This window comes from Aythya marila (assembly GCF_965140915.1).
Source record: "Aythya marila genome assembly, chromosome: 1".
NCBI lineage: Eukaryota > Metazoa > Chordata > Aves > Anseriformes > Anatidae > Aythya > Aythya marila.
This window is the reverse complement of record NC_139042.1, coordinates 32197902-32269990: the sequence shown is the minus strand read 5'-3', so window position 1 is coordinate 32269990 and position 72089 is coordinate 32197902. Positions and strand designations below refer to the sequence as shown.

The 72089-nt window shown below is 44.2% G+C and overlaps 1 protein-coding gene across 3 annotated transcripts; it reads left to right on the top strand.

Moving 5' to 3' along the window:
* Positions 1-67476: 67476 nt before the first annotated feature.
* PCDH8 (protocadherin 8) lies at positions 67477-71639 on the top strand. Of its 3 annotated transcripts, none has more exons than XM_082784717.1 (3): positions 67477-69767; positions 70056-70266; positions 70728-71639. In XM_082784717.1, the coding sequence occupies exons 1-3, from the start codon at positions 67497-67499 to the stop codon at positions 71099-71101; spliced, it is 2856 nt and encodes a 951-aa protein (XP_082640843.1). In that variant the 5' UTR covers positions 67477-67496; the 3' UTR covers positions 71102-71639. The 3 variants fall into 3 exon arrangements, with proteins under 3 accessions (XP_082640843.1, XP_082640842.1, XP_082640841.1); XM_082784716.1 differs by having other exon boundaries at positions 67477-69908; positions 70059-70266; XM_082784715.1 differs by having other exon boundaries at positions 67477-69908.
* The last annotated feature ends 450 nt before the right edge of the window (positions 71640-72089 follow it).

Below are 72089 nucleotides of genomic sequence, written 5' to 3'. Positions count from 1 at the left end.
CCTCTAAAAGCCAGTGTCCTTCCCCTTGTCCCATCACACCAGCTTTGGCAGCAGTACAGCAGGGGTCGCAGCAGCTGTTGGAAAGCCTGCTTGGCTTTGCCTCTGCTCCTGGTATTTGCTACTACACTTGCGGTATAAATACCATAAAGAAAAACCTGTCAAGCACACCATTTCTCATTATTTGGAAATTAGCAACCTTTATACTGTTTCTAAAACAAATTGTTTCCATTATCAGAACATTGCAATGCTATATGCATCCACAAGAAATCACCACGTGAATATATTTCTGGCTTTAATATAATGCCTTTTTTTTTTTCCATGAACAATTTAACTCCCTTTTTCCTGTGTTTCCATTCAGGAGAAAAACAATAAAAATGCAGGTAAAAACACAGTGTTTGCAATTATTTTCTTGTACCCTTTAGTACTGGGAGAACAATTTGTTCTCTTTAATTTCAAAAGAGAGCAACAATTAATTAAACTAATGAGAATTAAAGGGAAAAAAAAAAAAAAAAAAAAGTACTTCAAAGGATTTCTGACCTATGAAAAAAAATCTTATTTTGGTCCTGATGCAAAACTAAAGTATGTCTTTGCATAAATAATCTCACAGAAGCTGTATCCTTAAAATGCATTCCCAGGATTGTGGTTTTGGCAAACGGGGGCTTCAAACTGTGGTTATGTTGGTGAACTGATTTTGATATGTGCATCTGCTTGTAAAATCCTTTGCTAAGGGAGGATATTATCACCAAGCTGGGAGCTAAGACATAAGCCCAGGATGTTATCCAGTAGCAAATTGGCCAAACATTTGTATGTTTGGCAAAAGCATACAGACACAGGCTTTTTGACTGTTGCTTTACTAATAAGAAAAAGAAAAGAAACAGGGAAAAAAAAAAAAAAAAGTGCATTCACTGGTCCAAAAATCCCCCTTAGCAGAGAAAAGCCTGCAGGGAAAAGAAAACACATAAAAATGCACTGAAGCAAAGTAATGCTCCTTGAAGCTGACTGTGCCCCTAAACTATGCTCCTGAGATTATATCCCGAGGCGGCAGGGGGCATGGTTAAGAGCAATTCTCTCCGGCTCCAAAAGAATGAAGGCAAGTGTCAGCCCTGCCATAAAATCAATGCATGGATGATTGCTCCCAGGGTGACTCGAAGCAGCAGTGACATGAGTCTGGACATTGTGCTGGTAAGGAACCACCCCTAATGGCTTTCCATCTGATCCCTGGCTGCAGGGGTCAGCTGAGCCACTACAGGAGCGCAGGGCTGAAATATGAGGTCACAGATCCGACCCCTCAGTGTGCAGCCAGCTCATGACAGTGACTCTTGTTGCACTGCAAAGAGAAGGCTGCCAAACAGGCTGGTGGAGCTTAGGATACCACGCAGATCTGGCAAGCTTCCTTATACTCTCTTGATCCTCTGTTTCCGTACCTTTTACAGCACTCTTGTGTGTTTTCTCTGGCTTGGAGGCCTGAATCACAGCTTGATCATCAGTCAGATCCTGTTAACACAGGATAGATTAACATGTATCATCATAATGCAAAGGGTCTGGAAATTATTTTCTTCTCTGATACAGTCTTTTCCATGTGTGCTAGCCTGGTCTAGAGAGCACGGACCAGTCTTAACACTTCACTACTGGCATCTCTCTCCTTACCACCAAGGCTGTGCTTGCACACAGAATTTGTGCTAGAATAATTAAAAGTGCTTTTCAAAGTGATTCAGCCTTTAGCTAGCACAGCTTCTCTGTAAAGGGACGTTTTCATCAGCTTATCTTCAGGTTCGACTACCTAGCACAGGATTCAATCACGCAAAGTATTCAAGATACTGCTGCTCACCAGTTGCTATCTGTCAGCTGAACCACGACAACACACTCTAAACCCCTTCCTGGCCTGTCCCTAGTGCCCAATAACATTTTTTAAAGCCTCATTCTCTCACTTCCCTGACCAGCTTTTCAAGATCCCCAGCCACTCTGGGGCATGCCAAGCATAGCTGGGACTTCTCAAGCCTGCTCTCAGAGTCAACACAGCAGCTCCCACTTTCTGCCAGCATGCTTAGCACCTTCAGCTCATTTACTCCACTATGCAGCAGACCTGGAAGGTGAACCAAGGGAAACACATGCCCTGAAATCCCCGAATGGTGAAACAAGTTCCTTTCTGTATTGTATTCTGCTGATCCTCATGAAAGAGATGATGAGAACATGATGCAAACACTGGTGCAAATGGCCCTCTGTTCTCGGTGGCACAGCAAAGACAGCAAAGACGTAGCCCCTTACACTGGATGTGTAAGTGGGAGGGTAACAAGCTTGTTGGTCTTCTACCTCTGTCATCTTTCTGTATTCTCCACTCCTCAGCTTCTTGCATGTTTCTCTGGCCACTTAGGGTACCACTGGTGGCAGCTTAACCTTGGGCAACAGCAGAAGCAACAGGAACCCAAGGAGTAGTGTTAGGGATGAGGGAAAGGCCATTACAGACAGACAGTTTGCACCACTTCTCCTTCATACACACATCACAGCCCACCTCAGCACCACCTTAAGTCACCTCTGATACCCAGCCTGCTGGCTGCTCAGCAGCAAGAGCCAGAGGGGCCACTGGAAAGAAGGCAGGCACTGGTAGCAATAGGGCAGTGATGGCTGTAGGCTGCAAGAAGTGCAGGTGAGGTAGCACAACGTGTGGACTGAAGCAGATCTCCCATTTCAGGCACAGAAGCCTGCAGCAGCACAGCCCCCAGCTGTGCAGAGTACCTGCCACAGTATTTTGTACAGCTAGTTTAAAGCCATCTTCTGTTTAAAGCTGCACTCCATGACTGCAATGTAGACATACACTAAATCTTACTGTGCATGCTCTGACACGCAACACAATGTGACACCAGAAAACTCATCCTGGTACACAATGGGTTATACCAAAGAAGGATGTACACTTGGGATCTTAACATGATACCAGTTAAAATCGACAGAGACTTTTATTTTGTACTAAACAGTGGTAAGTAGGGCTTAGATCCTGCTAGCACAGAAGCATCCACATTATTTTTATTTTTATAGTAGTCCCACGCAGTTGGAAGATCATAAGTCAGCAACAAGTTTTCCTCTAATTTCAGTAGGGGGAGAATTTTTATCTATATTTTTTAAGGAGCAGTGCCTACATACTAAGAGGATTCATCCTACTTAATGTCTAAAGCCATGGTGTCTAGTCTGAGCTAATTGCTCCAGGCGAGCCGAGTTGGTGAGAAAAGTTAAGCACTTCAGGTTGGGTGAGTTGTCTCTCATGCAGTTGGTGTCTAAGACATGCCCTTTGGCAGTCCCAGCTTCTTTCTGCTGACTATAACAGGAGCCAAAGGTGAATAGCTCAAAAACAGATATCATTTCAACCGTACACTTCTAGAGGCAGAAGAGATGAATCCTATTCCAAGTATTTAAGCAATTGAACCTGAATTCTTTAAAAGCTGCCCCTGTAACATCAAGAAATCTCTCTGCTTCAGCTCTTTCCAAATGGACAATCTAATCATAATTTAAGTAATTTATCTAGGGAATTAGGCCAAGGTGCTCAGCATTTTTCAAGTGGAAGAGGTTTGCAGAGCAGCAACATTGACTGTATGTCTCACCTCACTCCTACCCAAAAGGCTTCTCCCACGGATCCTGTAGGCATCCTGTTGGCAAGCAGGACGGTACACTGCATATCCTTGTTTGTGACAGTTGGGTGCCTCAGGCACATCCAAGACTGTACTTACAGGTTCAACACTCTGCTTTGTGCACAGCCACCCACTGGTCCCACCTCTGATACAGCATCCAGGCGTTACGTAAGTGCTGAAGCAGAAATTCAGTGTGTAGTGTGCCACAACCTTTCCCTAGGAGGGCAGTAAGAAATAAATATCTGTCCAGAGACATTGCCATCAGCATTCACCTTACCAAATCTACATCCGACCATCCTACATCTACTAAAACCACCAGTCATGTCAGGGTGTCTCTCCCTTTCACAGACGACACCACCACAGTGGAAAAGCTGTACTTCAACTAGATCTAGCACCTGTCAATGAAGAGAGACATTTCTTGGTGCTCATCATAGGCTATGTTTCTCTTACATACCTCTATCAGAACAGAATGTCCCGCACTTCAAGTAGACCATTGCTCTTCATTGACTAAAAGGGAAGACAAGATGGCTACCTTCTGCTAGCTGCCTTTTTTATTGTTGATGTTTTTGAACAGCTTAGGTGAGATGAGATGAATCCCACCTGAAAACTGCAAAGCAATTCAGCATGATTTACTACAAGGACAGAAGTAAATGCAAGATTTATTATTTGTCTCCACATCAAAAAGACAAACTAATGTCCTCTCTTAGTTATAGAAAGTGGAGACTTGTAATAGAAACAGAACACTACATAAATACTTAAGACCTACTAATTTTCCACCTGTTTTAATTATTCACTTATCATAAGATGAAATACTCAAAATTTCTCACTCTGGTCCCTAGCAAATGCCTGTCTTTGTTTTCATGGGCTTTCAGGAACAAAAAATATTTCAGGATCACAAGTGAAGTCAAGGCATTTCCAAGCAAATAACTACTAAAAAAATAAATTAAAAAATAAAATAAAAAGAGAGAATTGTTTACTGCTGAGACGCTGGGTTCATTTTTTAAGAGGCAATCTGCTGTACTTAAGATAAACAATGAGTACACTGTTTTGGAGGGTAAATTGTAAATTTTGATACAAGCCCCTTTTCAGGTCAGAGTTTAAAGTCTGCAAGGGAAAGAAGGCAGGTCAGAGTTTAAAGTCTGCAAGGGAAAGAAGGCAGGATGGGACAAGACACAACTCAGCATACTTGAATATACATTGTTTTCCTGTCACCTATCCCCTTACTCCTCAAAGAATCTGTAGGTCCAAGCTAGTTTGAATTTCTAGCAACCTAGCTGCAGAAGTTAGTCCCATGCAGTATAAACAGGGTGAACTGACCCACACTGAGCTCAATACTGCTGTAACTAAACAGCTCACACAACTCAAATTAGCTGTTTCAAAGGCAGGGTAGGTCAAGTTAGCTGTTTTAAGGTTAACTTGGGTATATCAGTTACTTAATAAATGCCACCATGCAATAACATTGTTGGTGTTGCATCAGGACTGTTGTTTCTCACACTTACCTTTGCAGATGTAGCTCACTAGTCCCTGATTAAATAATTCAATTAATTCTTTAAATTTGTTGATTTACCTCTAGCTTTAGTAAGTTTGAGGACTTCCAAAGGACATCAAGCTCTTGCTTTTATTCTATTTTTAATTACATTAGATGTAATTTTTGTATTCAAATGAAGACTAACAGATGTAGCTCTGTGTGGTGATGCTGAATCAGAAAGTAATCTTATAGTAAACACTTGGGCTTTTTACAAATGTTGACTGTTCAAATCAAATTACAATATGTGCATTTCTAAATTTCATTCTCTCAGTTATTTTCACTTTGACCTGAATACAAATATTGATTGTGGATACTCTGATTACTTAACTTTTTGTATTTTGGCTGTTTTTTAAATCTCTTAATGCCATTAGAAAAATTTACCTTTTAATGCAATGAGTAATTTCTTCCCTTACTAGTTTTACATCAGATTTTCAGATAGTGGTTATAATTAGGTGTTTGTACTTCAACAATAGATTTTATTCATTCTTGCATCCAGTGCCTTTCAAGGATATTTAATTCCAAGCCAAATTCTCTCCCCAGCAGCCTGCTACCAATACAAGACTGTGGCAAGTTTTTGTCTGAAAAACAGACATAAACAAAAACATTTGAACCTTGCTGGGTATGCTTTTTCAGGCAGCAGATATTTAAAAGGCAGCTAGAACAAACAACACAGTCTGCAGAAAGAAGTGCATTATCCTACTTTGCTTTCTGAAAGTAATAGGTTTGTAAACAGTACCATGAATGTACTCTGAAAGTGAGTTTGATCAAATTCCATCCATTCCAGCTACAAACAAAAAAAGTTAATCGAAGCAGAAGGAGTTGCATACTTGTGGACTGAGGAGCAACTGCAGTTTAGATCCCCAGCCTTCACAAATCTCTTAATTACTAGTTAAGAGATTCCTCTATTTATGGTTCTGACCCAAAGCTTGTAATAGGCAGTCAAAAGACAACTTCTACTTTCACAGAATTCAAAAGCAAGCGTAAATATGTAGGTTGTCATTTGCAAAGGATGTAAGCACACACCCGACTTTAAGGAAGAAAGTAGCCCCACTATATTCAGTAGCATTTCTGGAAAACTCTGAGTGGCTTGTGCTTACACGCCTGACTGCATAAGGTCATCATTCCCAATTATGAGCCTGATTATGCTCCCAAACTGACATTGGTGGGAATAAGAGCACAGAAGCATGTCTCTGGAGGGTCACACTGATACAAGAATTAAATCAATACTGTGCAGCTCCACTCAAACAAAATCACTGGAGTTAACACCAGCAGAGAGCAGAAGCATGCAGTGGTAAATCAGCCCCAGAGTCTGTTACATGGTTTTGACACATCCTTCAGTTTTATCAGAAATCCAAACACAAAATTTAGCACTCCGAAACATCGGTGGATTTTAGACATTCCCTGAAGGGCCTTGAGTACTAAAATCAATGAATGGACTGCAATGAACTGACCTATAATTGTAGTTTTTCAGCTGTGACAAATAAAATATTGATAATGGTCTTCATTCTGCTTAACTCTTTCCCACTCTTTCAAAACATCGTGTGTAATAGAGCATAGAAGAATGGAAATTACTTATAAAAATGTGAGATGGTCTGGCAGGGTTTCACAGAAAGCAACAATGATTTTTATTTCCCCAAGAGACATGCCACATGCCATGAAATGCAGCATTCTATACCGCAAGAGGCTGCAGCGATGACTGGTCCAGCACAGGGATTAGTGATGAGCTGTATCGATGTAGGACTATGACATATATAAATAGGTTATTCATTTGGGGATTCATTGAGTTTATGAGCCTTATCTAGCCTTATCTAGTTCTCCTACCTGAATGCCCCTCAGCACCATCGTGGCTTTAAAGAAGGAGGTTCATGGAGCAACACTGGTATTTGCAAAGGGATCTTGTAGCCTACCAGAAAATGAGCGTCACTGGTTGATCACAAAGCCTTACCTAACCCCTATATTATCTAATCTCAAGTATTCAGTTTTATAATATGCAACTGCATGCATATGTTGAAGCACATTCTTCAGGCAAAGACTTCACCACTGCACAGTCTACTCAAACAAATTTTTTTGATCCCAAAGCTCCCCTGTTGCTAAACACAATACTACAGCACCTTTGTGGATGTCCTCCTGAGGGACTAGTCCAAAGCCAGTCAGGGCTAGAAGTTGAAGCCAGGTTTTCTCAGCACCACCATTTTTATTAGGATTAGGAGGTATTGGTGGGATGAAGGGAAACTGATGTTTCTTACTACAAAGACAGCCACAATTCCATGAAAATCCATCTCATGATAGATTAGGAAGCACTTTCAGGATTGCTTAGTCTGCCTAAAACAAAAGGTGAGCACAGAAACACCTAACCACATCTAGATGCTGGGGCAAAACACAGAGACATGTCCACAACCATAGTTTCAGAGGAATCAAATAACAGGTCTAGGGCAATGCCACAGTGCAGGTTCCTAAGAGAAACAGGGTGGCATTTGCAAGTTAGCTAGACACATCTTCAAAAGAATAAAATGCTGTCTTTCATTGTAAATTACTTGCAAAATTATAATTCTCCTTCAGTAACCCACATCTTTTGTTCCTTTAAATGACCTATGCTGAGAAAGCAATCAGGAAATTATGATAAAATAAATAAAAACATTATAAAAGTTATTCTGATCAATTTTAAATGCATTCTGTTTGCCTCTCCTTAACACAGTGTAATGAAGTTTCATTGCTGTCTCTCCACAATATAAAAGGAATCGCCAGACATGAAGGAGCATATGTAAAGTGGACAATTAGTGAAGAGCTGGCATGTTCTGAGCCACTATTCATTTATCTGCATGCATCTTTTTCTTTTTTTTTCTTTTTTTTTCTTTTTTTTTCTTTTTTTTGGAATTGGCTTTCAAAACGTTTCCATGGAAAACAGAGAGGAAGGCAGCTATCAAGAGCAACAACAGAGCCTACCCAGCAATGTGCTTTTCGGACCCTCCTTTTCCCCCCTTTTCTTTCCTCCTTTTTTTTCTAAACTCGCCTGGGCTTAAGTTGAACAGTTTGCACCAGCATATGGCAAAGGTTGAGGTCAGACAGATAAAACGTTTCATTGCACCGAAGAATGGTTAACAACACGTGAATGTAAATTCTAACACATCGTAAAACTGTTGCAGAGCAGGCTGAAAGGGGGCTTTAGTTATGGCAGGAAATCTGCTTTCCAGCTCCACCCCATCCCTTCCAGTTCACTTCAGGTATTGTGGAGCGCAAAGGGACTTTTCAGCCCTCCCCTGGCAATCTGTGCCCTGCTCCTCCAGCAGATTTCTAATGACTTTCCAATGGAGATTTAGGGGGTTTTGTGTCCCAGCGCTGTGAAGGATTTCGGCCAGCCAAGGCAGCCCGCCGCTTTTGTCCCCTCCTCGCCTCACTGCTCCCCTGCGCCCCACCTCCAGGTCACCAGATCAACCTAGCAGAAAAGGGAACACACACAAAAATATATATATATATAAATAAAAAATGCTGAGCTCTGCCAGGCCAGTGTGCACGGCAATATGTAGCTGTGCTGGTGGCAAGGGTGGCAGGCTGCCTGGGTTGGGCTGGAGCCTGCCCATGCCAAGGGCTGGGCGCCTGCTGGCCCTGATGCTGGTCCCTGTGTCCCCACTGTCCGCTGTGTCCCCACTGTCCCCTGTGTCCCTGTGACAGCCACCATCTCCAGTGGGAAGCCTCAGGCCTCCAAGGCAGCTCCCCTGGCTTCTGTGATCAGCCCAGGCCTTGCAGTGGTGCTTGGGACATGACCGGGATCCCTCAGGTGCCTCCATGTCCACCCTTAAGGCCCTTCTGGTGCTGCTCTCCTTCAGTCTTTCACGGCCTGGCCCCCCTAAAAACACATTCTTGAAAATACAACAGGAGTGACCCAGCTTCCCACTGCAGTTTTCCTCGTTGCAGCAAAAACAAGGCAAAGGAGCGGCAGAATGTGCCTTCCAAGTCTTGATGTTACTGCTTTTTTCTTGCTTGCATTTATGTACTTTCTTCCCTACCCCCCCCCCCCCCCCTTTTTCCCATTCCCATATTTTGTCACCATTATTATAATAAATACAAAGGTTCTGCGCATAAGAAGAGACTACAAAAACATAAATGAATAAATAAATACTTAAATATCGAGTGACATGTTTGTGTCAGGCATTAGTGCAGGCTCTAGGTTGATGTTTTCGTTTATCATTTGCTCTAAGTTTCTGCAGCTGAAGAAGATAAACTCCAGCTATTCAAGAAAGAAATGTATAAATCATAACAAAGTACCCAGTTAAAAGGGAGCTTTTTCTTTTGCTTCTCTAGAGATAAACTGCAGAAGCGTGGTGCTCAATTGTACACCATCACCGGCGTGAAACTATTAAGGTGGTGGTAGATCATATATATTGGAGCTGTGTTTTGGCCTCTGTAACCCGCCTGCAGGGAGGTTTTTTGTTTGTTTGTGACACTGATACAAACAAATACTTATGCTCGCACGTAGATACTGATCACCTTAACCCCCCAGGCCTCTTAGAAACTGTGCCTCGCATCCAACTTCCCTCTTCAGTATTGCTCTGAGGAGGGAATGATTAATGCTCTTTTTAAATCTGGGAAGAAGTTAAAAGTGTGAGGGACATTGAGTTCAATTATGAAATATGAAAAGCTGAGAGGGTCAAGTCTACTCAAGCCCCACGACAGAAGAAACACTCCCAGGAGACTTTGATTCTTGGTCGGATGACTGATCGTCATGTCCTCAGAAAGAATTAAATTTTATTACCAGCTTTTTGGCAGCATTTAGAGTTTAACGTGGCTAGAATTAAAGAGCGCCTAGTCTGATTTTTCTTTCTTCCCTTTTTGTTCAAAAGCCGCTCCATTTTTTCACTGACCTGGAGGTGCCTGTTCAAGAAATGCAGGTGGCAAGTTATCTCTGGAGGGGTTGTACTGCCAGGCTGTTATTCACAGCTCATATTTGCATAATCTCTAGTCTCTTCTTAAATCTTCTCTTTTCTTCTCCTTCCCTTCTTTCTCCCCCAAGAAACCCTTATTACAATCTGGCTAGGGTTGTTTTTTCTTCCACGTGCCTCAGTAACACTGATTGTTTTTATCGAGGAGTTGCAAGTCGGTGATCAGTCACACCTTCCTTCCCTACAGAGAGGCTACGAACACGGCAGAATGTGTTTACTTTTAACATCTGCCAAGACTTTTAACATCACTGTGCAGTGAAAGCCCCAAAGACAAATCCAGAAATGAGCATATTAATAATTGTTGGCAACTGGGATCCTGAGGCAAGCCAGAGCTTTACCTTTTGGTGCTGTTTGCCCTTCCTTAAAGTTCTTTCTTGCCCTACATTATGAAAAGACTTCTCCTGGCTAAGAAGAAACTAACTGGTGTCATTGAGAAGCCTGGTAGTAAATCTTAAAAAGCTCAGTTTACTGTACTGGGAACATTAGAGGAAAATCAGTAGAAGGATCAGAGTTGTACAGAGGGAATTCACATGCCCAATGCGCATGGAAGGCTTTACTTGGGAATGAAAGTTACACTTTTAGATGATTTCTTTTTAGTTTATATATGCATAATTGTGTTTGCTTTTCAAGATTCGGGAGTCTGTTCTGAAGCATGTGACTGCCTTAGCTAAGACAAGTACAATGGAAAATCAGAAGAAAAAAGAGAGAGAAGACAAGGAGAAGAGAGGACAGAATTCTGTCAAGGGGTTACCACCAGTGATATAAGATTCACCTCTCTCCCCTCTCTGAGGCCCCATTCAGTTTCCTAAGCTAGTCATTCTACAGGTCCTATGTCATATCTGCCTGACCTCTGCAGATTTCTTACTGGCCCTAGGGCCTCTCCGATGGCATAAGACTCTCTTCTTTTGCCAGCTGAATCAAGCCCCTGTGGCCTATGAAATTAATTAACTAGGATTGGGATGAGATTCCCATGTTAACACCTAAATTGAGGTGTCTAACACATAGGTGTTTACTCATTACCATTAGTGGAGACTGACCAAATGCTGATATCTACTTCTGGCTGAGCTGAATTATTCTCTGTTCTGTATGGGATATAATGGGAGCTAAAACACTTAACTCTCTTCTAAAATTAGATGTCTGCAGCCTAGACCTGGGAATCCAGGTAGAGAAACAGGAATCAACATCTGAATTCACTAACTTTGGTCCTTTACTACTATGGGCACCACGTCATGCTTTCTTCCTCGGTAGCCTATCATGCTTCATCCTTGAAGCAGTGAGTCCTTCCCTACTCTAATGGAAGACCATTGCAGCACCTCACTGCTGTAACCACTGGGGACATTTCCATAACTGTAAGGTTTAATATATCCACAGAGAGCCTATGCCCACGTGGTCCTTATGTCAACATCAGCCTTTACATAAAAAGTTTGTTTTCCTTGCTGGTGTTTAACCCCCTGCTGCACAGAGAGCATTCATATTCACTCTCAGCCTCCAGTTTGTGGAGATAAACATGCCAAGATCTTTTATTTTTTTCTCTCATATGATAATCTTCCTTTTCCCCAATCATCCATTCAAGAGCCTGTCTGTTCCCAGTAAGAAGTTACGTGGTATCCCACAAGAGGGTACAATGCTGTCAGTGCTTTGCTATCTCAGTAAGATCATTTAAAGAACAGGAGGGAAAAAAAAAAAAAAAACAAATGTATAAAGCAAGCCTTAACTATGAGAATAGTTTAATTCAGGGAGGAAATGAATAAGAAATGATACTGGAAAAATATACAACAGCAAAGAATATACAGAAATATAAATTGTACATTAATCCTTCTCTGTCACAAAACCAGGCAACGCATGTCAGAAGACAACTGCCAAAGATATCTTTGAGGACAGCAGTTTAATGATTCCTATAAGATCCAATACTGTCTGAAAAATAACAGTTTCTCCAATTGCAATAGATAGAATTCAGGAAGAGGGAGAAAAGCAGTCTTTGTTCAGGACACAGGCTTCAAATTTGTTGATAATGATAGAAATAGGAAGGAGTTTCTCCTATGAGCATGCATTGGTTTACTCAGTACAGGATCACCCCCAGAGCTAGCTAGCACCCAAAACTCTGGTAGTAGCCACTGACAAGAAAGGTGTGTGGGTATAGCTTGACTGCTGACTTGCACTGGATGTCTCTACCTGTGGTTCTGCTCATCTTGGACAAACTGTGCTGTTTCTGTGAGCCGTACACCATGGCCTCTGGAATGACAGCTTTCACTCATTTCTGTCAGTGACTTGGTCAGAATTTGAACCTCCCTCAGATGCCTCAGAGCTAGGTTGTTGATTATTGTCTCACATAGTCTTTAGAGTCTGAACTTCAGGTTCAGCCTTGTCTGTTCTGAACCAACAATCATCAGCCCATTGCAGGCTTGAACTGCCTCAGCTTTATACCGTGAGAAAAAGGAAAATGGGATGGAAAGCAAATATAGTGAACTCGTGCTGAGGAAGGCAGCTACTCTGCTGCCCACAGCATCATGAGATGTGCATAACTTTATCCCCATGCCTATAGTGGAAATCTTTTATTGTCTGAAAGAGGAGAAAGGGAGCAAGAAAGTGACTTCAAACTGCAAGTATTGAATGCAAAGCTGCTGTTCAAAAAAGTTACAAACTTACATTAAAAAAATGATAATAAATAAATAGTGGAAACTAAGGAGATGGTCCCTAATTAAGGTTTCTTTTAAGGTTTTTATATCAACCAGTTAGAATTTACTTAAAACTGAAGGGAAAAAAGATCCATCCACGAACTACCAGAGTCATAGTTTAGCATGTCAATTTTTGTGGCACAAATATGACCCTCATTGACTTTACTTTTGTGAGGAACACATTAAAATGTGTTCAGCAGTAAGGGAGTGCAGAGCAACAGCATCATCATTGTACAAAGTGATGACACCCCCATTTTCACAAACCTGGAAACTATTCAGTGAGATCTAAGATCTACTAGCATAATTCAGGTCATAATTTTCCCTGAAAAACACTCTTAGTGGACCAGATAAGGCAAAACTATCAGAACATTGCCATTTTCTTAGCTGCTTCCTACTGAATTCCTGACATCACAAATTCCAGTCTCTGTTACCAAACACATCCAAGTTTATGAGCATATCAATTTCCATTTCAGTATAAATCAGTGTTACCATTTCCACCTATATATATATATATATATTTACCTCTGCTTAATAAGAATTTGGCTTAGACAAAGCAGAATATATTTGGCATCATAGTTGCTTTCCATAGCAGCATGAAAAAGATGCCAGGCTGCCAGAACCTCATACTCTCCTACATCATGTTTTCTGTTTCCCTTGCTTCCTTTTAAGAAATGACAGGAATGAAATTGAATTTAATCTCAGTATTTCCACGTAACATTCCTATAATTAAACCTAGTGTTATTTATGATATCTTCAAGTAAGGATTATTGGGCTTCTTTTTTCAAGGAGAAAGGAGAAAAAAGGCTTTTTTTTTTTTTAAGTTGCTGTACAAACAGAAAGAGACTAGTATGTTAAAATGCAGATTGGCTTGATTTTGAGATTCAAAAGATGCTGTTCCACTATCTGGAAATGCAAAGGGTAAGTGCCATACATTCCAGCCCTGTTGTTGATAAGAACTTGTACTGGCCCATGGACAATAAGGAACAATGGTACACATTTACAACAGAGGATGAGCCCTGATTGCTAGTCATAGCATGCCTGTGAGAATTCAGTTCCTCTGAGTACATTTTGATTTTTAATGAAAAACACCAGATCCAGGATAGCTCTACCATATGGAATGCAGCATAGCACTTGGAAATCACATTTATTATGACATATTGACAGTGAAATCAAGTGCAGTGGGATTGTAGGAAGGAATAGATCAAAACCCCGAGCTTCTCACCAAAACATGGTAAAAACAATTTTATTTATGAGGGCCCTCCAGTCAGTGTGATGTTATTCTGAAAATAAATAAATAAATAATAAAATAAAATAAAATAAAATAAAATAAAATAAAATAAAATAAAATAAAATAAAATAAAATAAAATAAAATAAAATAAAATAAAATAAAATAAAATAAAATAAAATATAGTCCATATGAAGTTCCATGGCTATCAAAGTAAAGCTTTAGTTCTCCTAGATTTGATTATCCCCGTGTAAATTGTACACCTACAATTCACCTACCTTCTGTTCTGTTCATATGTACAAGATCTTCTGGGTTAATTTCAACACTCAGCGTGCATTTCCCAACTACCCTCACCTCCCTCTGTGGAAATGAAACCGTCCTTGAAACGTGTTCATATTCATGGATGACAGCATATTGATTTTGCATAACTTTAAATGGCTGAGTCTTCTAATGCAACCCATTTACAGAAATTATGTGAAAATTTGCAGTGTGTTTGGCATGAGTGCTGTCTTTCCTTTTTTTTGGTCCAGTCTCTGAGAATTATGTGATGAGAACATCTCCATTGTCTTCTGCCTCCCCAGAACATTTTTGCTCTGAAAGTTCATGGACAGGCAGCAGTGAGTAGCAAATTTTATTGTCATGAGCTTGAATGTTCACCTGAATTCCTATAATTCACCCACAAGGATTTTCACCCAGTAAGGGATGCAAGATTGGACTGCACATATTAACATATACCCTTTAAAGATGAGAAATAACCTTTCAAAACAAATTTATTAAAATAGCGTAAAGAAATAAGCAGGCATACATCTTTTCTTGGCAGAAAGAGAATGGTTTTGATTTATGGGTGGAGACGATCCAGTTACATGTATAGTTTAGGTTTATTCAACTGGCCTATGTCCCATCACTGTATGATCTCATTGGTATCACTAACTCATAAGTGTTTTCATTTATTTGAGAAGAAGGAATAATTAAAGCCATAGTCTGGGAATCAGGAGATATGAAAGCAGTTCCTGTCTGTGACACAACAGTCTTTGGTAACCTTTGGAAGACCAGTTAATCTCTCTTACATCCTATTCCTCATCCCTAAAGTGAGAAAAAAAAAGTGCTGCCATCCCAGACTTTCTTTCCTTCTCTATAAAGACAGCTACTTGGGGAAGGAAGCGTTCATTTGCATGGTGGTCATCAGTAGGGTGTCAATCTTATAATCACAGTAAGAGAATTAATCAAATAGCAGTATATCCTGTGTTTAGTCAGTCTATGAAGGGACTGTGGGCTTAAAGAGGGTACACTACGCTCAGTATGGTGTGCTCACATGTATCAATTAATCAACCTAAGATGGAAAAACTAAGCCCCAACTTACCATGAGTGACTGTGAAAGTACCTGAACAACTTTTTCTTTTATCTTTCCCTGCTAACCACCGCACGTAGCAAATGGTTTGTGCCTCCTCCGTGACCAAAGAGGAGAAATGGGACCTTACAGGTTTCTGTGGCTCTTTTCACCCTTCCTTCCAGAGCCTTTCTCCTGCTGCTGAGCAGTCACTGCTGCGCACATAGTGCTCCAAGATCAGCTGACGCACTCACATCAACAAGTGGCACTCCAAATGAATACGCTGTACAGGCCTGAGTGATACATATCTTATTTATGTTTATTGTCATTTACACATCTGCTAAGTGCTCAGCAGAAGTGGCAGAGCTTGCTTCCCTCGGCTGTTGTCCAGGAAATCAATGAAGCTCTCATGTGAATACAAGCTTATCTGCGTAATGACTACACAGCCATATCTCCTGTGAGACTGACTGTCCAGAAAAATAAAACCCAGAACAAAAAGGAGTAGAATTTTTCCTAGCAAACCTAATCGAATTCACTTTGCACTCCGTAATAATTCAGTGTTTGTCATTAAAAGGGTGCAAAAACATTCGTTCTTTCCCTTTGTTAGATTTGGTGGTACTGTCTGACAAACAGAAATCAATAATCTTGTTCATTGTAAGCAAGGAAAATATGTCTATTTGGAGTATGACAGAACTGTGACTTTCTGAGACTTATCCAAACTTCCTTTATTGACATGATCTTGAAAGTTGGCTAGAAATTCTGCTGGAGTTTTAATAAAAACGTTGTTCATTATCTGTGTTACAATTGTTCCTTGAGATCCTGCCAGTCATCAGGGATATGTTATTCTGAGCATCGCAATAACCTAGCGAAGGCACAGCCTGTATCTTGAACATTTAAATCAAAGAATGACAAAGATGTACCAAACCACCAGAAAGAATAAGTGAAGAGGACTCTTTAGGCAGTCTCATTCTGAAGTTTCATAACACTGATAAAAAAGCAATATAGTATCACCAAGTACTGTAATGCAATAAAACCATGACACATTGCTAGAATTGTCAAGATGAGGAGAGTTTGAGGGGACGAGCACTACAAGCTGAACAATCCTTTCTACTTCGGCTGATCTGGTCCCGCTGGCCAAGGGAAGGAAAGACCTGTCCCGAGGTCACATTACATGGTGAGAGAGTTTGCAACGTGAACTAGCATCAGGGGAGGGAAATGGGAGGTGCTTGAGGGGTGTGGGAGAAATGAGGGGGATGAGGGGGAGGCTGAGAGGGTTCTGCTTGAGGTTGGGGGAGCTGAGGGTGTAACGGCACCATGGGGCTGCAGGAGCCACGGGGAAACTGAGGAAGGGTTTTGAGGAAGGAGGTGTGGAGAGAAAGAGGGATTAGGGATGGGGGAGGTGGGGACTGAGGGCAGGTGAGGGGATGAAGACCTCATCCCTGGAGGTCTTTAAAAGATGTTTAGATGTAGAGCTTAGTGATATGGTTTAGTGGAGGGCTGTTAGTGTTAGGTTGGAGGTTGGACTCGATGATCTTGAGGTCTCTTCCAACCTAGAAATTCTGTGTGATTCTGTGTGTGTGTGTGTGAGCTTTCCTCCTTTCCCACACCTCTCCTTAGGTTTATAAAACCCTCTTCCCATCCTATCCTATCCCATGCACAAGCACAGGAGCCCACAACTCTGCACTGAGTTCACATAATGCAGCAGCTCTGCTTTGCTGCACCTCTTCGCTCTGATAAGGTTTACAGAGAAATAGGAGGCAACATCCATCTCCTCTCCCCAAAGCTGAATTTGTGAGACTGCTGGCAAGTGTCCCTTCAGCTGTAAGACACAAGGGAATAAAAGGGATGGAGGCAGTATGAAGCAGATAGGCAGGCTCAGGTTAGGACTGCACACAGCAAAGTAGCAGTGCTGAGTGCTGTCAGAGCTGGCTGGTACCACACAGAACAGCAGTATTACCTTGGTACCTCCAAGCCAGCCCTGGGAAGGTGAGACCTGTTAACACTGCAAGAGCAGTCAGCGGTTATACCTGTAGGCACAGAGGAGGGAAGTGCACTGTCAGCAAGTTTCAAGGTTTCAGGAGCAGGTTAGCTCAAGATTTACGGTGTTTCTAGCTTTCAGATGGCATGGGAGTACCTTGAGAACAGCTTTTTTTGCTGTATTCAGCAATCTGTTTCCCATTCTGGCCACAGTCCAGAAATACGCACACAAAAAAATGTAAAGGAAAGTAAAGGCAGTAGCTAAATATTTCAGAGCCTTCACAAAGATTTAGTTTGAGCAACGCTTTAGAAAAGGGCAAAAGGCCACTGGAGAAGTGGGGTGTTTTATTTCTTTCAAAAGCAATTTGCCCTTTCCCTACCATTTAAGTTAACCAAATTAAACAAGTACTTTCTTATGCAAGGGTACTTAGGCAGTTCGTGGGTCTTCTTTATTATATAATCTGTGAGGTCTGTTCACACCTCTTCCAGCGGCCATGGTCTGTTTCACAAGTGGATTCTCTGGTGCCTACTACTTGGCTGTGCTTTCACTGAAGGTTTTCCTTTGGTGACAGCAGTAGTCTGGTTGCCTTTCCTCTACTTACCTGCCTGTTTTCACAGAACTCATAGGACCACCATGTTTAGAGCCCCTGCTGCTGTGTCAGATTTGCTCAAAATGGACTAGTAGTTTTTGTAGTTGTTGAAGGCTGTATAGCAAAGATAGATAGTAGAATCTATCTATCTAGTCTAATATTTAGTCTAATATAGGAGTCTAATTTCCTTAGGAAACCTGGCTAAAATAAATGCTAACACTCGCATGGATCGTAACGTCTTTCTGGTCCTCATGAGCACTAGTCTGTGAGTCCTCACACCACCTTATTCGAGGAGGTTGCATACACACTCCCTCTGCAAATAAGGAGAAGGAAGCAGCAAAGACAGTTACCTTCCCAAGAACACAGAGCATCTGTGGCAGGCAAGCACTCAGATTTCTCATATGACTTTGGGGGTGAAACATTGTCCCCAGTGTCCCCAGTGGTTTACCACGTAGCCACATACAGATCCTCTACAGACACAGCTATTCTATTTGTCTGCACAAAGTCCTTATGAAGCCTTCTCAGTCATTCTTTTAGGAAGGCAGAAACAAAATCTTAGAAATGTGTGCATATTCCCAGATGTGGGTGACAACATTGCAAGTCCACCTCTCCCCAACCCTTCCTACCAAAGAGTGTGCTCTCTCTCACAAAGTTACGCACGATTTCACATCACATCTCCACTATATTTACGGGCAATGTGCTATTTCTGTCTAAACCTATGTTCCAAGATGTCCATACAAGAATCAGACCAGACCCAATATGTAAACAAAACCCTCTGGCTCTGCAAGGTGCAGTGATCCAGGAGCTCAACAAAATGCATCTGGGCAGTGTCTAGATGGGGAGTCTGATGTGTTTGTGATGAGCATATCGGTGGTCAAATTACTGCCAGGAAATCTTTGTGAGCTGACATCCAGAGCTTATTTATTAATATAGGCTGAATGATTAATTCATGGCCAGTTATTTTTAGCCTTTTACACAGCATCTATTTCATTATTTAAGATGTTTAATTATGTACCTATCTAATTAATATCTGAAGAAAATAGGTTTCTTTGCTGCACTGTCTTTAGCGAAAAGCAATAAATACTCATATTAACTCCAAACTCTCCTAATGCTGACAGTCTTTATGTTGAAAATATATAACACCCTTCATGCTATGTCAAATGAGGGATGGCTGATTCCACCTACAGGAGTGTTAGAACTACAAAAAGCAAAGGCCAAATAAAGCAATGCAGCTGACCAGCAAAAGCACCAAAAGAAATGGAAGTTATTCCTGTTTTATTCCTGTTTAGATTAGTAATTGTTCAGTTCAAGCCAGAAAACTGATTGCAATGGAGATTACTTGTATACAGGAACAATTTTGTTCACTTCCTGCAGGTGTGTCAGGTAAAATCAATATTAATGACTTCTCACAAAGAATCTCCTCTCAAGGTCTGTAGATCTCTCTTCAGTGTGTCTTCTCAGTTGTAGTAAAAAGAGTACAAAATGTTCCCAAACTGGAAAAACAAAATAATCTTTAAAATGACAGATTGGATAAAATTAAATATATTTTTTTAAATCAACATTTTAGCATCTCTAAAAATAAGGGCTTGTGTTGTGTTTTAGTTAAATACAGCAAGCAACATGGGGTGGGATGGGGCTACAAAACAATGTGTGGATTTTTGAATCTCTTGTTCCCTGAAGACACACGCAGCATGATGTAGAGACCTACCTCCATCAGAGCAGCCTCCACAGATGTCCGCATAAACTACCACCTGCTTGGACCCTCTGGGAGGCAACAAGGTGCAGTCTCATCCCAGATGTGCTCCTACGTGCCTGCCTGTGATCTCCAAGTCATTATTGTCTAGCCTTGTGCAAATTAGAAGTGAGCCTGAAGGAATCAGGGATACCGAGCTGCCTAAAAGGAAAGAAGGTAGGTTGAAATAAAGGTTAGAAAAATCTGGTAGGAAACGAACAGCTGTTCAGACATCTAATATCTTTTCATGTTCATTCTGCAAAAGGAGCACCACTGTATTTACCTGCATACACTACAGAGCTGTGTCCTTTCCTGAATAGTTAGACCAGATTTTTTGACTGGCTAGATGTCAAGCTTTTCATCCCAATTTTTTTTACCCTGTTTAGATGTAACTGCTGAGCCTTTTGTGGATGATAACACATGTTGAGCTCACAGACACCTCTACTGCACATGATTTGAGAGGCTGCTGTTTGTTTCCTGCATCATGTACATTATTTCTGCCAGGTGCCTGAGATGAAAACACTCATCTCCATTTTATTTCATAAAAATTTTTAACAACTATTCACCAAACCATCATGTGTCCAGATGTGTGCATAGATCTATAAAGGGAACTGTCATCTCTGCTGATGCCTTTCACTGTGTGATCCCTGTAAATGGTAAAAGTACTTCTGTCTGCCCTTCGTGCCAATGCCTGGGATCTCACCGCATTGAGCATCTCCCTTAGCAGCACCATTGGAACAGAAATGGCTTCAAGCAGAGAATGACAGTTGCTCAGCATCCTGGTGAATTAGTCTTTGCTGTCTTTTTGTCCCAAAGTAATTTTTTAGAAGACTCGACCAGTCAATGTGACAGTTCAGCCCCGTATATAAAGTCCCAGCTCACTCTCCTAGCTTGTCACTCACTGGGTCACTGCATGAGCCAAACCAACTCATGAAAATGACAGAAAACAAATCCAAAATAAATGCCTGGGAGATGCAGATCCAAAAGAAGTGTATGGATTTTGATCATTTCAGTGATTCAGACTGGCTAAGGGAAGGGTCTACCAAACATCAGGAGGCACAAAGGAGCCAGGTAAGAAAGAAGAGGAACAAAAGAAACCTCATCCTTTGGCAAGTTGCTGCACAAGCTTGGTGTATGTTACATGATACCACAGCCACAGTTCTTTGTATATGAATGGAAGATAACCCATAACATGGGCAGGATTTTCTGAGGTAAGAGGATCACTAAAGGGAAGGGAGGGTGCAGAAAGGTGAGAGGAAGGACAAACTCATCTGTGCAGGGAGGGAGAAGGCACTGCAGGGAAGGACGCCAATTTATTGTTAATAGGATGGCTGTACTCCCAAACCTGTCTCCCCTTAGGCTTACCACTGGAAATATTGTACTTTCACTCCTTCCTTGGAGGACAGAAGCATTCCTGCTGACTCAGACTTGTTGAAATTGCATTTTTACTAGAAAAGGCACATGCAGTCTTTATCAGAGGTGGTGACCTCAGTTTGGGTTCTACCAGCAAGAGATGCGTTGATCTGTGTCAAGTTGCTCCCTGGCATGTTTGATACCGTGTAGGACAGTAATCTCTACTGTGTGGGACACCAGCCTTCTTTCTGGGAACTGGGGCACCACAGGAGCAATTCGCCACAGTTCCTTATGTTCCACCCATAATCACTACCCACCCACCCAAGAACATATCAGACTCTGCCTGTTCAAATGTCAAGGTCCAAAACCACTGCCAGCTCTCGCTAGCAGAGGCTTGGATGCCACATGTTCCAGTGGACAGTTCCTGGCTCTCCTGTCTTTGAGGAGCTTCAACATCTCCTGCTGCAGCCAGCTGTGATGCAGAGAAAAACAGGCCACAGGGCAGGGCTGCCTGAAAGCCACCGATGCCGAGAGCATTCACCAAGCAGCAGCACACACTGGAGCCACACATCTGGGCAGAGGAGCTTCTGTGCTCAAACACTGAAACATGACTCATTTTCTGATAAGCACCAGCTGCAGACGTTTTGGTGTGCAAATAATCTACTTTCAACTTGGACCAGGAAAAAAAAAAAAAAAAAAAAACACATACACAGCATCCAGCATTTTACCTGTTTACTTTGCACTTTGTTCCACAGCTCATGGAATACAAATGACCAGTTACTGGGTTGCTCGCCAAGATTATTTTAAATTTTTCATATGCTATGGATGAATATTGAAGCATCAGTCTTAGCATAAGGCACTTTCTGATTGGTATTCATGGAGATTTGCAACTTGAAATTCCTTTTTTTCCCCTGCCCTACTGAAAGCTTGTTCTTTGCAGTGACTTAAGATTGTTCATTCCAAATAATTTTATTTAATGAGGGAGAGTACATGATGTCATTGTAAAACAGCTTTTTTTCAAGTCCTTTACCTCATCATTATACATGCTGCCACTACATTAAGAAAGGTCAAACAGAGAGAAGGGCTCTGAGAGAAGAGCCAGGAATTTTTTTCCCCCCTACTGGATTATTTTATCCCAGCTAAATTGCAAAGAGCCGCTGTGCCTCGGTTTGGTTTCTGTTCCCTCTGTCTGTAGCCTCAGCAGGTTTCTTGCTGGTTTGCATTTCAAGAAGTCCTTCTTCCAAACACCCACTACTTCCTAGGATGACTGCAGAGCCCTTGTGTAAGGAACTGTGCTCCTGGCTAATCCCATGCTGCCGTTTGTCCCCCTTCTGGATCAGTGCTTTTCAGCTCTATGCCGCACTGAGAGAGTATAAAACCTTTAGAAGACAAAGATGAATGCCTGTTTAATTGTGTCGAACAGCATGGAGACAGCACTAAACTCTCTGCTGGCCTCCTCTGTTCTCACGCCTGCCACTGCTCCTTAATTCTGCCTGGCCTTCCTCAGCTTCTTCTGTCTGCAGTGTCCCTGAGGGCATCTAGAGTCCTGTGATCACTTGAAGTTTTCGTGGTGCTGTTCCTGGCCCTCCTGCATACAACCCCATCCTCCTCCTTGCTCTCCAGGCTGAGCACTGCCCAGCGTCCTCTGCCTTCACAAGGACACGAGGGCTAGAGTAGCTTTCGGGGAGGCATGTGGTTGTGCTCCTAAATGCCAGCAAAGCCAAAACAGCACCAGAGATTTGAAAAGTAGGTCAGGCAACTTCTGGTCACTGGGATTACTGGGCAGCAGAGTTCAGGTCTGTGCCCAGAGCTGTCACAGCCAGCAAGCAGGGGGGGATAGCTATTGGAAGTGTGTTTGGACCATCAGAGTGAATATGGCATCCACGCAGGCAGTGGGCCATCTAATTAGCTGGTTTAAATTGGCTGACCCGAACTCCAGCTTTTATCTGGGCACACGCAAGTACAAGACACAAGCGAGGTGCACTTCCCCAAAGGGCGTGATCCTAACCCTACTGAAATCAGATGGAGGCTTGTCGTCATCTCCAGCTGGAGCAGAGCTGAACCCTTTGTCACTACAATTATTTCAAGTCTACTTCATGCTGATTTTAACTATAAAAATCCCCCTAGGAACACTCCTTGTTTACAAAATCACCTCCCGCTCTGACTGAAGCGTTCATGTCTCAGTTGTTAGCCGCAATAATGAGTTGACAATTTCCTCCAATTGACACATTTCATTCAAGACATATTATTGTAACCATGGCTGCCTAAAATGTACAAAATCAGGTTCAGCAGAAGTGTTATTTACTGATGCATGAACAGAAAAGTCTGGAAGACTACTGTTTTTTCTTGCTTTTTGACTGGGGTTGTTGTTTCATAGACAGGTGGGAAAAAAAAAAAAAAAAAAAAAAAGTATACAGAAGGAAACAATGTTATGGGGTCTCTGGTGTGAGTTTCTACTTGTGTTTCCACTCCAGCTTCAGAGGCAGTTTCAACAGTTGTCATACACTCTTGAGAAGTGACTTGAGCCCCTTCTGGACCTCTCCTGGTCTGGAGGAATGTTGGATCCCCAGCAGAACAGGGGAGCTGGTTTCACCATGAAAGAAAAGGGATAAAACCACTTAACTCCATTTCGTCTTCCCAAAGGGTCGGGGAAGGTGAAAGGGGAGGAGGGGAGAACTCCAGCTGCAGCAGTTTAAATCTATTTTAATAATGTCTCACGGCCTCACGGTGTACATGAAAGACAATGGGCGGGTACAATTAATAATGATTGGTTTGCCATTACAGTGATAAATAACTTTAAATAGCCCTTTAGAGCTGTTTAGGGCCTTCCTTTCCTCCTTTTCTTTTTTTTTTTTTTTTTTGGTGGCAGATGGTGTAAAATCCCTGGGCTCTTTGGACCTTGACCTCCTGCAGATGTAGGGATGGGACAAAATGGTCTTCAGGATGGTAGAGAGGGAAAGAAAATGAAAACCCTTCTAATGTACCGTATCAGGGCTAGCAGTGGGGTGGACCTCTAACTGCTTTTTTATTACTGTCACTTCCCAGCTCTGATTCTTCTGTACTTAAAGAGTTATGTCAGCGATTGTGAGGCAGCTGAAAGGGAAAGTGGATACATGTGGTGGTGAAGCATTATTGGAAATCAGACCAATGGAAGATGAATGAAAGATTATGAGAGGGGCAAACTACCCTAGTTAGCAATGCTGTAACAAACTAGACATTGATATATTGTCCTCTTGGAAATATTCTGACAGCCTATTATAGTTCCCTTAATGAGGTTGTCATGCATTTCTCTTTTTGTAGCTATTAAAATCTTGTCTACATCTGCTGAGGTTTGCTTCAGAGAGGAGGAGGAGGGGATCCTTGATATTTTGCAGACTGCCCTTGTTTGGTAGCCAGGGTTACACCTGACCAGTAGCAGAGGGGGATAGTTAAGGTTGTCCAAGATGTACAAATTCCATGGATTTCCAAAGAAAAATAACCTCCATAGTGAAGGAAACATTTCCATGGTTGTATCTCACAGTGAGCTGAAGGCATGATGGATGTTAATATGACTAATGGGAACTTTCTACAACCATTCCCAGATCTACACAGATGGTGAGATAATGCGGTATGTGGGTCTCATTAAATATAAAAATCTTGCACATCACCTCTGAATTACAATGTTAGCAAGTTGCGCTGCTAAGTACATGAACAAGAGTGATCTAACTCTCCAAAATAAGGAACAAAAATGATTTTCTTCAAAATAATTAATGATTCCCATAAGTAATATGTATAAACATGGATGGATGGGATGGATGGACGGACAGACAGGTGAATAGATGGATGGTTGGATGGATGGATAGATAGATTAATAGATAGATGGTTGGTAGGTAGGTAGGTAGGTAGGTAGATGATAGATAGAAAGATAGAAAGATAGAAAGATAGAAAGATAGATAGATATGGGAGGAAGTATGAGCACCATGTAAGCACTAGAAATCAAAACTTCCACTTCTTGAACAGATCTCTTCCACAAGGAAGCTATCTACAATTTGGAAAAGGAAAATTTGCCCTCTAAGTCAGTGACTGTTTTGCCTTTAGCTCTGTGGGTCTAACTTTGAATCTGACAGTCTCAGAGGAGTGTGGTGTAGTTCATGAGTTTTAGCTCAACCCCCTCTCAAGCAATTTGCTGAGTCAGTTCTTTGATACCTGCTCAGTCCTGAGGAGTGAATAGAGGAAGGGAATCCATTACTGATACATGCAACTGATGAATCTGCCAGGGCCAGGGAACTTGTCTGCATCTGAATAAGGCTGCTTTAGGGCCACCAGCTCTCAGCTGCAGGGCACAAAGCAGCCATTCCTTCTCACAGGCTCTGAGCCTTGATATTTAACATTTAAGAACTTCTGAAGTCATTGTAAATGAAACCTTTTTTGTCCCATCGACATTTTCTACTAAAACACTACAGAGGAGGACATTTAATGCATCAAATCAGATGCACCAAATTAATTTCCTGCAATTAGAAATAATACAGTTCAATAATTCCTCCGAAGGGCCAACTTCATTCCAAAGTCTCTTGAAAAAAATTCATAGTGCATCCAGTTTATACATCTTCATTGTAGCTTAATAAACAGCAAGCTTAGAATATGTGCTCTAATGGGAAACCAGGAAGCCAGCATGTAAAATCATTTGGGATTTGATGTCTAAGTCATCATTAAACTAGGATTTGCAATGAATATGTCAGATGTCTTAACACTGCTCCACAAGCGGTATAAAAAATAAGCTCCCCCTGCTCTAATGAGGCAGAGAGAAATGGGTGAATACATTTTGATACACAATGCATCAGTGTCTGGTTTGTTTTAGTGAAACAGTAACCTCTCTCCCTTTTTCTGGGTAAATGCAGTACAATAGACTAACGCCACATGAATCTATTATGTCTTATAGGGCTTTTAGTGGGAGTATGACTGTTTAACCAGGCAGTGACACGAGAAGAATTACTATCCGACACTCCAGCTGAAAGTAGAGATTTTTATTGATTCACCGCACTGGCCTGCCATTTTAGCTTTGATTGAGAGCCTTTCATGAATCCAAAAAGGTAACACTCCTTCATTGAAAACAACAGCAGGCGGTCGGGTCCGGACTTAAACCATCTGCCAGCTTAAAAGAAAGATGAAGGTGTTTCCCAAAGCACCTACTAGCCTAGATCTATCCAGTAGATCTATCATTCCAACTATTACATATCCAGGCTGACACACGAGAAGCGCTTGTGAAGTCTTTGACTGCAAGTTTCATGTAGATCTAATTATCAAAAGTGATATAATATGGAAACTAATTACACCCAGCAGCTCAGTAGCTATAACTTCCCTCATTCACTTTCTTGCTTCTGAAACAAGTAATATCTTTGCATTCCAGAAATTAAGTGATAACCTTTTCTTTCTTTTTTTTTATATCTCTTTTGAAGAATTTTGTCTTTGTTTATAGTAGATCAGCTGTGGTACAGAAACTTCTTTGAATTAGATGTCTTCAAAAAAGCAGAATGTTTTATTTCTTTTAAACAAAAGAGATTTGCATTCCCAAGCAAATCCAGGCTCAGAGTGGCATGTGAGCAGTGTGCATGTTTACACGTCGGTGAATATTTATGTAGCCCTGGCTCCATGTGCTGCCATCATAGGCAAGCCCAAATCCACCATGCAGACACAGTTTGATACCCATAGCATTCCCTTCTCATACCTCACCCTTCTTTTGTTTTTAAAGACAAATGAAAACTGTTTAAAAAAATAAAAATAAATCTAAAATATAGGCATTAAATGTAAAGTCATGCTCTACAGTAATATGTAGTATTTTGGTGTACTAAGGTCCTCTAACACCAGCCTAAAGCATGCTTGACATAAAAACTACCAAAAGGAAGTGTATGCAACTGTGTTACATCAGAAGCTTCTCTTGAAGGTGCAGTCCTATTCACATCTGTGCAGGATGCTGAGGGATTTCAGACCCTTAATAAGTACCATGTGGCTGTTACATATTAGCATATAAGCATACCTATTTCATTCTCTATTTTAGGATAACAGGTGTTTCAAATACCAAAGGCAATGGAAAAAGCCTGGAAAATGTGGATAGTGGAGAAGACAACATGGAGACACCTGCGTGATTCCCTGGGAAAACAGGACCTGGCACAGACCCAGAGCTAGCGAGCTCCATCATTTCTAGCTTGACTCATGCAAAGCTCCTGGGGTACCTCCCTGCATCCTTCCCCAGGGTGCAGAAATGCTGGAAAGTTTGTTAACTCAGGTGGGCTTCAGCATCCCAGCAAACTGGTGTCATGGGACACACAGTGTGTATCTCCTGTAGCATTTTGACCATATATCTTGGAGGTAGCCTGAGTTTACTTCTGGCCAAAATAAAGCTTTGATAACACCTTCACCCAGCCCAGCAAAGTAATAAACTCTGGATGTCAGCAGATTTTATTCAATCAAAGCGCACTAACGTGGCCATGAGGCTTGCTTTCAGCTCATAGCACAGGACCCAAGATGCTGACAGAGCGAGCTCACCTCATTTCCAAGCCCTGCCAAGCGTGAGTTCACATCTGCATCGTGCAAACAAATCCAGGGGCTTTGCGGAAATAATTCAGGTTCCATCAGACTGTACAAAAAGAAACCAAGGCCAGGGAGAGGTCCTGATCTGCAATTGTCCATTCTGGTTAATTCTTAGCATGCTCCTGGCATTCCCGGGGCATGGACACAACAGTGCCCAGGAGCTACAGCTGCCTGCAGGCTACAGGCTCAGCCTGGGCTCTGCAAAAGTGGCTAAAATACTTCCCAAGCACCACAGGCTCAGGAAACAACATGACCTTGCTTACCCAGTGCTGTGTCTGAAGGAGTAAAGCCCAACCAGGCCAAACTCGTGCTTGGAGTCAGTCAGCCACAGTGGATCTGCCCCGCACATGATCAATCCTGAGCCCAGAGACACAGACAGCTAAGGACTAACTGTGCCATTATGCAGCAATTAGCCTCGGGAGCTTACAGCAAATGCAAGACAATTTAGACTGACAGGACAATTTTCCAAGAGACACGATAGTTGCACAAAATTTGAAGGCTCCAGAAAAATCTCAGGAATCAAAAATAGCAGAAAATAACACAACACACGGGGCTTTTTTTTTTTTTTTTTTTTTTCCCTCTCTGCTGAATTTTAGACCCGGGCAATTTCAGCAGTGCTATTTCTGATCCACAGAAAAAAGAAAATTCAGGCTTGAAATAAGATCAGCTCTTTGGGTTTGGTCCTGCAAATCCGCACTCGGACAAAAATGTAGTATTTTAGGAAGCTGGGATAGCAAGTCCAGGCACAATTGTGCCCGGGTGGTAGCACCAGCAGAGGCAGCTTCTCCAGGCTCCATGTTTCAGGGATCTGGGAATAGGCCACTCTGGACACGTTATCAGACTGTCAGGGATGCGTGTCATTTCCTTGTGTTCCTCTTGCTGAAAATCACAAGTTCCTGTCAGCTACACAGAGTATGTAATCCGAGAAAATGCCACAAATAGCAAACTGTCAGCTCAGAAAAGATTAAGCCAAATGCTCTTCCGTGCCTTGCTGCAGAAGTGAATGCAGCAAAATGCCTAGTGCAGCACAGGGGATCTCAGCTCCACAGAAATGACAAAGATGCCTCCCCAGTAAACGTTCCTAGGCCCCTCCAGGTAAGTAGGTACTGGTAAATGAGAAGTACCTGGCCAGACAGAGGCTCAGCACAGCTGAAATGAAAAATTGTCTTGATTGTGTGCATCAGCACAGATTCAAGTTACCCCAGAAACTTCCTGGGTAAAATCCACGTCCTGTGGCTTCTTAGACACTAAGTTATTTGGATATGAAGGATGGTTTTGATGTTTCTCTAGGCTTACCTGCTTCAAATACACCTAAGCCATATTAAGATATCTAAATACTTTCTTTAAAGCTTGTCTTCTGTTTCAGGCAGCTTCATGTGCCTTTGAAAGCTCTACTGTAGTCCTCATGACAATATCCATGCCAATGCTTTGCCTGAATTCATTCCCCTTGCTTTTTTTTTTTTTCTACTTTTTTTATTAGGCATGCAGTTTCACTGTTGGGAGAAAAGGTGGTAGCTCTGGACCCTCATGCCTTGCACCACACCACCACATCCAAATCTAAACATAGCCCCAGTGGCTGTAGTGTCATCTGCTGGTCTGGACTGAGCACTCCTCCTTTAGTAGAGCACAATGAGTGGGAATAAATTTAAGAGAAAAGGAAGCCTGAAGTATCTAGCCTTTGTTTTTCTGGGTAATGCATCTTCATATTCTAAACTAGAGGTATATTGTGTAATATTTAAATTGTGGTGCAGTGTGAAGTGAAAATGTTCTTGAGATTCAAGTCTCATGTTCCCTCTCTTCCCCAAGTACTTCTGGAGATCCATTTGCTCAGTTAGTCCTTTACAGCCTCTCTCCAAGCTGTTTCAAATAACACAGAGAAACTGAAATCTCTAAATTCCTGGAAATTTCATGAAAATAGGTAGCTTGGTAGAGACATTGATACCACAGAAGGAAAGACTGCTGAGTAAGGTCTGCTCCCTGACTACAGGAACCAGAAAGTGTTTATGAATGTATGAGTTTATGAATGTCCAAATCACAAATTCACATTGGAGTCTGCACTGCAACGAATACCTGAAGAAATGTACCACAGTCAAGGCTTCTTTCCCATGTGGATTCTCTGGTGTTAAACCACAATCTCCATTAAAATTCAACCAACCATGAAGCAATAACTGGACTGTGTTGGACCCTGTGCTCAAACGCTTTTCAATTCTCTTGTAACATAGTTAAAACAGATATGGAAATGTGTAGTATAGTATAGCTTTCCTGTTGCACTGGGAAGATGTAAAAGCAGATGGTCTTTCACCAAACCATATAAAAATATTTTTTTTCTAGTGAAGTGTGTTCTTTAGACAGTGATATTCAACAGTGACTGCTAGCAAACACCTGGGATGGAGCAGTTGGAATATCAGCATGGTAGATATTCCAGATGACTTTCCCCACTGAAGTCTGGCAGGTAGTGTGAAACATATTTCAGTCTCAAGCAGTTATACTCTCCCCATGTAAATTTATTGTCACAGCCCTGTACAAGTGCTGTTCTGTACAGGGGCACCAGTGGACCTCTGCACTGTAAAGTTCCCATGTCCTATCATATGCTAAGGAGAGCTGCGCTAAATGACACCCAACAATAATAAGAAATATAAAATAAATAGGGACAATAGATACCTCCAAATTTGTCATCACAGTCAAACTAGATGAAGCATTAGAGAAATTGCATATACAACCCGATGTCACAGACTGTACAAAAGAATGCACTTTATCAGGGTCCAGCATAGTGGATTTTGTTGCATGGGTTCAACATTCAGTCATTCCTCAACAGCTAGAGCTTACAATGCCACGATTCAGTGACAGACTTAAAAGGAGGCAGCTGTTACCAGTTGGATGAGAGATTCACAGCTAGCCAGGCTATGCTAAAATATGCTGAGAGCAGCTCAGCATTAGCCCCTCTTCATCTCAGCCCTTCATTGTTTGTTTCTTATTCTTACATCTTATATTTTAGGCCATTGCCCTTCGGGGATGTTTCCTCTGTATTTCTCCTGTGCCTGTGTCAGTGTAGGTCCCACCCCGGTGGAGTGTCTATGCGCTGTCACAGTGTAAGTGTTGGTGTGAGATGACAAAACCATCCTCTTATTTCAGTGTTTTCAAATATCCAGCTCATAAGTATTCCTGTGTATTACAGCAGTACCTAAATGGGAGCCTGTTATTGCAGCTGAATTTGTTCAAATTCATTTCACTTATAGAATGTACTAAACCTGTCTTCTTTCAGCATTAGCCTCACTTTCGCTAATCACCATCTCATTCAGACTATATTTCATACACTTGATTATTCAGTTTTGCCTTGATAATAACTAATGTGCCGTTGTAGGCAAGAAGTAAAATGTTTCAGCACAACCCCTCCCTTTCTAATGGATTCTCTGTTTGTTTACATTATACTGTAATAGCTATTGATCTTCACATGATTATGGAATCCAGGCAGCATTAGAAAATTCATTAATGATGACTATAGAAGCTTTAACCCCGTTTAAAATGTTCTTCACTTTCAGGCTATTCTACATGAATGACAACATCTATTATGGACAAAGGGACTGTAACCACCCCTAATTTGCAAAGCATATTATCTGTGATCAATACCGAATGATAGAGCGCAGCTGACTGAAAAGACCAATTTTGGAATTCAGGCGACATATGGTTTAAATCCCACAGTAACCACCCCGTTCAAACTAAACAATGAGGACATACAATATCCAGGATTTCTAACGCAGTGCTCCACAATTAACACAGCTCTTCCCTCGGGAGTAATGCCACTATTTACATTTTTGGTTTTCAAGGACAGAGAAAGAGTTTGCTGTTTCCTTCATCAGATGTGACAAGGTGCAATGCATAATGAACAAAATGCCATAATTGCTCAATAATGGCACTTTATTAAGCATATGGAGTAACTTTATAAAAAGAAAAAACACTTCGATGAACATTTCATTATATCAAGAAACTGTCTTCACGTTTTTCAGAGAGAAAAAAAAAAAAAAAAAAACATTATCAACAAAATTACCACTAATATAATTGTTTCATAGGGCTCCTCCAGTAGCACTGGTCTCATATGTCTTAATAATACTTTCCAGGAAGTTTGTTTGTTTTAGCTCTAGCCTACTCTAAAAGGTAGATAATGAGGGAAACTACAAGTGCCCAGCTTACTGCTTAATTTAGATTCCACGACTGTTGTCCTAGCTCTTTTTCAAGTTATGTATTAATGACAAGGGGTTATGAAAGGATTTTATTAAACATTAAGTACCTTGGCAATGTAACTAAAGGCATAAACCATAGCAACCTACATGACAATTACATATTGCAGCTCTGGAGAAAAAAAAATAAATAAATAAAAAGGAAGCATTTAATAATTATGGCTTTATATAATTCTGATACCTATAAAAATTCTGGACCAAACTCAACCCAAGTGTAACTCACTGACTCACTGGGCATATTACAAGGATGAATTTAGTGTTGTGCATTCATGGGAATAGCTTTGCTTGTACGAAACCAATACATTTTTCAGCAAGCCATATAATAAGAGACTGGTTTAAGCCACATAATTCACTTTTTTCATTCCCATGCAAAATTCCACAGAAGGAGCCAGATACATGGCTCTGCTTTGGGTGCATGTTTGCTCACAGTACAATACCACATTTCCCAGTAAACCCACCTAAAGCTATTGAGTTTATATTTAAACTCAATAAATAATATATTTTAACTCAATAAATAAACTCAATGTTTGCCTCCTGAACTGTAAGAGTAGTCTTTAAATACATTTATGAAGCTATGAACACCATATAGTCTTTAGGGTGGATTTAGTTTTACCTGTCATGAGGTGTCTGTGACATAGTCATGAAGTATATGTGTCATGGCTACATGTTATGGTTCCCCTCATCAGAGGATCAGAGAATCATAAAATCATTGAAGGGTTCGGACTGGAAGAAACCTTAAAGATCACTTCGTTCCACCTCCCCTGCCATGGGCAGGGACATCTCCCACCAGAGCAGGTTGCCCAAAGCCCCATCCAGCCTGGCCTTGAACACCTCCAGGGATGGGGCATCCAAAGCTTCCCTGGGCAACCTGGTCCAGTGCCTCACCTCCCTCTGAGTGAAGAATTTCTTCCTTATATCTAATCTAAACCTACCTTCTTTTACTTTAAAACCATTCCCCCTTGTCCTATCCCTACACTCCCTGACAAAGAGTCCCTCTGCAGCTTTCCTGTAGGCCCCTTTTAGGCACTGGAAGGTTGCTGTAAGGTCTCCCAGAAGCTTTCTCTTCTCCAGGCTGAACAACCCATATTCCCTCAGCCTGTCTTTGTAGGAGAGGTGCTCCAACCCTCTGATCATCCTTGTGGCCCTCCTCTGGACATGTTCTAATAGGTCCATGTTCTTCTTGTGCCTGGGATCCCAGAGCAGGATTCCAGGTGGGGTCTCACAAGAGCAGAGGGGGAGAATCACCTCCCTCACCCTGCTGGCCATGCTGCTTTTGATTCAGCCCAGGATACAGTTGGTTTCTGGGATGCAAGCTCACATTGCCAGCTCATGATGTGCTTCTCATCAATCAGCATCCTCAGGTCCTTTTCCTCAGGGCTGCTCTCAATCCATTCTCTGCTCAGCCTGTATTTGTGCTTGGGATTGCCCTGATCCAGATGTAGCACCTTGCACTTCATCTTGTTGAACTTCATGAGGTTCACACAGTTCCATGTCTCAAGCCTGCCCATGTCCCTCTGGCTGGCATCCTTTCCCTCCAGCGTGTCAACCACAGCACAGAGCTTGGTGTCATTGGCAAACGTGCTGAGGGTGCACTCAATCCCACCAACCATGTCACATATAAAGGTGTTAAACAGCGCCAGTCCCAGTACCAACTCCTAAGGAAGACTACTCATCAGCAATCTCTACTTGGACAACAACCCATTCTCATCTGATAATATCTCCTATCACAGTCTAGTTAGTGGAGTGTGAAGACTTATTCTACCTACATCTAGCAATAACAGGAGCTCAGACACTCAGCGCTCACTTGTGGTACCAAACATGCTTCAGCAGAATCCCATCCAACTGTGTGGTATAGGTGTTATACAACAACATATGTATCAGCCACAGTAGACATTTCTATATCAAGGCCTGGATAAGCTGATCAGAAAGCTTCTGGTCAGTGAAGAGGCAGGTGTAGGAGGCAGGGGGAGACTGCCATCACACGGAAACTGAGATGCAGTAGGGTCTGCCCCAAACTCACCCTCTAGCCTACCTCAGCAGAAGGACCATACCCAGACCCAGAAGCCAGGAGGGACTATCAGGGTCCCACTACTTAGGTGTAGCCCTTGCATGTTAACTGCTGTATGTTTAAGTCCCCCACCCACCAAATTACACAATGCATGCAAAAACTGTCATTCAATCCAAGTGGTAGCCACATGATACTGGGCATACAAGGTAACAAGTACTAAGAGTCCTTTGGGGGTGAAGTTGGGGGTACTGAGATGCAGCAGTGGTAAGTGCTGAATTGATAGATATTTGTATCTGCATGTACCTCCAGATATAAGTATGTATATCAATTGCAATTTACAGTATGTCATTTCTGAATTAAGAATAAATTTTTACATTATGCACAAGCACATGCATGTGAACTCAGAGCACTATCTCTGTCTTCCGCATAATCAGGCTCACATCACTGACTTCAGCACAGACAGCATCCTACCCTTAATGTACAACCAAAACAGCCAGAATGCAAAATTATAAATGTAAAGTAAACCTAAAGCCCGGTTACCTAAAACCTATTGGAAAACAGTTTATGAGCAATCCATGGGTTGAAATGCATTAGCTTTTATATGAGCTTGTAGTTTGCAGAAATTTATAAAGTTTCCAATCTGCTTAAGGATCACAGGCTTAGGGAAGAAAGCACAAGCTCCAGTCAATCAAAAGGAGAACAAAGAAAAGTGTAGGGAAAGAAGATGATACAATAAAAAAGGGTGGTCATACATAAAGCTGAATTCATCTGAACACCAAAAAAAAAAAAAAAAAAAAAAAAAAAATACCAAAAGCCTCCAGCCCCTACAAAAGGTGTTTGAAAGCTCTGAAAATGTGCAACTCTTCCCTAGACAAATTTCAGTCCAACCCAAGTGACATTACTGTATAAAAGCAATCTAAGCAACTTCATGAGATCAGGTGAATAGCTGAAGATAAGTACTTAGCAGTCTCAGTCTTAATGTAGCACTGACCACACTATCAATCATAACTTTCAACTACCTTGATATGCAAGGTAAGCCACTAAGAAGAGAAATTCATACATGGTGCAGATAATGAGGTTAATTTTTCTGTGAGCTATCATGAAAATTATTATAGTACGTTATCAGTACTTTGCTAAAAATTTTCTCAGTATGGAAATCAATCTTTCCTTCTTCTTGGCTAGAGCATAAAGGCTGAGATTTATAAAGCCTTTTAAGGTGCCTCTAAAATTAATGGGAATTGGATGTCCTCATTACCTACATGCTTTGAAAAGCTCAGCCAAAATGCATAAAATGAGTAGACACCGGCTATCATTAAAACCTCTCCAGTTTTGCCTTTGAAAGTAGATAAGGATATCATCTTGTTCAAATGATTCCCTGTAAAGAATTTAGCACCAGGAATATTTAGCAAACACTATAGTGCTCACTGTAAATTACTTTCAAAGGAACGTGCAAAGACTTTAACGGTGCCTACACAAACAACTGCGTGAAGCAATAAGGTGAAGTGAACCTCCAGAGGTTACCAGCACTGCAGTGGAAAGAGTGAAATTTATTATATATCCCCGGTAGCCACTTTCTTGCTCCAATTATGAAAGATCTGGTGAGACTAGCCTATATATACTTGCATCTAATTGTCTGCTAATAGGCATAGTAGTCCACAGAGTACTCTGAAGTCCAAAGGCATGAGAGCTATGGGGCTATTTGGGCTACTTTTTTCAAACCAGCTGTTGAAATCATACCTAGATCCCAAACACTTGAAAAGCTTCAATAAACTATCTTCAGCTGGCCATTGCTACCCTCTCAGGCAAAAGCCATGTTGCCCTAGGTCAACTCTCTTCCTTAATCCCACCTTTATCCTTTTCCCTATATTCTGGCTGAAAGGGGGATCCTTGCCAGCTGCCCCCTGCCCCAGTCTTGACCATGCCTCCTTTCTCTCCTCAGTTGGCTGGTAAAAAATAATGCAAGCAAATCCCTGGTCTGCAGCATTACAGAGAGGGCCATGTAAACTGTGGGCAAAGCTTGTACTGCTGTTTCTGTTCTGCTAGCAGTACCCAGATGGGCTAGCTTATATCTGGCTCTGGCACTGATATCATAAACATAAGCAGTGCAATCACACTCCACAGCAGAGCGCAGATGAGAAAACCAAAGGAGAAGAGCTTCAGCCTTGTATAATTTCCATGATTAAAATCAACAGCAATGTTTGACTAATTGGCCCACAAAGGCCTTTGCATCAGTGTAATTTAAATAAGCTTAAAAACAGAACAAGGTTAAAAAACAGCACTATTCAGCCTACCAACCAGCCTGCAGAGTCTCTTCACTGAGTTTGAGTTACACAAGGCTAGCTTGTCTCTGCAACAGCCCCATTCAGCTGCTCTAAATTTCTAGTGGAGAGCCCCGCTGAAAAGCAAGACCAGTGAACGTGTTCACCCCCAATATCACTAGCCATTTCACCTCTGAACAGGGACACAGTACTCTTAAGGGGCTGCAAGAAGAGGGTGAAAACAAACATTTTGCTGTTCCTGCTCCATGCTAGAGGAGTTTTCATGTACCTCCTTACCCTTCTCCAGACTTACATGAAGTTAAGAGAATCAGCAGCTTCTCTGTTGGAATCACTAAGAGAGGTGCGTGTGATGACTTCATGTCGTAGACAAGTGGTTACATCCCCATGCACTCATGCACAAGGCAGATGGAGCTTGTCTTGTGTTTGATCTCAAGATAGCTTCAAAGTATTTCTTAGGAGAAATCACAGGGAACCTGAGATAGACGTGAACCAGGTTGGGTTCTGGACATCCCTTTCAATCTAATGGATGAGATCTCTGTCAAGGAGGCCATGGAGTGTTACCTACCCAAAATCACCAGATGAGACCTAGACTACATCTGCCTGGATTTCACTGACTACATTAATTCAGTATGAGCCAGAAAACAAAGCATTAGGCAAACTTTGTTATGTAACTGTCACTGAACTCACATTTGGGGCGGCAGGCCAGCGGGTGACAGAAACCACTCTGGCAACAGCTAATTGGCCTTGGTAAGGAGTAAGTCAAAGAGATTGGCCCCGGGGCAACGTAATTAGCAAAGTCATTGGCAGCTTATGCCAACAGTCTAATTTAGAAAGCAATAAATAGTTAAAAGAGCAACCTCCCCAGGGGGCACGAGCACTGATGTACGGGGACAGCTAAAACAGCTATTGGCTAAGGTGGTACCACCCTGTGTAGGGGCCAAGCTGCCACCCAGCAACAACCATGTCCCTCTGCTGGAGCACGTGTATGTCCCTTGGTTCCATGGTGCTGCTCTGGGCCGGACCAGGGCTGGTGCTTTGATTTTTTGTGTGTGTCATGCTTGTGATCTCAGAATAAAAATTGCTATCTACCTGCTAAGCCCACTGTTATAAGTAAATAAATTTTGGATGGTAGCACTCCCCCCATTTGCCCCATGTTGGAGAACTCAACAGTGGCTTAAAGCAAGAAAAGAGGCTTCCCATACAGTGCCCTGCCCAGGCTCATCACAACATACATCCAACAGGACGAAAACCAATGGGCAGGGGTCCATCTGTCATCTCACAGAGCTAGGGGCTGTGGGGAATGAAGAGAAGTGGGGAATGGGCTCTGCTCCTATACCACCTTGCTCAGCACAGCGAGGCATGCCGTAATTTGCTGCCGCTGCCCATAGGTTAACAGTAAATTCCTGTCCCCTGTAGCAAAGACAGAGCGGTGAGGTGTGTGAGAGGCTTGCTGTCTCCCAGAGCAGTTCCTGAGAGGAGGCAGCTACCCAGCTCCTGCGCTGCTCAGAGTGAAGCCTTAAGATGCGTGCTAGCCCGAAGTAATGAGCCCGGCTCTGGCAATAAAGTGATTGTGGCAGTAAAGTGAAACAGCCATTATGCACTTGGCAACGGCTCTAGCCTCGAGATAACCTGCTTTTTAATTGAGCTGAGGAATGTTTTCATTCTTTCTCGAGTTGCATATTATTTATGGGTACAATGTGTAATAATAAAAATTACATATCTTGGCAAAAAACAATGAGCAAAAAGTCAGCTGGAAGAACACTACACAGCGGGCGTATATTTTTCTAGAGAGGTAGTCATCTATTTTAAGTACCATTGTGCTCTGTTTCGCTGTGGTAAATCCAGCAGTAGAATGCTAGCGATGTTTTTGTACATAGGAAGGGATCTGGCTTAAAAGCACAACCCTCGGCATGTGTTGTGGAGTACCTCACTGCTGAGCCCCATACACTCACCTCTCTACAGACCTCTCCCAATCTCAAGCCGAGACAGCAGTGGAGGGAATGGTCACAAAAACTGCCCCCCGTGCCATGTCTGTGATGTATCCATCCCCAGCAGAGCACGTTCCCACTCCTCCATAAAGGGAGTAGCAAAAAATTGCTCCCAATTCCCTTCCAAGCTTCAGTGCATGGAGCATAGCCACTATTGACAATTATGGGGTGGGGGTAAAATGTGCTGCCTTTATCCATTTTTAATTGCTGGAGACTGTAAAGTTGTTCTTCGGGAAATAAATACATTACTACTTTCCTCTCCCACTCGCAGCATGCCAGCACATTTGGTTTATCGATGGCCGTTTAATAATAACTTTCAATACCGGAATTTTTTCAATTGCCTCTTCAGATTTTTGCTCCAAACCACTGTGGTTGGATTACTCATGGGAAAAGCTGAGCAAATGGATTTTGTGTGGTGTGTGTCTGCAGAAAGAAAGAATGAGAGAGCACAGAATCACTTAAATGATAAATCAAATCTTAAAAAAAAAAAAAAAAAAAAAAAAAAAAAGTATTTTTCTTTGTGCAATAACCTTTTATCTACAGCCCGGCTGTCACAAATACACTGTTTAACGCTTTGTGCCCTGTCATCAGCTGTGAACAGAAAAAGCAGCACTGTGCTGTAAGCATTATCTTAAAACTCTTTTGCAGCCAACAGGTTTTGCATTTTAAATGGGAACAAGACTACCTCCAGGTTTGTCAGCCTGATGCCTAGCCTCACACTGTTAGTTGTACGTGGGTCTGCAAAGCAAACACAGGGAGAACTGACTGAGGAAAAAAAAAATGAAGGCTGAAAATAGGAAAGAAAAGGAAAGAACGTTGAACCTATAATGTAAATCTCATGTTTAATTAGAAGGGCTGAAGAATTGTGGCCAGGAAAAACATGTTTCTGTGTAAGTGGTCCTGAGCAGCACTGAAGGTGAATATAATAAGGCTGACAAATACACCTTGGAGGGTGACTGCAAGAATAAAATTGATTTATTTAATAATTTAGAAATAGCTTCCAGCCATATCTCCCATTAAAATCTGAAGGCCATTGTATTCTGTATTTCTTTGGTCTTTTTTCTCCCTTTTACTTATGCTCCACCAGATTTAATAAATAAGTAATACATGGGGGGAAAACACTTATCTGGAGTGCTTTGCCACAGCCCTGTAGGGTTCTGTGATTCTTTCTAACTCTAAAAAGATCAAGTCTGGAACAGTCATCTCCCAGAATAAGAATGATGTTTCAGGGTTAATGCTCTAAATATAAGCAAGGAAGTCCAAAAATTAAAATTTTATTAATGAGCATTGAAGATCCAAGCAAGTAAACAGCATTAAATACACAAGCTACTTCCCAAAATATGAGTGAAAATTCACCTGAACTTGTAAATGGCAGTAAGCAGATATATGTTCTTTTCTAGCAAGAGTTAGGGAAAATAAGAAATGATAAGAGTAATAATTAATCCAGAGAGAGCACATTTTATTCTATCACCCATTTTTAAAGTTTTATCCTAATAAATCTGCCTATAGCACCAGCCTCCTGAGATTTTTCTCCTGATGGTCTGTTCAGACCATAATTGTTTCAGAATCTTGTTTTAACACTGTTCATTTCAGAAAGGAAATATATCGCACAGTCTTGCTTGTTAATCAATTAAACATTAAGTACCCACCACCTTACTCCTGGAAAAGCAAATGGAGTCCATGCACAATTCTTCTGCAACTATTTTATGCAAAATTCATAGTGAGAATTCTATAAACAATTCATAAAGTCAAATATGGGTTTGATAGAGGTGCGTATCAGCAATGTAGGCCAACTTCATTTACACTGGAAAAGTAAACATAAGCATGAGAAATGCCTTTCTGCCCTCACCAGTTGGAGAATAAAACCAACTGAGCAGTCAGGGGAACCTTCCTCAGTGCTCTGGCAGTTTGCAGCTTTCACCCACAAGACCAGCCGAATAATTGAACTCTGCTGTAGCAATAGCTTTAACAATATTAATTAATTCCTTTCAGCCAAGGGCTTCCATTTTCCTCTAATATTGTTCTTTTTAACCATTCTAAAACTAAATAAAACAGAGAAAAGAAACAGAAAAGAGCACACAGTAAAAGCCATTATAAAACAACCCACTGAATGGATGTCTTTCAACTGATGCCAGTGGACTTCAGACAAATAAATGGGAAATTACATTAACGTGCTCTTACTTTTCCCAAAAAAACAACAAAAAAAAATAGATTTCGAAAGAGCTTACACAATAGGCCCACGAGGACTTGCTTTAGTGGCTAAGACATGGTAGCGTTTTACTTCTTAAACTGTTGGGCCGCTAGCAGCAAGCACACAGCTGGCTCATGGCATCAGATGCAGCAGCTTTTATCCACGACATAACCGCACAATTTGATGGAATCAAGGCCTAGTTGCACACCGTAAGACCTCCACCTTTGTCCCCTGAGAACAAAAGGGCTTCCCATTTGTACACACTGGATCCCAGGATCCCCAGACCCTATTCCCATGGCCTCAGTAGGAACTTAGCTTTGTCCCCATCAAGTTTGGGATGTAGATGGTTATCAAGCATTCTGCTTATTAAGCATTCAGGCTTCACCATCCTCCCTCGACATTTTTGCCCTTTCAGGTGTACCGTCTGCATCCTCTACCAGGGCAGACAAAAAGCTGGAGCTCGTTGCCTGCTCACTGCATAGGACCTTGCCTGATGTTCAACCTCCACTGACATCCACAGGGGGTGTCTCCTCATGCTTGCTGCAGGAAGACCTTTGCCCTTGAAGGCTGCAGCACTTTACTCTGAACAACCTCGCGGTGCTCTCCACAAGGGCTTTGTCTTTCAGGGGCTTCCTTCAGCCATCTCGAAGAGCCCTGCAGCCTCCAGCAGGTCATGCAAACTGCAACCTTTGTGAATATTTCTTCCATTAAGGGACCCCTGAGAACTCTTGCTCAGCGCAGGCTCTGTAGAGCTGTAAGCAAATACCAAAGCCGTTGACTGTCTGTTTTTGTTTTAAGGTCTGGTGAGGGAATACAGAGAATTTATCATTGGGGAGAGGAATAAAAGCAGGGCAGTGGGTGGGTAAAGAGCTTCCTTCACCCTCATCCCCACCCAGGTACCTGGCTTGTTTGTCAGAGTTAACCCAGATGAGCAGCATGGTGGCACTGGCCTCGCATGCCATATTTCAACAGACAGCATTTCTGATAATCCTGATTATTCTTTAGAGCTGAAAGGGGGGTGGGGAGGAGGTGGATTTTGCGTACTTTTGTGACTGTGTATGGTTTTCTCCCTTGTTTCCATAGGGGCAGGCTCACTGCTCCTGTTTGTGACCTGCAAGAAACTCAGCAAAGGGGAGGAGGAGGAGGCGGCACCACTGAAGCAAGGAAGGGACAAAAGTGACTGAGTTGCTACTGCTGTTGCTGCAGGAGTTGCTAAGAGGAGGCACAAAGCCCCCTGGACATTACCATTGGAAAGTCATTAGGAAGCTCGGGGCCACATCTTCACCACAGATTGCAAGTCCTCCTCTCCCAAAGCACACACAGGAGCATGGGGGGGATGCAGGGACAGGAGAGAGTGAGGAGGGCAGGGCAGAAAGGAGGGGGGTCAGCCCCTTCCCCAAAAAGGCTGGAAATAAACTGGAAAGGGGTGGGTGGCGTTCAGCAAGGGCAGGCTGTGGGTTTTTCAAGGGTGGGTTTCTCTCTGGTTATAAAGTTTGTCCCTCCCCTCAGGGTTATTTTTTTTAAGTTTTATTCATGAGTTGTTAACCATTTTGTTTAGCAAATCGGTTTATCCCAATGACCTTTCACTGCTTTAATTTTCGAGATGGCAGATGGCTCTAAAGAAATCCCCCTTAAATGCAGACCCAGACCCAGCCTGCTTGTTCACGCACTGGACCTGCATCAAAATGCCAAGCACAGCTCCAGAGAGAAGACAAAGTCCTCAGGAAAGAAGGGGGGGAGGGAGGGAGAGGGGGAAGGGAGGAGAGAGAGGCTAGACAAAGTCCAGGTTGACTATTTCTTGCATTGTTAATAGTCTGGGATTTCTCTCCAGCACCGTCTGCAAGCCCCTACCCCTGCTATCTGCACACAAGCAGCATGGTCCTGCAGGAGTTGTATCCCAAGGTCTCATGGCCAGAGGCAAATGTCAAAGAGAAGCAAACCAGCAGGAGGGAGGGACGGACGAGCTGTGCAGGAATGAAGGGCAGAAATGATGTGCTGAAAGCAGAGGCAACACCAGACCAAGCTGAGCAGCCACACCTGTATGAAAATATAATATAGGAACAGAGAAAAGGAAAAAGCAGCCTGCAGCAGTAGCACACTGAACTGCCCATTCAGCCTTATGGTGGTCCCTCACCCATCACACACACAGTGCAAAAAGTCTTAGCAAAGGTGCCCTGCCTTTATGAAAGACTTGAGGCACAGAGCACAATGTGAAATATTAGTCAGTAAGTATTAGTCCCGCTTTTTTCCCCCAAACAAGTTTCTGAGGTCTGGCCTGTTCTGGATGAATGAGTGGAATTGAAGCATGTTCAAGAGTTATTATTTATCCCTTCTCCAGCTGGCAAATTTTTGAGAACATGTGAATCTATATAAATTGTCACATCTCCTGTCTTTTCCAACTGGTAAGTAATACCACTCAGAGGTGCCAGATTCTAAGAAGCTATTCTGTTCATCACATGGCTCTTGTTGAAAATGTGGCAAAAAAAAACAATTGTTTCAAAAAAGAAAAATAGGGATAATATGCATTTGAGTTCGTCAGCATTGGATTTCTCCCTCACCACGACTCATGTTTAAAATGGGAGATCCCAAGCAGAGCTCACAAATGGCAGTTTCAGCTCCTGACTCAAACTAATTCTTCCCAGTATGCAGAGGGACCGTATAGACCCAGTTCAGCAACCCTTTTAATCCTCTCATCCATGTAAAACGTTTAAATGAACCCCGTTGTCTTTCCTGCTTGGATTCAGTCATTTTGAGGGGGAAAGTGGTGGGGAGGATGCAACCACATTGTGTGGCACCTCACAGCCCACCAGACCAACAAGGGACGAAGTGGAAGGAGCAACCTCCTGGTTCTTCCTTCACCTTCAGTCACTTGTATGGGCTTCCATGGAATAAGCATGTGTAAGTGCTCTGCAAGCCCTACCAACAATACATGTAGCTCACAGACAAGATACAAACATTGGGCTACATCATGATACATTTGTTTATTGCACTGCTGGGAATAGATTAAGATAACAAAAGTAGAAGTCACAAGTCCTTTTAAACTCAAGAAAGGTGTATGTTATGCCTAAAAAGATGCAAATCAAGCTTCTTCATGGAGTTTCTTGCCTTCTTTTCATCCTATATGGTTTGTTTTTCATTTGGCTCAATCAAAGCTCCACCTCGGGACCGGATGGAAGAAGGCAAAAGGGCTCCAGCTGCATTGAAATCCTAAAGCAGCCCCAAGTCAATATAGATGAATCTTGATGATGAATCCCGCAAGTGCCACTGTCACACAGCTCAGTCCTAACCCCCACACAACAAAGGAATTATTCCCATTCCTGGGAGTGTAAGGAACCACTCCATCACAACAAAACCAACAGCCTTCTAACAGCTTGCTGCAAAGCGGAGCCTAATAGACCCAAATAAAGTGGCCACAGGACAGCTCCACCTGGCATCTCCCAGAAAACTAGGAAAAAAATCAAAGTTTTAACACCACTGTGTCAGGCTGCAGACTTCAGTGTTTTGATTCATGGCTGCCTTCACATGAACTTTTTGACCAGCTCAAAACACACCAGTCATGTTCCTCCTAAAGACTAGTGACCAGTTTCCCTCAAACGACTTACCCGCAAGGCATAGTCTTCTTTTATTTGATTTTGCTTATTCCCCATGTGGACTGTAATTTGCTCAAATGCTTCCACTCAAACTGTTTTCCCCAGTGTTTGAATTCTATATAACTTCTGTTATCTGAGATGGTCCATGATTATTTCTGTTTCCTGGTGTAGCTGAGAGTCTGGTGGTCTATCAAGCCACTGTGGGTTCCATTCACTCGAGGAGAGGTAGCAGCAAAACAGCATTTGGAAATTTCATAAAATATTAAACCTCCTGCTTTCTAGGCCACACAGTCCTTGCCTGAGGCAGCATTCATATAAAAAGTTAAGCTACTACAAGATTTATTGCCTAGATGCAAAGGAGCACACAAAATTGAAGTCTATGTCTCAGCCAGTTGGAACACAAACAGATATTCCTCCTAAGATGCCCTGAACTGTGCTGGAGACAGGCAGCAAGACAAATGCAGTTGGCTCAATGCAGCCTGTGCTGAAATATAAGCACCCACAAGCCTGGAAACACTCATGTCACATAAGATAATCAAATTAAAGAGGGCACAGCGAGTCACGGTCGACACACACTGCAGAGCTTCGTCCGTGCAAAGGTTTGTCATTGCCAGGTCAGACAGATCGATGACTAGCATGGAGGATCCTGACAGAGGAAGGCAAATAGCTGTCTGAGGAGGAACTTTTATTACATGTACTCAGATTCATTCACAGGTCCTTCAGCCACCATAAGTTTAAGCATACTGAGCTCCAGATGGGTGAAGGATGTGTGGTATTTGGGACTGGAAACTACCACTGGTGTGGCTTCATATGCCAGATGTTCTCAGCACAGATATATGGACCAAGCTTCCCAAGGGCTCCTCAGTAAGATGTGCATTCCTAAGACCTAATGCTTCACTTCTTCTCCGTGATACTCCGTCTGCACACTGACAGATGATTTTTTTTTCATTACATTCATGTAAGAAATATGGTTTTAGAGGAACTCAGAATTGAGAGGACCATTTTCAAGCAGTTTTATGAAGACATATGGAAGCCAGGTCCCTCTACAGCCCTATCGAGACTTCTTCTATCATAACTATTTCACATTAGCCTTCCTCCTCCAAAGTGGGAATTCTCCAGTGCTTGACAAGGCTTTCAGCTCAACACTGCAGTGAGACAGTAGCATTAGGAATCTGTCATGCCACCTGCCAACTGAATATTGTAAGAAGATGTACTGGGTGTTCCGAGGAACAGAAGTAGTCTTCACTGGCCATACCATACCCTCCTTACTATAAAGCCGTTGCATCCAGCCAAGATTCAGTACATATCCTGAGGCAAGTTTTAGCCACTCTGGGTATATGCATGCACAGTGACCCATGTACACAGCTCCAAAATGCTCACTGGTTGATGTTGGAAAACTATTCCCATTTTTATACCCCACACACAAGCACACATTGTGTCAATAATTTTTTAAGTCACAGAAACATCTAATATAATTTCTAATTCTGATTTAGCAATAAATCCCAACAGAATCTTAGAGCAACTTAGGCTGGATGGGACCTCCGGGGTCACCTCATCCAACCACCAGCTCAAAGCTTAATGCTGGAAATGAGCACCAGCTTCATGCCTCATTGCAGCTACCCTGTTCCACTTGACCTTGTGATGAAGAGTCACTAACTGCATTTCAACTGTGAGGGTATGTTATAACCACCACCCACAAATATGTAGCAATACTCAGCTACCTACTCTGAAGGAAAAAAAAAAAATCTTTTATTTTTTTCTTCTTGTCTTGCATTATCTGTAGAATATCTCTCTGCTGTCTTTGCATTGCCAGACAAGCAGTTGGGAACCATGACCTCAGAAATGGTTTGTTCTACAGTAATGATACAAAATTCAACGGCAACATGCAAGGCTGATGTCTGTGTTGGACCATCACTGATCACGACATTGTCTTTTCAGGCTGCAGAAGGGAAATGTTACAAACAACATAAAATGAAGTCAAGGTGAAGTTTTAGAATAGTCAGTTCAGAAAGTAAGGAATTGGTTTTAAAGAACTGTGCATAGTATATAATGTAGTACATCATAATGAACTAAAAAATAGGGAAGAATAAAGATGAATAACAAACCCCATATGTACCAAGGAAAAAAATTTACATGTCCAATTATGACTGCTGTTGTCCTTGACCCTGCAAATTTAAATTCACTGCTGTAGTCCTTTGTCATGTTAGTCATTTGACTACCTTCTTGGGAAATATTTATGTGACTAAGGGTTTGCAGGATCAGGCCCAATATAAATAATAATAGGATCACTTAGGCAGAGTTTTACATCTGTGCAAACACTGTCTAATGAATTCCTGATGGAGTTCTGCTGTTGACTAAGGAAATCATGTGAGAACCTCCACAATAAATGGAGCAGCAACACATTTTGGATCAAAGGAATTCATACAGAAAAGCAAACTAATATACAAAGGGCTACAGTCTTTTTTGGCATAATTCCTCCCAAGTCTTTTAGACCCTCTTTAGGCACTGGCACTATTTATTTTATAGCAAAACCTCCTGGCCTTTGAGTTGAAAGGCCTTCAGTCTTTGATATCAGAGCCTTTGCATTTAACCAAGAGGACAGTCTTTGAGGGGAAGGGGTCGATATGTACAAACCTCAGGTTCATCCACTGTGAATTCCTTAATGCAGGGGTGACATTTCCATTCTGCAGTTGTATGGTGTGAGTGCAGCAAGGTCCAAATCCATGCCAAAAACTGCAAGGCACTCAGGAACACAAACAAATAGCAACAGTCCAAATTTAACGGGGGTATGACCACACTGAAACTGACACCACATGCTGTAGCTGTGTGCTCTTCTTGAAGAGAGTCTCTTTGGAAAGTGAGCTCTTTTCTAGATGGTTTTAGCGATTGCAGCGCTCCCTGCAATTCCAGAAGCTGCATGCTTTGGTAATCTCTTCAACCCGAGACGTCACCAGACCTCCTTCTGTCTGTCTTCTCCCTCAGGCCACATGCACAAGGCCAGACAAAGACAGAAATAGTATTTTGAGACTCAGACCATAGAGGATAACTGTCATGGCTCTGTTCTATTTAAGTGACAGAGGTCACCAGAGATTCCTCTTGACTTTTTATACCATCTCATGTCCTCTTACTCTGAAAGAGTAAGGGGTTGTTCAAAAACCAACCTAGTCATACTCTAAATAAATAAATAAATAATAATAATAATAATAAAACATTTTACTAAAATGACCCATACTGTCCTCCTTTTTAATTCAGAAGAGGTTTCAGTCATCCCTGCTCTGCATGTGTGTGGTGTCTGTAGTGTCAGGATAAGGGACCACTGCTCATGTTAAAGTGCTTCCTAACTACACTGTTTTCCAGATTTTTTTTTCTTTATTTATGAGAGAGCTGTTGAATGTAAAGCACTTTTTCCAGAAGGTCTATAGCCATCACCTCTACACCTCTCCCTGCACCTCTACACCTGCTCCCCACTCTACACCTCTAAGTCATGCCTCATCCTCCTGCTACCTCCAAGGATTTTCATGCTTTTTGCTGCACACCTTAGTAGGATGCAAAGAGACTGGGATAAGGATAAGGACCTGCAGAACAGTGCACTGCAGAAAGTGGCAAGCAGGAAGAGTGGAGATCTGTATAGCTTGATTCAACCTACAGCAGAAGGCAGGTGAGACTAGAGAAGTGAGGGAGGAGTACTGTAGCTAAAGGAATCCAGCACCTCCAGTGATGCAAAATTGTTGAGCAGTGAGATCCACGCAATAGAGACCATCTGATGCCAATCTTAGTCCATAAGGATATAAATATATGGATGAACTGTCAGCCTTGGATCAAGGAAAAGGAAAGAAGTGTATGTTGCAGTTACAGATCAAAGCAGCAGCAAACTTCTAACATTTTTTTAACAGAGAACTTGAACTGCTGTCCAGTAAACTGGTCAAACTGCCTGTGGGGAGAAAATTTTGAGAAATAATTTCTCACCACTTAAATGCTCTAGAATTAGTGTTTCCAAGAAATAAGTGTGCAAAGAAATGAGATTACTCTTGATATAGTGTTAAAAAGCAGCAGCCAACATTAGGAAGTAATATTACCTGAATCATTTCTACTGACTGCAGAATAACTAAAATATGTCCGAAGGGTTAGCTGAGTACCTAAAAGGGACCTGCTAACACCACATTTGAAAAACAAAGAAGATGCCAGCAAATGAGAGGGAAAATATCCTGAAGGTCTAAAGGAAGGAAATGAAATCCTGAGAGGTAGCAAGAATCCATCTATTCATGGAGTTGATAAGAAAATCTCCGAGGCATGTATACTGCTGAACATAAAAATAAAATTATAAAAAAAAAAAATAGGATGAAACACGAAAGCAAAAAACTAATGAACACACCTGCCTGCCTTAGCTCAAGGGCCTTTTTGAACCAGTTAGAAACCCTTCAGCATCTGGAAACCTGACCAAACCGATGCGAATAGTGAGAAGCATAAAATTCAACAGGCAATAGGTAAAGGGGTGAATAAGAAGAGGCTGAAAGGCTCTCAGAGGGAAGCAATACCTAAAGGTCACAGACGCTGCATATAAACAAGGTGCTGGTCTGTGAGAGCACAATGTCCATTGGATTGTCAGGGATTAAAAGTGGGTGTTGGGCAGAGTCAGAGAGAGCAGGAGCCATTCAGGGTACCTCTGAGTTATCACATGGCTGATTTCCTTCATGGGTGGAACATGTCAGGGAATGGTCTTTTATTATCATCTTTCCATCATGTTTTAAATGGTTTTATGGATTACGTGCCCAACTCCAAATTCTTGGGAAAAGTTTACAGAATCCACTTATTAGTTATTGTTGCTATTGTTGTTGTTGTTACATGCAAATATTTCCAAGCCACTAAACAATTACCATCATGTTTCAATGCTGAATATTCTTTACAATCTGAAAACATAATGGCACCAGGCACACTGAATAGAGAAACGTATTTTTGATTATGTCATGGCAATAATTGCCTTCACTGCTTTATATGAATTGAATATTTAAAATATCATTGTAAAAATAGCAGCCCTTTAATAGGCATTATCCTCTCCCATAATGGAAGCACAGGTCACAGAACACCTTCCCTTCCTCGTTACTGACGCCGCTAGAAACCAGGCTAATAACTTCATTGTCACTGCCGCATTTCTGCAAGGTTTTGCATGTGTCTAAAATGCAGATATTAACCCCTGTTTCAAACATTTGTTCACCGGCATACAACCATAAGCCCTCCCTAAGAACTCCAGATAAGGTGTCTGCCCCCAAATAAAAGAGCTTTTCCAGTTTCCTGGTAAGAGAGAAAAAAGAAGTTCTTTATCGAAAGCATATTAGCATATTTTGCCTCATTAATAACTTCACTGCAGCATTAATTTGCTTAATTATTGCACTTTGAATTCAGCATGGCAGCTAATTAATTCAAAGACTGAGAAAAAAAAAATGAAATTATAACACATATAAACATAGCCCTGCTTGGTGAGCATGCTTTTTTTGGAAATCATTCTTTTTTTATTCTATTCCATGAAACACTAAGTCTGTGGACACAGTAGGTCTAAAGTTATCTATTTAATGATTTATATTAATACATTTTCCCAGATTTCCCTTTTAGGTTTCTCTCCTGATGAATCTTCTTAGAATAAGTGGGGTTAATGCATCCCAACAGCCTGCTATCAGAACTTCCAGCTCCATTACCCACTATTAAGATCTTGTTCTCTTCCCTGGCAAATCTTTCTCTCTATTTTACTGGCAATGGCCAAGAGGCACACTAAATCCTTAGCAGGTCATTTGAAAACAGGAGTTCACTTCTCTCAAAACAGCCCTGAAATTACCTTCTCATAGCTCAAAAAAAAAAAAAAAAAAAAAAAAAGAGAGAGAGAGAGAGAAAAAAAGAAACTCTCCATTTCATAAAGTCTTTCATTTTAACTGAGAAAGAAAATCTTGAGGTATTTTGGTCACCCCTAAAATTCTCACTGTCAGAATTGGGAATGATATTCTAACAAAGCATATTCTTAACCGCTTTCATACCTTTTTTACATCTTAGCAAGACAAAACCATCACAAAATAATTAATGCTACAGGGCTACTCTGAGTTGACTCTCCCTCAAGCAGTACTACAAAGGCTGCCCAATATGGCAGGGGATGCCCACGGTGATGCTCCAGTGATGCTTAAAGAGCTCCATAGCTGTGTCAACAAAAAACTTTAACTGAGTGCAGGCACAGCAACAAAACAAGTATTTCTGCCCTGCTACTCCAGCTGAAAAAAAAAAGTAGTTACCATCTTGTTAAGAAGGCAGTATAGCTGGTACTGGTCACCACACTGGTACTTGCTCACTTCCCACTACAAGCACTTTGCTGGTTTAGTCTCTCGGTGTCCTCATCCATGTATACTTCAGTGTGTACCAGGTTGGTAAGACAAAGGACACTGGAGACTTCAGAGGTGTTGGCCTCAACTGTTCACAGATTTATTCTTTTGGGTGGTTTCCATTTACACAACAAGCTTAGATATCCTCAGCTGCACTGTTCAAAGAGAGATACCAGGAACAGGGATTGCCAGAATCTGGTGCAGATAGCTTTAACATTTTAAAGCTCAGTGTTATTGTTCACATTAATTTGCAAGAGACTTGTGTTTAATGAGTCTTTCTACTTGCACTGGCAATGTTTACACAAGGACCAGAGAAATCTATTGATGCAGTAATCATTTTCTTAGGGTTTTGGGTATCTAAAATGGTACTTCAGTGAATCTAAAAGACCTAAAGCCAAATCTCCTCACTGAACACCTATTTAGCCCTGGAAATACTTAAATTCAGTTGAAAACAGTAAAAAACATTTCAAAAGAATAGAGTTCTGCTCACTGGCAAGCCTAGATCTGCTCTAGTTTGGGAGCTCAGCCTTATATGCAATCAGAATCCAGCAAAAAATATATACCAACAACAAGCTTGTCTCAAGCCCTCTCCAAGACGTATTCTCAGAGCAAAGCTGACACACTTCAATTCTTCACAAAATGCATCCTGAGACCTCTTAGTTTTAAAACAGACCTGGAAAAGAAGATGCTAGAGGGTGCCCTTCTGCTATGTCACAGCCTGAGAAGGCTGTTACAGAGGTTCACACACCCATCTTTCCTCTTCTGTTCCCTCTTTTGTCCCTTCTCCCTGGACTCATGAACAAAACATTTTTTTCCTGCACAAGGTCTCTCCCCATCTCATAGCCCCATTACTTGGCAGCTGGGTCTTTTGTGACCTGCAGATTCAAACAGCAAAGCAGAGGACAAACCTGGGTTTTTAACTGCTTGAATAAATGCTCCAACCAGGAGGTTACAATGTAAGAGTCTTGCAACAACAGAATGGGTCTTGTTCCATTCTTTAAGAAAAATTAAGACTAACCCTTGGAAAGGTCCATCCCAGGTGCAGAAAAGCCAAGCCCATAGTAGTGTCTGAGAGCTCCAGGTGGACAAGTTAATGATGGGCACTGAAGCTCCTGAATTTAAGAACTTCTAGACCTTGCCTCTGCTTTTGGTGCACTGCAGTGCCACAGGCTGGAAGTTGTGTGGCAGCACCATATTCATTACAAAAATAAAGTATGTTTTTAAAGTAGCCATGAGGATGCACTATGAAAGCAAGTCCTCTGATATTTATCTGATTTTTAAAATCATTTTAGTGATTTTATATATCAGGTCACTTCCAGAACAAGACATATTTTTGTGCAGCTCGGTGTCCACATCACCAGCACTACCAGTGCACCTTGTTGTGGAACAACCTGCTATCCAGGAAAAAGTTGAGTAAATTTGGTGCCATCTGGCTGTCTCTGCTAAGAAAACATCAAAAATAGACAATTTTGCCACATGAAATGTTAACTTCCAGTTGCTATGTTAATCCACTCTGTGAATGAAGCTGTTCAAATCCCTTTAAATGAAAGCCACGGCTTTAGGCTGTCTTCAATCTTGTGAAGACTTTACTCACCTAAAGGCAGTTCACTTTTTGGGGGCCTTTCCATTTAGGTTGTTTATAAGGAAAGCTAAAATCCTTGGACACCATTCTGGGGCATGTTGTAGCATCCCCAGCAAGTTCTTTAGTAGGGGAATTGCAGACTGAACATGCAGAACAAGATTAGATACAACACTGAACTGAATTAGCAAAAGATCTATTTAAGGGAATATGTTAAGCATCTGTTTTATCAAGCATATGTACCCTACCCATCGCTGTGCACCATTAAGATGAACATATTATTCATGCAGAGATCATAAGACACACACAAGCACTGCAGGAGCTAGGAGACTGATTTTTTCCTTCTTTACTTTGCCTCATCAGACCTTCATTCAAGACCACACTGTTGTCTAAAATCACCCAATGGTAACAAAAACAACAACAAAAAATAGAAGCAATCCCCTTGTCAATGATCTGAAGGCCAAGAGAGCATCAAATACAGAAGGAATTTTCATAGTAATTAACAGACATCAGGGAAATGACCTTGTTTCAGCCCTCTGCCCCATTCTAATCCCATGTTCCCCAAGCCCTACTTCCCATGCCAAGGAGATAAAGGGAGGACCTGCTAAGGAGCCCCTCTCCAGGCCTTCTCCTGGTCCAAACCATCCCAGCTGCAGTATGTGGAGTCTGAACCAGGCGAAGATGCTGGGTAGGTGAATGTGCTGTGAGGGGAAAAATAACTGCTCAAACATCAGACAGCCTTGCTGCCTGCAGCCTCATGCCTGGTCTGGAGACCTCCAGAGGCACATGGGCCAGGAGGTTAATCTAAAATAACTAGAATATTCAGTAGCCATTGGCTGCATCTCCTCAGGGTTCACAAGGGACAGATCAGCTTCTCGTTGCTTTCATTATCTGGATTTCAATGAAAAGAAAGGAAATTGGGTAGAGGCAGATCTCTGCAGACTCCTTGCCCAGATGTTAAACCAGCTGGCCACGAACCCCACACAGAGACCTCACAGCCAAAGCCAGGGCTGATGGGAGTATATGGAGACAGAGACATGGCCTCTACCTTCCCCTGACAAAATGGACTGAACGATCTGTAGGATGGCCCAGATTCCTCACAGCAAACGTTGCCCGGCGTTCCACTCTGCAGCATCCTGTGCCCCTGTTGGTGTCCTGTCCCTCGGGGTTTGGAGAAGAGCTTTTCCACCTGCACTCAACTCTTGCCAGCACCTTCTCTCAGACCAGCAGCTGGCATTTTCCATTGTTCCCCCATGTCCAAGAGTGAGTGAGTATACATCACCAATGAGGCTCTTTAATCCTCTTCTCCTCACCTTCCTTTCTGGGTGCTGTTGTTTTTTTCCAGCCATTTCTCCATTCACTGCAACCAGTCCCATATCAGTTTGGTCCTCAGGTCAAAGGCATGCCTGGACCAAGAGGGGCAGGCCCATGTCCTGGCTGGAAGATATCCCATGGGACCACAAGCCATGGGGCCATGCTTGCCTCACCTCTGCCCTGAACCACTACAGCATCTTGCCCTGCCTGTCTCCAACCCCATCCTGCTCTGCCCTGCACCATCCCCATGTGTCCCACAACTTCTGACTCCCCATGCTGCTGCTCCAAGCTGTCACAGTAACCCTTCTCCATTTTTTTTTTAATCTTCTTCTGTGAAATCTTCTACAGCACTAACTTGTATTTTAAGGTACATATGTCATCAGAAATGCACTTAGTCCACCAGGCAGGGCAGGAGACTTAGCTCAAATGGTCACCTGCTCTATCTTCTGGCAATCTTCCTATTCTGGGCCACATTCAGCGAATTCTGGAAATCTCCCTAAAAGAAGTCTCTAAGTCCCTAAGGGAGAAGTCCCTCGTGTCTCTGAAGGGATGGCATTGCCCTAAGGTCCACATTGCTGTCCTCACCCTGCTCAGCCACAACGTATTGGAACTCAACAGGTAAATAGAAAGTACTGCAACCAAATACTTTTCCCTTCTTGTCTCCAAAAAAAACATCAGTCTGTTGACAGAAAATTTGAATTTACATAACCAGCAACAAGCACAAGATAACAGGGAGCAGCCAAAGCTGATAAGCAGAAATGAGGACATTTACCCTGATCCAGCATGCTTGAAATGCTGTGTTGTCTCTTTAAAAACAATGAAAAACCATTCTGGATGAAGTATGTCAGAATGTTTTATTTCCTCAAGAGAATGGATCTCTTAATAAAAAAAAAAAAACTTGCTAATATTAAAATATACTCAACCTGATAGAACAGAATGTCTCCTTTGAAGTTGTTTCAATCTTTTTAAATATCTAAAGGACCTAACCCACACAGGGCTTGCACATTTTCAGCTTGAAAAAAAAAAATCAAAGCCTTCTCCCCTTTTTTCCCCCATGTGCAGCCACTTGCCAATTATGGGAATTACAAAAAAAATCAGCTCTGAAAGAGTTAGGGTTGTTTTTTGTTTTTTGTTTTTTGTTTTTTGTTTTAACACGTGTAATTATGCACAGGATTAAATCATTTGGGGAGAGGGACTGCTTGGGGGGAGAAGAGAGCTCTCTTCCAAGAGCTACATGCGCACTTTAATCCTGGATCAAGTGTCAACCACCAAGTGATTTTTATCAGGGATTGCAGCACTCCTCAGCTAAACAGCACACCTCCAATTTGCTCAAACGATCGACAGCTCCTCGCCTCCTTTATTAGTCTCTCTGTTTATCTGCCCAGCAATGAGCTCCAGCTCCTGCAGCCAGAGAACAAGCCAAGAGCAACCCGATCCAGGGCTGGGAAAGATATTCTTCCAGCATCATCTGGCTCCTTGGCAGGGTCTGTGGGCAGCTGCACCAACAGCCCCCTGGCTGCCGCTGGGGATGTCATGTGGCCATGCTGTGGTGGTACTGGCAGAGCATCCCCGTCCTCCTGGATGAGATTTTCCTTTGATTCACCTTGAATCCGAGAAGCCCATTACACGACCATTTCCTCAGATTTGTTAAATAAGGGCTTTTGTTAATGACTGCCCGTAAAATGTAGCCAATGAGCCCTATTTCTGCTGTCATCATTTATAAATCTAGGTACTGCCGTTAAGGACTACTCGCTTTGCTGTGAACTTTTCCACAACACAGGAGCAGGATCTCTCTTAGCTGATTTGTAGCACAAGGGCTGGACTTCTTGATTGATGGATAAACAACAACAACAAAAAAAAAAAAGAGGTATGGAGCAGAGGACTGAGGACTGGATGACTGCCTCAGTACTGCTCTGTATATTAAAGTACATTAATCAGTCCATAATTTCAAAAACTTTTTTTTTTTCTTTAAAGTACACACACACACACAAATTATATAGGCTGTGAGCAAAATGTTATCATTGATATAAGGATGCAATCATACATGGGTATTACCTTGTACTTTTGCCTTCTTTTTTTCTTTCTTTCTTACTCCTTTCCTTCTTGTCACAGGAAAGACCAGTAAAATCTGTGTATATTTGCTACAAGAGTAATCTGTAAAAATCCTGCCTTGAAGTATTACTCACATCACCCTGTTGCACAGTCAAATTTCATAGGAAACAAAGCACTCAATGCAACATAAATTATATCGGCATTACATCGTGAGCATAAATTATCTGAACAAAACAAAATCTGACTTTGCTTCTTGCTAGTTTGGCTACTGTTTCCATTTTAGATGCTGCAGGTCATCCTGAAATATAACTTTGTCCCTTCAGTTGTTTTTTATATTTACGTTGGTTTAATAATTCCTGACATAAGAAGCATTAAAATACAAGCATTTTCTACCTAAGGAGCTACCAGTTTGTCAGCTTCAGCGGGAGATGTGACACAGCTGAACAACTGACTCAGAAAAGAGAATATTTCTATGTACTGTGACTGATGTGCTTGTATACAGGCACTTATTTGTCTGCTGAAAGTTTTAACCCCCAAACTTTTTTCATTCTTATTGTATTTGTCTAAACCCAACAGCAAGTTCTTCAGGGCAGCAACCTGTCCCCTCGCATGTTTGTAAAGCACCATGTGCACCTATGGCACTCTGTAATAAATAATTTCCTATCTGCTTATGATTAAAGACGGCTTTCAGATGAAATATTGCGAATGGAAATGGACAAGCTAGGAGGGCAGCTTGCATTACCAGCATTATGTTGGACATTGTGCTTTGACACAGTACATCAGCCAGCATGCTATGCACAGTCTGAGTCTGCCTATAAACATTTTTGAGAACCATCTTACAAATATTCCTTACGTCCTGACGCCATGCCCCTAAATAATGCCTTGTGCAGCATAACAGATCCCTCCATTAAATGCTCTGTACTGCAATATGCCCTTGCTTGTAAGAGTATCTGTTGCTTTTTTCAGGGTTATTCTCCATGAGCAAGCTAGACACACTGTGGGGAGACTGGAAGGACATGAGTTCACAGACTCAACAGAAGGTGGAAAGAGAGTGGGATGAGCCACAGAAGGGGGAGCAGAAAGGAGACAAGGATGTTATATTAATAGGATCGCCTGATGACTCGCTTGAGGCATGCACACATCCAGACGGGTCTGCTCCCTACTTAACTGCAATCGATTTGTGGAGGTGATATAGCAAACATGAGAGTCCAGCTGAGTCCGTCGATAAAACTCCCCACATGCTTAGGATTAGCATATTTATGACAGCAAAAAGGCATGTAATACCCTTCTGGAAGTGGTCCCCAGGTCATGCTTTGCCTGCACCCCAGGAGATCCTACTGATCTACTGATCCTACTGGATCCTACTGATGGTCATCCCCAAATCCTTGCTCTTCCAGCAACTCAGCCTACACATGCCCTTGCTGCCACCCAGAAAGCAAATCGCCTTTCCCTCAGCCCTTCCAGGTCCTTCAGCTTCCCACAGAGGGACCTACTTCAGCTGTAAGACAAGGAGATGTCTGGCCTGAGAACATACAGAGAAGCCATGGCTCAGTAGTACATACCTAGATCTTTGAACTCACAAGACACAGGTTAACCAAACTGTGCCTGAGTATTATTTTTGGTTGTGTAAAATAAGTTCTTCACAGTTTCAGCTCAAAGTGAAAGCTGAACTGGGTTTTTGGCTTTTGATCACTTTAGAAGCCTGTTTTCCTTTTCCAAAAGCTGCAGTCTCCCTTTAATACAGAAGACTTCAATGTTATTTATTCTCAAACACCACATTACTGAGGCAGCCTGGTGAAGAGGTTTCTTCCTCATCAGGCTAAGAGCTGAGAAGTTTACAGCTGTGGGGAAAAGGAAGCCGAGAAGGTCACTGCGTACTTGGAGGACAACGAAAAAAGCCGTCGCCATCTGGGCAGCCCAAGTTTGTTGCTTAATAAGCAATCACAGCTCTAAACCCTCACCACACCACAAGCAACGTGGATGATTTCAGGGCATGCAGAAGAGGTTCTTCCCTCCACAGACATATATATTTCGATAGATATGGCACCCAGGAGAACTTTCTTGGAAGCACGATATTAAGACTGCAAAGTCAAACACTTAACTGGGAAATATGGGGCCTAAGGTGGTCTTTGCAGCCCCAGTCATGCTGTGGTATGATCCTTGTTTCCACAGTGAAGTGTTATTTCTCCACTGGACTCCAGCTATGCTCTGTAGGCCTGAGAGCCTTCATCTCCTCAGTGTTTGTTCTGTTTCCTTGCCTCATGCCACAGTTTCCCAATACCACTCAAGTCCTGCTTGGGATAAAAGTAATAATTTTTTCACAGCCTGTTCTTTGGCCTTCTCCACTCTTAAATTAGCGTGATTCACAGATGTTAATTATCTTATTTCCATAATGAACCTGTGAAAAAAGGGTGTATCATTAGCTCTGTATTACAGCTGGTGAGCTGAGCCACATGGCGATGCAAGTTAGTAGGTTGTATCCGCTAATTTTGCACATCCAAGCTGAAACACTCCAGGCCTGCTTTCTCCTCACTTTTTTTCTCCTGACATCATCAACTCAGTGACATTCTATACATGTCCCCAGAGACTTTAAGGTACAATATGCTGGAAAAACAGAACTTCTCCAGCAGTAGTCTCCAGGTTGTAAGCTTTAGTCCCATCACACCATGGACCATGCCTTGTTAGAGGAGGCACAGAGCCAAGACCAGCACTGGGTTATTACGCCCAACCTTTCTTGAAGCCAGTAGGAGATATTTTGCTATTCGGTTTTGACATCGTTTTCCCCACAGCAGAGAAAATCATGCTTTTTCACAAATATCTGGAATAGCAATCCAAGATTCTGGCAGACCAAGAAGAAAGGCACTATGACAGGAACAGAGTCTTTTGACTTCTCTTTTCCCAGATTCTCATCCCTGTTTCATTCATACCCAGCATCTTCTTTCTCCACCTGGCTGAGGCCACAGAGAGATGATGACTGCTTTCAGGCCTCTGGATCTGCCCAGCCTGTGCTTAAAACAAAAGCCAGTCCCGGCTAAGCTCACAGTGCACTCACTACAGGTAAAATCTGGGGGTATTTATCTGCTAAATCTCTGTTTAACATCCACGGGATGTAATATTTCAAATGTACATCCCAGTTTGGTTGAATGCTCACAAAAATGAAACTCACCTGCTATAGCAGGGAATCTTCTTGCAAAATTTCAAGTCCTCAAACCAAACCATGAAAATTGTATGGTTTAAAAGAAAAAAAGAAAAAGAAAAAAAAAAAAGAAAAAAAAAGAAAAAAGAAAAATGGGAGAGCCTGGATATTTATCCCACAGGCAAAACAACCATTAAAAAAGCCTAGGATAAATTTATCCTAGCCTCCTTTCCAGAGATAACCAAATAGCTTCAGCTAAAACTTTCCCTCAAAAAGAACCAGCAGCCTGAAGCAGATATCCAGCACAGAAAATTTCAGCTTAAACAGTTAATACTTGGTGAAGTATAAGCTCCTGGAGACAGTCTTCCATACAAGATGAGTGTGGTTATTACAGGACTCCCTGTAGGACATGCAGAGCCTGGAATGCCTTTCTCAGCACTTCCAGTACTGCTGCCTATTGCCAGACTGGCTCTACTGGGATCGGGCTCCCATTGCAACCACACATCCAGCCCAATATCAATTTCTCACCTGCTTTTTAGGGAAATACAGAATAGCAAACACAATACTGGAGAGCCACTAATCCAACACCTTGAATCCAAGCTACCTCTCTCCTGTGCATACTTGCTGCCAATGCCTAATGCCTTGTCCTTTGTCCCCTGTGGGTCTGCCACACATTTTTTAACTGGTTCATGACTTTATCCTGGAGCTAAGCGCACAATCTCCAGTCATTAGTGAGCATCATGTCTTCCTGTTGTCTTATGTATCTTGGAAAACTGTGTTTATATCTTCCTCTTTGCAATGCCAGGTGTGTCTTACACAAGCTTCCCTTACTCTTTTTGATGGACTGCAGACAGCTTGCTCATTAGTCTAGTATCTAATTGCTTATCAGTCACACTCTCGAGCTCCTTATTACTTCACTAACACAGCTACAGTAATTAGATTTCACATTTCTTTAGACTTTCATGGCATTGTTTAGCCTACTGAGGAGGCACTCGTATATGATACACACATATTATAAATTACCTCCTGTAATTATCATATTCATTATAATATATAACACATACATACACACACATCTCAAACCTCTGCAGTTATAAGTGTTCGGCATGCTCTGCCAGCATCTCTGAATGTTTATTTTAACCTGTGTGAGGCTTCACCCGTCTGTGACCCTTGGCTCACAAACCGTGCCCAATCGCATCATTTTCTGCCTCTCACACACCACCACCACTTGCCTCCACCGCAAAACAAACATCTCAGATCTGTTTGCTGCAGGGATGAAAATCCTTTTAGGCAGAAACATGAATTTGATGTTCAGTACAGAAGCAAGCAGAAGAGTCGCTTGAGCCGTCAGACCTTATTTTTGGGGATAACACAGGTTTTATGCCGATTTTGTCTAATTTGATGTGTTTCTTTAACACCTATCCTCTAAGCCTTGAGCTTTCTTTTTAGGGAGATCATTCTCCACATTTATTACTGCACTTAAAAAGCAACGATAATTCATTTAACATTTCAAAACAGAATTCTGTGGGCATTTAGGATGGATGACTTTTTTTCCTGGGGATCATGTGTGAAATGTGTGCTGGTTTCTGTATTTCTATTCGGTTCCAGAGGCAAAAAGCTGCATGCAAGGGTGGCATGAAAAATTGGGCACCTCTTTTTCAAGTGAATGAAATAAGTGATTGCACCAGACAGTTAAACCTAGCAAGACAAACAGGTAATTCCCACCAAATTGGAAAAGGGCCATATCACCACAGGCTCCATCTACGGAAGTACGCTAAGCAGACCCAGGGGACAGAGCATTTTATTCAGTGTTATGGATGTAGCCATAGAGACTGCATGTGGTATCCAGATTGTGTCATCACCCTGCTGTGGCGCACACTTACAGTTGCAGGTGGAGATGGTGACATCTGGGGACTGAGGAGCTATCTCCTAAAGACAGACAAACACACCTGGGCACGGATGCATCCCTCAGCCATGGGAAACATCTCCTCTGTCCCAGGTCATCCCTGGGCTGCCAGCAGCTCCTGGTCCAGGTCATGCCACCCAGACCCAGCATTGTGCTTTCTCAGCTGAATCTGTTCAGCAAAGTGTACGTGGAGATGAAACTAATGCCACACATGAAAGAAGAGCAGTGAGTACAGGAACATTTTGTAGCTCTGGAGGTCAAAGTCCTGCTGAGGTCAAAGAAGAGATATTAGGACAAAAAAAAAAAAAAAAAAAAAAAAGAGGAAAAAGAAGTTTTCTCTTGGCCTCCACACTCATGAAGTCAGCTACATGTGGTACAGAAACCCTTAAAACAGAAGTCCTGTGCAAAACACTCAAGAGTACCGCAACAATTTAGGAACACAAACTTCTGAGAAGTTGCCTTCTCATCCAGTCTGTATGAATACTAGTTCTTTCCAAATTTCTTGTAAGAGGACGTGCTTGCTCTTTGGCCAAAACAACCTCTTTGTTGTTGTGTGCCATTTCCCCACCTTGCTCTGCCTCAGATCAGACTGCATTTTGGGCAGCAAGATGCTGGTAGTTCTCAAATCTAAAATCCATCCTGATGAGAAAGATGATGTACCAAAGGTGGAGACAGTGAGGTGGGTCTCAGACAGACTGAATTCATCACTGTCTTAACTGTCAGGCAGAGAAGACTCCTTGTCATGCAGAAATAAAGACTCAGGCTTGGCAGCAGGGAAGGGGATCCATGCATGAGGATGCCAGCAAGCCAAGCCAGCCTATGGGCTCCAGCATCTCCCAAGGGGACCGGGGGGCTCCTGCCAGCACCTAGGAGGACCAGATGGCAGAAAATCACAGCTCCCTCAGCTTGGAGTGGGCAAACAGTGCTCCTTGCCTTGTGGTCATACCTCAGCACTGGGTGTTGGACAGCAAAGAGCACCAAGAGGGCAACGCGGTGTGGCAGCCCCCAGGCAGGATGCTTAAGCCCCCCGAAAGCGGCCAGCGGAGCGAAGATGCTCGGTGTGAATAGAGCCCATTCCCTGGCAGGCGGCCAAGCACAGCAGCCGCCGGCGCCCGGGCTCGTCCCCCCGCGGTCGCGGGCTCTTGAAGAGAAGTGACGCGCGGCACGCTCTTGCTCACAGCCTGCTGCTGCTCGGGAGGCTGGGAGAAGGAGAGACTTAGTCCTGCACAGCTGGGGGCTCTGACTTTGCAAGCCGATTGAGATGGAGGACAGGGGGGAGTGGGGGGGGGGAGAAGGAGAGGCGAGATGGAGGCAGAGATTTCCCTCCAGCCTCCAGCACAAAGGCCGAGCCCCTGCCTCCCCCTTGCATTTTTCCCCCCTCTCAGAAACAACCAGAAGTTCAGGGTACAAATGGGCAAAGCTGTGAAAACCAGCCCAAAACTCAGAAGCTATGGCACTGCACCCAAGCTCATTAACCCTGCTGTGACAAGGGGCTAATTAGCTCAAACATGGCACCATGTAACTGTGACTTCTCCATCTCCAAGAACCCAAAGAAGATCACTTCACAGAGCCTCCCCCTGCCATGTCTATCAGCAAAGGGGCCAAGGAATCAAGTGTGGGGGAATATGAGAAATGTTAGGAAGGAGGCAGAGGAATGAGGCCATGCTTATTTGGTGTGGTACAGGGCAAGGGCAGCTGTCTGGCCAGGGGCAGAGGAAGGACATCCAGCAAGGGATCTTGCTCGCGAAACAGCGAGTGAGCTGCCTCCCTGAGAAGTCAGTGGAGCCCATCCCAACAGCCACACATAAGTGTTCACAGAGGGCTGTACATCTTCGTGGTAGCTGAAAGGTGGATTTCTTCCTCCCATTCATCATTCGTAAGAGTCTGAAATCCCAAACAGTCCTTCAAGGAGGAGAGCACGAATGAGGCCCAGGAGGAAACAAGGAGCTGCTGGAGGAAAGCCAAATATACCAACCTGGACACCTTCAAAGTGGTATGAAAGGCATCCCAGCCAGGTGTATGGGAGCAGCCACGGAGAGCGAGCTTCTATTCACAACATCCAGGGAGAGAAACTTTCTGGTTCCCCTGTTTAATGTCCTACTGCTCTGACCCCTAAAATAAAAAGCAGCAAGGTAAAATAGGGAGAAAGAACCTGTGTAATAAAGGTTGTTCTTCCTAAGGATGCCTCTGATCTAGTAACAGGCCTGGTGCTGGGCACGTAGCAGGATTTGGGCTGTCATCACCTGGCATACCCACAGGTTGCAGTGTGCTGTCATTGCAACTGCTCTGCGTGGTACCCAAGTGCTCTGCAGACATGAGGGGCTGAGTCTGAGAGAGCCTAAAGCCCTCATCCATGCTAAAAGATGTCAAATCCCCACTGGACTCGATGGTAGCTGAGTACCTAAATACCCCAGACCTTGGTGGAGCTGGGCTTCATTAGCTTGCTCCAGATCACAGAGCTGAGAACTGAGCCTGGGCACCTGGCTCGTGATTTAACAGCTGCGAAGCCTCATCGATCTCTTCTCATGCAGAAAAAGTACAGAGAGCTGGCGAAGACGGGGGCAGAAGAGAGGAGGTACAAAAGTGCCAGCAGGTGCTTGACTCCTTTGCACCACGAGTTTAAGGATATGTGGGACCATGGCCTGGGTGCTGGGGTAGGAGGGAAAAACTCAGGCCTAGCCACCTCAAGGATTTTCCCAGTCCCCTGTCATCACCTCAAAGGCAAGACAGACCAGGGAATACCCCAAAAATCCCCCAGAGGACCCTAGCTGCAGACCTCGAGGAATGCACTGCTCCAGGGATACCTCCAGGCAGCACACACGAGGCCCATGCTGTGTGGGGACTGTGAAGAACTGGTCCTTTGTTTCCCTCTCCTTTGTTTTAACCTCTCGAATCAAAGACCCCAGCTGCTACTCTGAGAGAGGCTAGAAATTAATCCAATTAAAAAATAAATTCCTTGCGGAATCAGAACTGCTTGCCGGGTGGGGGGTACGGGCACACGATTTCTTTATTCTGCAGAACAAACTCTCATTTTATAGCTCACGTTTCACAGAAGGGAGACAGAGGCAGGGAAGCATTTGAAGCAAATATAACAAGCAGATGATCGGGGTGATTTATAACCCTGGTACCCAACTGCGGCTCACGGGAAGGATGGCAGCTCTCTCTTCTATAGCCTACAAGGCCAGAGACAATGCCGTGTGCTCCCCTCGAACACAAACAGCCACGGAGCAACAAAACCCTTTGCCGCTTCGTTCCACTCCTTTGTTTTCCAGAGTTTTGGTCAGCCTGGGCTTGTGGAGCTTGACAGGTTAACCCACACTTCCTTGGTTGCAGCAGAAGTGATTAAACAGGGGGGGATTGTTTAGGCCGGGAAGCAGAAGGAGCTCCTTTGTTTTTGTAGATCACTCAAAGGCAGCCGAGCCATGGTGCCAGAGAAGAAAGAGGCAGGGGCTGAGAGAAAAGGGAGACGGGTTTCCAAGGAGGGACTTTGTGCCACCAGCTCTGCAGGCTCGGAGATGTGGGGTGGGGGGACACGCTGTGTCCCAGCTTCAGGGTTGGAGAGAAGTTGGACGGAACCTCACCCAAATACCAGACTCACCCATATTCCTTTCCAGGCTCAGCAAAGCCTGGACAAAGTCAAAGCATGTCAATGTCATGTCCTTGTAGCATCCCACCCCACCACCCCAAGGGCATGCAGCCATCATGCAGCTTGTGCTGAGGGGGATCAGGGCCAAGGAGAGAGAGGGATGTTCATATCCAGAGCCTGGTGCTCCAAAGATCTCAAACGTAACACAGTCACCTCTATATAAATCATGGCTTGCTTCCATGGTCCCATGCATTAAGTTGCTCCCTCAAGGTGTATGTGGTGCTGAGGTACATGCTGGGCCCTATGAGAGTCCTGCCTTCCCTCACAGCCCCCACAGCTGGAAGTGTGAAGGGAAGAAGAGGAGAAGATCCTGACTTTTTGTCACCCTCTGTAAGGCCATGACTGTTTGGGGAGAGGAGTAGAGCACCCACAAGCTTTACTGGATCAGAATTGAGGGGAATGCAAAATTAAAACTAGAAAGAGGAACCTGCAGCGATTTGTTGGCCATCAGTCCAACTTGGTTGCTGTTGGCATCGGGCTGGTGGGCTGGGAGTGCTTTCAGCCCTTGAGAGCAAGGCATTACCCTGAGATTCAGGCTCATGGGGATGGGTGGGGAGTCTTTTGCTTTTTTCTTGTCCTGACACCCACCTCTCAGAGCAGCTTTGCTTTCTGCATCAAAGAGGTCCGGGAAGGAGCTTGGCAGTGGAGATCAGAGCTCCGGACACCACAAAATGCCTCCTTCTTAGCAGGCTCCGAGTCTCCGCAACAGCACTAAGTGCAAGAGGGCTGGTGAATTATTAAAACAACCTCTCAACAGCTCCGGATAAACCTCCAGTGCCTCCGATTCAAAAGAAGGCTGTGGTGTGAGAATCCCCATTAGTAACAATACACACAGTTTGCGAGAACATATGTCCCTGCATGGAGCAATCAACCAATCTGGGCTGTTTAACCATAATATTTCAAAGAAGCGCTTTTAACGCAGCTGATCCGTATGTTTATTTTTTGAGCTGTAAAACAAGATTCTTCACTAGCCTTTACGAACATTTCTGTAATGGACTTTATCCAAACTATTGGGGAGAAGGCTTTGCTCCAGTGGAGCGACTGATATGTATTTTTTTTTTAACTCAGAATCACGATTGTGGAAAAATAATAACTCGAGCAGACAGAAAGTGCATTTTGACCTCAGGAAAAAAAAAAAAAAAAAAAAAAGGCAAGAGGAGCAAGACCCCACTGGGACCCTTTTAAGAAAGGGTTTGGATCGAGAGAGTCTGTGAGATGGGGAATGCATAGATGAGAAGGGAGAAGGCTTTCCAAGCCCGTCCTGATGCAGATATTTGAGTACGCATGGAAGATACATTTCTTTGCACCCTTTTCTCCTGCAAAATGCGTGGGAGGTGAATGCGAGCCCTGTTGTATTGATTGATTGATTTTATATAAAGAATACAAGCTCCTCCTGGAATAGCCATGCCTTTACGGGGACGGGGGGCAAAGGGGTAGGGTGAAGGCGGGGGGGACGACGGGGGGGACGGTCTGGTCTCCTTCCCTGCTCGATCTAATCCTAATTAAAAATAAATTACATGCTGTATGGAACTTGAAATGGCAAAGATAATCCTGTTACACACGAGGGGCCGCCCCGCTGCCCGCTGCCCGCTCCCGGCCAGCGGCCCCGTTCCCAGGCGCGCAGCCCCCGGCCCAACACGACCCGGTCCAACACATCCCAGGCCAACACAACCCGGTCCCACGCATCCCGTTCCAACATGACCCGCTCCAACACGACCCGCTCCAACCCTCCCCGGCACCGCATCTCCCCTCCCTCCCGCGGAGCTCCTAGGGGCCGGAGAAAAGAGCTCGGCGGAGCCTTTTGGTATGGAAAGAAGGCGTTTGGGGAGCTTTTGTCGGCGGCGGTGCGTGTCTACCCCCCTCCCCCCCAACCACCACCACCACCACCCCCCTTTGCTCCCCCCTCGTCCCCGCAGCGAGCGCTGCTGCGCTCCTTAAATCCCATTTCCATAAGCCGGCGCTGCGGGCCCGCCGCGCTCGCGTGCCGCCCCGCGCAACCCCCGCGCAACGCCCGCGCAGCGCAACGCGGCGGCCAAAGGGGACCCCGGGGAGCCCCCTGCAACGGGGACGGAGCCGGGAGGGGGGAAGGAACCGGAGCTGGAGCCCCCCTATCCGCCCCCCAGCCCCGCTGGTCTGTCCCGGCCGAGGAAGAGGAGAGGATGGAGGAGAGGAGGAGGAGGAGGAGGGTAGAAGAAGAGGAGGAGGAGGGTGGAGGAAGGACACGCGGCTTTGGGGGACCCCGGTGCAGCGGCGGGCAGATGGCTTCGTTCCCCCGGTCCGTGCCAGGTTTCAGCCTCATGCTGTTATTTTGTTCTGCTGGAACGAGGCTGGTGTTGCTTCCCAGAGAGGCCCTATTAGGACAAAAAAGAAAATCCCGTGAATAGGCGTAACAGGGCACCAGGAGGGATAGGTCTTAAATGTATTTTAATATGAGCTGGGCATTGTGTGTAATTCAGCGCTCATCATCGTTTAGTCAAAGAGTTATGGCAGTGATTGGGGATGAATAGGGGGACATAATGGATACATGTGGCGTTTGCTCATTATATTCAACTTAGTCCAACTCCTCTGTGGAAACTGTTCAACTTTCTCTCCCTTTAGCCTGTCATAGTGAAATAATACAGACATTGGTTCCTCAAATGGGATAGCCTGCCATGCTATTATATTTCTGCAGCTAACGAGGGCTTCATAAGCCTTTGATACAGCCTGATCTTTGAAACCTTTCCAAATCTCCTCAAGCTTATGCTAAATCCTATTTGGAACTTTTTTTTTTCTTTCTTTCTTTCTTTCTTTTTTTTTTTTTTTCCCTTTCGCCTGCTAGTGCCCCAGGCTTAAGAAACCCGGGCGGTGACATGCATACTAAAGCATGCGGGGACACCTCCTGAAAGGCGACTTACAGCGCGGATCACAGGCTCTCACGCGAGGAACACACCACCGCGGGCGCGGATGTGAAAGCGACCGAAACCCCCCCGGCCGCGCCCCGCTGAGCCGGCCCGCGCCCGCCCGCACCCTCCCGCGGACCAGCACGGCACGGCACGGCACGGCAGGGGATGGGATGGGATGCTACGGCACGGGATGTCACGGCACGGGATGCCATGGCACGGGATGGGATGGGATGGCACGGCACGGGATGGGATGGGATGGCACGGGATGGGATGGCACGGCACGGCATGGGATGGCACGGCACGGCATGGGATGGCACGGCACGGCACAGCCCACGGCAGCACCTGTCCGCCGCCGGGAGCCTCCGGAGGGAAAAGGAAGGGGAAGAAAGAAAGAAAAGGGGGGACAGAGAAAGAAAGAAAAAAAATAAATAAAAAATGAAAGCAGAAAAATAAATAAAAAATAGAGGAAAAAAAGACGAAATACACGGGAACTAAAAAGCGGGAAAAAAACGGGAGGGGAGGGAAAAAAGGAAAAAAAAATGCCGAAACGAGCCCCCCGCCCCGCAGAGTTCTCGCGAACAAAGGCGGGCGCCCCTCGCTGCCCGCCGCCCCGGCCGCCGCAGCCGCCCCGCGGAGGGGGTGTCCGGGCGGCGCCCCCCGCGCCGCTCCCATTGGCTCCTCCGGGCCGCCATTTGCATAGCGCCGTCTATTAAAGGCGGCGCCGGGGCGCGGAGGGGCGCAGACGGCGCTGGTGGGCGGTGGGCGAGCGGATCCGCGTCCATCCCCGCGCCCCGCAGGTGCCATGGGCCCGCTGCGGCTGCTGGCAGCCAGCTGCCTGCTGGCCATGTCCCGCTGCAAGACGGTGAGGTACCGCACCGACGAGGAAGGGGCTCCGGGCACGGTGATCGGCACGCTGGCCGATGAGATGCCGGTGAAGGCTCCCGGGGAGATGAGCTTCCGACTGATGCGGCAGTTCAGCAACAGCTCGCTGGTGCGGGTGCGGGAGGAGGACGGGCAGCTGAGCATCGGGGAAGCGGGGCTGGACCGGGAGCGGCTGTGTGGGCAGGCCCCGCAGTGCGTGCTGGCCTTCGACGTGGTGAGCTGCTGGAGGGAGCGCTACCGCCTGGTGCACGTGGAGCTGGAGGTGCGCGACATCAATGACAACGCGCCGCGCTTCCCCCGGGCGCAGATGACGCTGGAGGTGTCGGAGAGTGCCGCACCTGGCACGCGCCTCCCGCTGGAGGTGGCGGTGGATGAGGACGTGGGCTCCAACTCCATCCAGAGCTTCCAGGTCTCCCTCAACAGCCACTTTGGAGTGGAGGCACAGACGCGAGCAGATGGGGCACGCTGCGCTGACCTGGTGCTGCTCCAGGAGCTGGACCGTGAGCGCCAGCCCTCCTACACCCTGGAACTGGTGGCCAAGGACGGCGGCAGCCCAGCACGCTCGGGCACAGCCACCGTGCACGTCCGTGTCCTCGACGCCAATGACAACAGCCCCACTTTCGCCCGGGGCTCAGTCACAGTGGAGCTGCCTGAGGATGCGCCACCCGGCTCCCTGCTGCTCGACCTGGACGCTGATGACCCTGATGAGGGCCCCAATGGGGAAGTGGTCTACGCCTTTGGCAGCCAGGTGCCCCCCGAGGCACGGCGGCTCTTCCGCCTCGACCCGCGCTCTGGCCGCCTGACGCTGGAGGCCGCCGTGGACTATGAGCGCACCCGCACCTACGAGCTGGACGTGCGTGCCCAGGACCGTGGCGCCAGCCCCCGTGCTGCCACCTGCACCGTCATCGTGCGCCTCGCCGACGTCAACGACAACGCGCCACGCATCAGCATCAGTGCCCTCCGTGGTGCTGGCAGTGCTGCTGGCGTGGCCTACGTCAGCGAGGCAGCGGCCAGCGAGAGCTTCGTGGCCCTGGTCAGTGCCTCTGACCGTGACTCAGGTGCCAACGGGCAAGTGCGCTGCAGCCTCCGTGGCCATGACCACTTTGCCCTGCAGCGTGCCTATGAGGACAGCTACATGATCGTCACCACGGCAGCACTGGACCGTGAACGCATCCCTGAGTATAACCTCACCGTGGTGGCTGAGGACCTGGGCTCACCACCCTTCAAGACCGTCCGCCAGTACACGGTGCGGGTGAGCGATGAGAATGACAACGCACCACTCTTTGCCAAGCCCCTCTATGAGGTGGCCGTGCCGGAGAACAACCCCCCAGGTGCCTACATCACCACTGTGGTGGCCCGAGACCCTGATCTTGGCCACAATGGTAAGGTCACCTACAGACTGCTGGAGACCCAAGTCATGGGGGCCCCCATCTCCACCTATGTCTCAGTGGATCCCGCCACTGGGGCCATCTATGCCCTTAGGACGTTCAACTATGAGATACTCAAGCAGCTGGACCTGAGGATCCAGGCCACCGATGGAGGCTCCCCACAGCTCTCCAGTAGCACTCTTGTCAAGGTGAGGATGGTGGACCAGAACGACAACCCTCCTGTCATCATCCACCCAGTGCTCACCAATGGGTCAGTGGAAATCGGCGTGTCCAGCAAGACCTCCCGTGACTCCCTGGTGGCCCAGATCAAAGCTCGAGATGCAGATGATGGGGCCAATGCTGAGCTCACCTTTGCCTTCCTGGAAGAGCCCCAGCAGGACCTTTTCACTATTAACCCGAGCACTGGGGACATTGTGCTGACGGGCGACCTCTCTGAAGAGCTGGGACAGCTGTTCAAGGTCATCCTCACTGTGACAGACAATGGCAGACCCCCTCTGGCCACGACTGCCACAGTCAACTTCCTGGTGACGGCCACTGCTCCTTCCAGTATTCAGGAGGTAGCCAAGCCCAGCTCCTGGGAAGGAAAGGCTTTGCAGTGGGACATCCCTCTGATCGTGATCATTGTCCTGGCGGGCAGCTGCACCCTCCTCCTGGTGGCCATCATCACCATCGCCACCACCTGCAACAGGCGCAAGAAGGGGAATGAGATCAAAAACAACACCTCCTTGAAGGAGCAGATAGACATCTCCCACCTGGAGAAGGGCCGGCAGGAGGACGGCAGCCCGAGGGGAAATGTGTTTGAGGTACGAACCTTTCCCAGCAAAACCTCTTTCACCAGTCCCGACCCTTCTCCGGCAGCCGAAGAGATCTCTGCCGCTGAGAGCAGCAGCGACAGCACTGGCCTCTACGAGGGTCAGAAGAGGCTCAGAGGACCCAGCGGGGAGGTAAGGTCCTGCCGTGTCCTGGGAAGGGGAGGGTGGAAGGAGGGGTTTGTGCATGGAGAGGGGGGATGTAAAATCACAGAGATGCAGTTCTGATGTCAATTTACCCTATACTTCTTCCCTCTCCTTTGACCCCCCCCCCCACCTCAGCAGGGTTTTGCTGCTGCTCCGAGCTTTGGCAAAGAGCCTGCTCCCCCCGTGGCCATCTGGAAGGGGCACTCCTTCAACACCATCTCTGGCCGAGAGGCAGAGAAGTTCAGCGGCAAAGACAGCGGCAAAGGCGACAGCGATTTCAATGACAGCGACTCGGACATCAGCGGAGATGCCCTGAAGAAGGACCTCATCACGCACATGCAGAATGGTAAGGAGTCAGCCCCTGCTCCCAGCTGTCCGGACAGACAGACGGACAGGGGGGTGCATGGAGGGACCTGTCAGGGTGCTGCGAATAGCTGGGGGCTGGTGGGGAGGGGAACCTGATGCTTCCCTCCAGAGCTGCCTGACTCAAACTGCCTGCCTCTTCCCAGCAGGCTGCTAAATGCTGCTTTCGCTCCACACCGAGCATCCAGCACGAATTAGCAGAGCTGGAAGTGCTTTAGAATCGTGTGTGCTTTTTTTTTTTCCCCTCCCCAAAAATTTTCCCTGAAAGTTAAACTGAGAAGCGCCCGTAGCAAAATGACGTAGCCCTGCCTTCCCCAGTGTGCCTTTTCATTGTGCCGTAGAGCATCGCTGCCCGACTGAGTCATCCCGTGATTGATAACTCTGAGGATTAGGGATGGCGCGGGTTTGTCCCTGCAGTAACCACAGGTTTCTTGCTCCCTCTAGGTCTGTGGGCTTGTACAGCTGAGTGCAAGATCCTGGGTCACTCGGACCGCTGCTGGAGCCCGTCCTGCGGCCGAGCCAACCCCCACCCCTCTCCCCACCCCTCGGCGCCCCTCTCCACCTTCTGCAAAAGCACCTCCTTGCCCAGGGACCCCCTCCGCAGGGACAACTTTTACCAGGCCCAGCTGCCGAAGACAGTGGGGCTCCAGAGCGTCTACGAGAAGGTGCTGCACAGGGACTTTGACCGGACGATCACGCTGCTCTCCCCACCGCGTCCCGCACGGCTCCCCGACCTCCAGGAGATCGGGGTGCCCCTCTACCCAGCCCCCTCGACTAGATACCTGGGTCCCCAGACTGACACCACTGAGAAAGTGTAGCCCTACCTGCTCCCCAGCCCCATACACACGTCCCCACACGCACACGACTCGGTCGCTCCCGGGAGCCTTTAAGTTATTGACCAGATCCAGTGTTGTACATGTAAATATGCAAGATGTGCCTTAAAACATGAAGTTGTTGGGAAAGATTTCCAATCACGTCGGTACTGTTTGGTATTTGCAAACAAAAAAAAAAATGGAATTGTTTGTAGTTAATGTAATTTTTATGAAATGTGCAGTATTTAATTTTTTGTTTCTTTCGATGTTTTCTACATTATTTTTTTTTAATTTTGGTTTGCCCATGGCCTGCCATTTTTGTAGTGTTTTTAACCTGTACAGTGTGTAATGTAATGTTTGTACATAATGAAAAATTGGTTATATTTTTATATAATAAAAGCTTAAAAATGGGAATTCTTGCCAAAGGAACTGTCTGAAAGACACAATAATTAATAATATCCTGAATATGTAGAATCTTGTAAGGGAAATTCCTCTTTCACAGTATAATAACCTAAGCAACCCAGTGTACTGAGAAGTTTGACTTGCCAAATGTGACTTGTATTTCTTGAGTCTGTGGTCAGTTTAAAGTTAAATGTTATTTAATTGCCTTTGGTTCCTGTAATCTGTGTCACTGATAAACACTAATAAAGGTTTTGTGATGTGTTGGAGGGATCTGTCCATTGATTTTTGTGCTTCAGACCTTATATGTCTTTACAGGTCAAAAAAACTGTTCTGTGCAGAAAAATGTAGGGGGGGAGGAGTGTGAAGGATGCTTCCTCTGGTCTCACCTGTTCCTCATCTCCAGCACCACCTCCCTGGAGATGTAGCTCTAGAGTTTGTAATGATGGGGTGCAGAGAAAGGAAAGGTACGTGCTAGAGCTGCTTTTTGCTGCCTGGGCTGAGCTCTTCCAGCCTGATCCTCTGCTGGTGGTAATCAGTGTAACTTGAATGAAACTACGTCAGTCAGCTGAAGTGTTCGTGATGCAAAAACCTC

Bases quoted from the DNA above. Each gene is read 5' to 3' on its own strand.
- PCDH8 (XM_082784715.1), top strand. From the start codon at position 67,497: ATGGGCCCGCTGCGGCTGCTGGCAGCCAGCTGCCTGCTGGCCATGTCC. The intron at 69,909-70,055 runs GTAAGGTCCTGC...CCCCCACCTCAG, and splicing joins TCAGAGGACCCAGCGGGGAG to CAGGGTTTTGCTGCTGCTCC. The intron at 70,267-70,727 runs GTAAGGAGTCAG...TGCTCCCTCTAG, and splicing joins CATCACGCACATGCAGAATG to GTCTGTGGGCTTGTACAGCT.